This window comes from Ornithorhynchus anatinus, chromosome 6, assembly GCF_004115215.2.
Source record: "Ornithorhynchus anatinus isolate Pmale09 chromosome 6, mOrnAna1.pri.v4, whole genome shotgun sequence".
Lineage (NCBI taxonomy): Eukaryota > Metazoa > Chordata > Mammalia > Monotremata > Ornithorhynchidae > Ornithorhynchus > Ornithorhynchus anatinus.
The window spans coordinates 438,871-499,818 of record NC_041733.1 but is presented as its reverse complement, the minus strand read 5'-3'; the positions used below and the strand labels follow the sequence as shown (position 1 = coordinate 499,818).

Below are 60,948 nucleotides of genomic sequence, written 5' to 3'. Positions count from 1 at the left end.
TCCCCCCCCCCCCCGCCTGGCTGGGGGCTGGCGCATGCGCTCCGGACTGCTCCCCCCTCCCTCTGTCCCTGTCCCCCTCCCCCTCTCCCCTTTTCCCTCCGCCCCCTCCCTCCCTGCCTGCCTGCCTGCCTGCCTGCCCGCTCCCGGCGGGGGCGGCGGCGGCCGTTGTTGTCGGTGCTGCCCGGTCCGGCCCGGTCCTGTCCGGTCCGACCCGGCCGGTCAGTTGTCCCGAGGTCATGGCGACCAGTCAGGGCGGCCCCGGCGGCGGGGGCGGCTGTGCGGGGGTCTGCTTGGGCGGCGGGGCCGGTCCTTCGGGGCCGGGTCCCGGGCCGGTCCCGGTCCAGTTGGGCCAGTCCTTCCCGGGGGGCGGGGCCCCTTGGAGCCCGGCCGCCCCCGCCGCCCCCGCCGCCCCCGCCCCGCCGCCGCCCCCGGTGCCAGGCCCCGGCCCCGCGCAGCCCCCCGCAGCCGCCCGCAGCCTGGACCGGGCCCTGGAGGAGGCCGGCAACTCGGGCATCCTCAGCCTCAGCGGCAGGAAACTCCGCGACTTCCCCGCAGGAGCAGGAGCAGGAGGCGGCTACGACCTGTCGGACACCACCCAGGCCGGTGCGGGGGGCCGGGAGGGCGGGGAGGATGGAGGGGACACGCAGAGGGAGGGGATGCCCAGCCGCCTGCGGGCTTGGCACGCAACGATGCTGCGGGGGAGGGAGGTGTGCAGGGATGCAGGCCGCGGGGAGGAGGGCAGCGGAGGCAGCATCTCGATGATGTTGTCTTGTTTTGTTTTGTCCTGTTCTGCTCTGCTCTCCGTCTCCCCCGTTTAGACTGGGGGCCCGTCATTGGGCCGGGGTGGTCTCTCTCTCTCTCTCTCTGTTGCCCAATTGTACATTCCAAGCGCTTGGTACAGTGCTCTGCACATAGTAAGCGCTTAATAAAAACGATTGAATGGATGGATGAGCGGGGTGCAGAGGGGTCGGGACAGGCGATGGTCAGGTGGGTGGTTGGGGTGGGGGGCGACCTGGGGGGCGGGTCTGGAGACGGTCAGGACGCGGATACCGCCGGGCCCTACCGGCCGGGGATGGGGGTGGAGGGGAGCCCTGGGCTCCTGCGGGGTCTTTGCGGGTCGGGCCTAAGCTCAGCCGCCCCCCACGACCCCTCCAGCCCACCCGCATTGGCGGACCCCCGGGTCCGGGCTTTGTCTCCGCTCCCAGCCGCGGCTCGCCCAGGGCTCGGTGGAGGTGCTTGAACGAGGCCTAAGGCTTTTTAGGGGTCTAGGCGGGGCTCGCCCCCAGACCCGCAAAGGGGGTTAACGGCGACTGCCCGTTTCGGGAGCTCCGGGGTGATTGTAGGAGGCGCCTGGAAGGAGAGATGGGCGGGTGGAAAGCCACCGGCCTCGACCGGGACAGCCCTGTGTGCCAACCGCGCGCCCCGGCTCGTGTGTGCCAACCGCGCGCTCCGGCCCGTGTGCTGTGCCGGCCGGGTATTTCAGTTGGGTCCCCCATGTGCCAGGCGTGGGCCTGCCAGCCGTGTATCGCAGGGGTCCCCGATGTGCCAGCCGGGTAGCTCAGTGGGCCCCCAGGGGTCCGACAGGTGCTGCTTTCCTCCAGCCTTTGTTGTAGCGGCGCCCGGGGTCGGCACGGCCCGCCCCCCGCCCTCCCCCCCCCCGAGGGAATTAATCGGCGATTTGGGATCCGAAAGGAATCCGTGGATCTGATAGGCCCATTCTGCGCCTCCCCCGCTCATCCGCTAAACAGAATGAAGCCACGGGCAAATGGCGTGAATTGTTTGGGACCGTCTCCTTTTAAGCCATTTTAAATCCACTGGAAATTCATTCCTCTCCATAGGGATGGAAACCCTCCGTGAACACAATAAAGAGACTTCTGTGGGTTTTAATTTCTGACACCGAAGCAGATCAAGGCTCATCGTGGGGCAGGGGAAAAATGAAATTTCTCGGTCTTTTTCAGCTTTTGGTGGATTTGAGAATAACCTTACTTTGGCCTTCCCGCGTCTGGCATTCTTGCTAGGGCCCCCAAGATTAGGAGAGAGGAGATGAATAATCATTTTTTTCATGTAGCGTGCCCCAACTCCGTAGGCAGTTCCGTAAGTGACCCGGCGCCGGCGCCCGTCGAGAACAGAGGGCTTTTATGGGTCTTCAAACCTGTACCGGAATTTCGTATTTGAGGTCGGCTTTGGGGTGCAGCTTGGCACTGGGCCAGGAAGGGGTTTTTATTGGCCTGAGGCGGGAACAATAGGTCCTCATTGGACTTCTCCGTTTTCCATTGTGGGCAGAGAGTATGTCTGTGGCATGGTTGCGTTCTACTCTCCCGAGCGCTTAATACAGTGTTCTGCACAGAGTAAGTGTTCAGTAAACACCGTTGATTTGATCGATGGTTGAATTTGAAACAGGAGGAACCAAGTGAATGGTCCGTGTGAGCATCGGTTCTTTTACCGTGCTTTTAGGCCAGGCAGACAGGCAGTGAGGAGGAAGAGGATGAGGAGGAGGGAAAAGGAAGAGGAAGGAGAATGAAAACCATACCACCACCCCCCCCCCCGCCCCCCCCACACACACACCCTATTCTTTGCCTGGACAAGTTTGAAGTCACTTTGCAAGAGATCTGTGGTGTGTGAACTCTAGCAGGGGCGTTGGACTTTAGGTCCCTCTGAATCATGGCTTGATGGCATTTCTACACCAGCATAGACCAACCCCACTTTTGTCCTCAGCTGTAGACAGATTTAAATCAATACTATTTATTGTGCCCTTTCTCAGTGTACAGCATTATACTAAGCATTTAGGAGAATACCCACAATCCCTGCCCTCAAGGGGTTTATAATCTAGCCAGGGAAGCAGGCATTAATATAAAATACAGATAATGATAGCAACGAAAAATATGTATATAAAGTGTTCTGGGTTTGGAGATGGGGTGAGAGTACTGAAGTGCTTAGGGGGCCTAGGCTTGAATGCTTAAGGGAGAGATAGGGGGTCGGGAGATGAGAAACTGGGCAAAGGAAGTTTCCTGGAGCAGATTGGCTCAGTGGAAAGAGTATGGGCTTGGAAGTCAGAGGTCATGGGTTCAAATCCCGGCTCTGCCACTTGTCAGCTTTGGGCAAGTCACTTAACTTCTCTGTGCCTCAGTTACCTCATCTGTAAAATGGGAATTAAGACTGCGTGCCCCACGTGGGACACCCTGATTACCTTGTATCCCCCTAGCGCTTAGAACAGTGCTTGGCACATAGTAAGCACTTAACAAATACTATCATTATTATTTTAGTAGGACTTTGAAGATGGGGAGAGTGTTGGTCTGTCTAATGTGAAGCGGGAGGAAGTTCCAGGCCAGAGGGAGGATGTGAGCAAAGGGTCAGTGAAAGAGATAGGATGGAGGAATGGTGAGAGGAGAGAAGTCTGTGGTCTGAGTTGTAGTAGCAGAGAAGTGAGGTTGAGCAGAAGGTGAGCTCATTGAATGACTTAAAGCTAAAGGTGAGAAGTTTCTGTTTGATGTGGAGGTGGATGAGCAACCATTGGAAGGAACTCTGTGAGGTGTGCACAAAATGTTTTTAGAAAAGTGATCTGAGCAGTAGAGGGAAGTATGGATTGGAGAGGAGAGAGGCAGCCTGGAGGCAGAGAGGCCAGTGAGAAGACTGTAGTAGTCAAGATGCGTTATGACAATTTTTGGACCAGCTTGACTGCAGTTTCGTTGGGGACGAAGGGGTGGATTCTAGAGACATTGTAAGACAGAACTGACAGGATTTGGTTGGTGACTAAATGATGATGAGTCAAGAATAATGCCAAGGTTGTGGGCTTGTGAGACAGGCAAAATGGTGCCAACAGTGATGAAAAATCAAAGAGAGGAGAGAAATTGGGGGAGAAGATGAGTTTAGTTTTGGGCACATTGAACTTGAGGTGTTGATGGGACATCCAGGTAGAGATGTCCTGAAGTCAGGAGAAAATGTGAGATTACAGAGGAGAGAGGGCGGGGTGGAGAGGTAGATTTAGTAGTTGAAACTGTGGGCGTGGATGGGTTTTCCAAGAAAGTGGGAGTAGATGGAAAATAGAAGAGGACCTAAAGCTGAGCCTTAAGGGGCCCCTACTTTCAGAGGATAGGAGGCAGAAGAGGACTCTGTAAAAGAGAATGGGAAAAAGCAACCAGAGAGATAGGAGGAGAAGCAGGAGAGCACAGTGTCAGTGAAGCCAAGGTTAGATAGTGTTTCCAGGAGAAGGGGACGGTCAACAGTGTCGAAGGCAGCTGAGAGGTCGGGGAGAATTAGGAGGGTTGGATAGTATCCATTGGATTTGGAGAGGAGGAGGTCATCCGTGACCTTGGAATAAGCAGTTTCAGCGGAAATGAGGGGGTGAGTTGGAGGAGAGGAAGTAGAGGCAGTGGGTGTAAAGGGGTAGGACAGGACTGGAATGAAGGATAGGGCAAAGGCACAGGAGAAGGAGGCAGAGACCACACTCTACCTTCTCCCCTGTATATTCTGGGGACCCCAATGCTATAATTCTGAGGGGTGGGGTAATTGCACTCCGGTTTCCTTAGTGATTGTGCCCAGGAAGGGATCCCGGAAGACAAGATTTGACTGAGCTTGGCCTTTTGGAAGTGCTGGGTCCAGTTGGCCTGGCTTGTTGCTCCAACCTCAAGGCCCTTCTGGAGACCTTCGATTTGATCTCAAGCTGCAATGGGACCATCTGCTCCACTGGCAGATTTGGCCTAGAGTGGCGATTGGCCTGTTAGCTCCACCATCAAATTTTATCTGGAGCTGCAGTGGGCTGATCTACTCCACTGGCAGATCTGGTCTAGAGCTGTGATGGGCTGATCATTACCCTATTTATTTTGTTAATGAGATGTACATTACCTTGATTCTATATATTTGCTATTGTTTTAATGAGATGTTCATCCCCTTGATTCTATTTATTGCTATTGTTCTTGTCTGTCCGTCTCCCCCGATTAGACTGTAAGCCCGTCAAAGGGCAGGGACTGTCTCTGTTACCGATTTGAACATTCCAAGTGCTTAGTACAGTGCTCTGCACATAGTAAGCGCTCAATAAATACTATTGAATGAATGAATGAATCTGGCAGCTCTACTGGATCTGGTTCACTGGTGGATTTGGTGTAGAGCAGAGGTGGCCTGTTCTGGTGGATCTGGTTGTCTGACAGATTTGGTCTAGAGCAGTGATGGACCACCTAGTGCCCCCAGCTCCACCCCCTTGTTGGGAAATGGAGCTGCTGGCCTTCTGCCCTTTGAGCACTCCTTGCCTTTCCCATGGTGACTGGGAGAAGTTTCCATGGAGTCTACACTGGCTTTGACAATCCCCCAAGTAAGCAGCCCTCCACCCTGGCCCTGGGCTGGAAAGCCCACAGTTGCCCCCGAGGGGCCCATTGATGTCTCTTCACCTCTGCCTTGTATACCTTTCTGGGGAAAGGACTGCAGACCCCTCCCTCTTCCTGCTCGCCAGACTGCAGTTCTCCCCATGTTCAGACACCTTCTGAAAGTTCACTTCCTCCAGGAGGTCTTCCTCAATTAGAAGTTAATCTCCCCAAGTCTTATCTTCCCAACGGCCACTTCAGCTTTTTTCATGGTATTTAACTGCTTACTAATGTGCCAGGCGCTGTACGAAGCACCGGGGTAGATATAAGATAATCAGGTTGGACACGGTCTATATCCCACATGGAGCTCACAGTCCTATTCCACATTTTACAGTTGAGGTAAGTTAGGCACAGAGAAGTGAAGTGCCTCATCCAAAGTCACACAGCAAGTATATGGGAGAGGGGTGAGATGAAAACCCAGGTCTTTCGGACGCCTAGGCTCTTGCTGTATCTACTAGGGAACACTGCTTCTCACCCTGCCTTCTGTGCCACCTCTCCTTCAAAGTGCTCACAACACCCATAGCACTCCCCTACTCTGCAATTTAAGTTCTCTGCAGTGAAAACACTAAGTCTTCCACATACTTGCCTTTCCATTCTCTTCTTCCTTTGATCTGTAGTCTATTTTGTCTCTCCCGTGCTATATTATAAACCCTTGAGGGCAGAGATTGTGTCTACTACTGTTGTCTTCTCCCCCAGTGCCCAATAAAGTGCACTGCACACACAGGTGCTCAGTACCTACTGTGGAAGCACTGACTAATCCTGGCTAATTCCAGGTCCGTCACTTGTCTGCTGTGTGACCTTGGGCAAGTCACTTCTCTGTGCCTCAGTTACCTCATCTGTAAAATGGGGGTTAGGACTGTGAACCTTATGTAGAACAGGGATTGTGTCCAACCTGAATAGCTTGTGTCTACTCCAGCACTTAGTATAGTGCCAGGCACATAGTAAGTGCTAAACAGTTACCATAAAACAAAATTGACCAAAGTAGAAATCAGGGCCATCTTTCAGGAAGAGTCTGGCAGGAGGTAGGCGGATGAGCAGGTAGGCAGGAAGAGGGGCCGAGCCCAGAACGGATCTCTGCCTTGCTCAGTCTCTTCTGCTGGGCACTCCTCTCCAGGCCTACTTGGGCACCCACTTCTCTTCAGCCCCACCATCCATACTTAATAATAATAATAATAATGTTGGTATTTGTTAAGGACTTACTATGTGCAGAGCACTGTTCTAAGTGCTGGGGTAGATACAGGGTAATCAGATTGTCCCACGGGAGGCTCACAGTTAATCCCCATTTTACAGATGAGGTAATTGAGGCACAGAGAAGTTAAGTGACTTGCCCACAGTCACACAGCTGACAAGTGTCAGAGCCGGGAGTCGAACCCATGACCTCTGACTCCGAAGCCCAGGTTCTTTCCACTGAGCCACGCCGCTTCTCACTTCACTCCAGGCTGCCTCTTGGGCCCATCTCTTAGGGCTTTCTCTGGGAGGGTGTCTCTTGGCCCTGACTACAGGACCACAGATCTGGAAGGAATTCCTGGAAAAACTGGAATCTTACTCCGCCGGCTCTAATAGGAATTTTACAACCTCCAAAGTACGTACTTGAATTTTTCACTGTTGGTTTGCTTCAACTCATCAATTCTTCTGTTAAAAAGAGAGTGTAGATCCAATGGGTTCTAGTCTATGGGCAATGCCCAGGGAACAGCCAATGTTACTAACCTAATCAGTGGTCACTGGGGCCCAAAACTCAATCATTCTCATTTTGGGTTACCCAGGATTTCATTAGACTTCACAAGTCACATCAAGTACACAACGTTCCCCAAAACACATTTGGTCGAAACTCTTTCCAAGCCAGGATTTTTACATTCCCAAACAAATTCCTCTGTGAAAACAGCTCTTCCGGCATGTAGCTCCTAACATTTGAACCCCTCAAATCTTACAGTCCTCTTGCTGGTTAAACTTCGCTGCAGGTCTGCTTCAGACATGCTTGTTTTTCAGATCTCTCCAGGAATCGCTTCACTGAAATTCCTCCTGATGTTTGGTTATTTGCACCACTTGAGACTTTGAACCTGTACCACAATTGCATCAAATCCATTCCTGAAACCATCAGAAATCTGCAGATGTTAACCTACCTTAATATCAGGTGAGTAGCCCTGTCAGAGGGCACAGTTTTTTGAGCCTTGGAGGCTGCTGGGTTCCATCTGGAACATGCTCTGGTTTTCATTAATAATAATAATGATTTTGGTATTCGTTAAGCACTTAGTATGTGACAAGCTCTGTACTAAACACTGGGGTGGATACAAGCAAACTGGGCTGGACCCAGTCCCTGTCCCATGTGGAGCTCACAGTCTCAATCCCCATTTTATAGATGAAGTAACTGAGGCCCAGAGAAGTGAAGTAACTTGCCCAAGATCACCTAGCAGATATGTGACGGAGCCGGGATTAGAACCCATGACCTTCTGACTCCCAGACCCGTGCTGTCTCCACTAGGCCATGCTGCTTCTCTAGACTTGGGGGAGGGAGTGAGCAAAATGGCAGGGTTGTCTGGGATGATCCTGGGAAACCCCAGCTGGAATTTGGGGAAGGGCTGCAGGGGTGGTCAGCCCATCCGTGGTGTTTATTGAGTGCTTATTGTGTGCACAGCACTGTCTTGAGAGCTTGGTCGTTGTGGCACTTCCTGCAGTATCGCATCCTCCAGAGGCGCTCAGTCAATGCTACTGGAATAGAAGATATGCTTCCAGAGGTGTGTTGCAGTTGGTGGCAGCTCATTCCAAGCACTTAGTACAGTGCTCTGCACATAGTAAGCGCTCAATAAATACTAGTGAATGAATTTGTGTCTCTTTTTGTGATTTTTTTTAAGCACTTAATGTATGTCAAACACTGTTCTAAGTTCTGGGGTAGATAAAATATAATCAAGCAGGGTACAGACCCTGTCCCACATGGGGCTCACACTGAGAACAGGTTTTGAATCCCCATTTTGTAAATGAGGAAATCTAGGCCCAGAGAAGTTCAGTGACTTGTCTAGGGTCACATAGCAGACAAGTGATGGAGCCGGGCTTAGAACCCAGCCCCTCTGCCTCTTGTGTGCTTTTGCATAGAAGTTGGTCTCTGATTCGTCAAGCCGTATCTCACTGCCCCTTTGGGGGAGAAGCATTGTAAGACCATCCAAGGGGACAGGACCTGGGGATCTTGGGATGCCTCCACGTAGGGACACCTGGCTGGTCTTCCCAGGGCTTGCCACACCATGGTGCTTGGCTCTCCAGATTTTGGGTCACGGTGTCCTCAGCAATGACTCATGGTGAAGAGCCCGCCGCCAGCCCCGGTGCAAGATATTATTGGGGTTTTCACCATAGCCAGTACACTGGCTCGCTTGAGTTATTGTGTGTGTCAGCTGAAAGGCTAAATTTTAATGCTGACCAGTGACGTCACATTTCTTTAGGCCATTAACACGGTGCTTTCAGTAGGACAAAGATGGAAACTTAGGACAGCTCTGTGTCCAAAATGCTTCCTGCTCGCGCCACCTTTGTATCACAAAGACATTTTTCCCTTTCCATTCCTTATTGGCTCATCAAATTCTCACTCCCTTTGGTGCCGCACACATTGAGCAATTGGTTGGTAACCTTCTGTGATCTTGCAACTTTCTATCGCCATTCTTATTGACTCCCAAACCCTCTGCCCGTGCCAGATGTTTCAGACATTTAACTCCCTCCTCAGATCCCACGTTCCCCCTAAATCTCTTGCCCCTAATGACCTGTCCATGTATTTATTGATAAAATGGAAACTATCTGGAGTGATCTCCTTAAAATCTCCCTGCTCCTCTCTAGTCCCTCCCTTCTCCAATTCTTCAATTCTTCCTTCCTTCCCAGCAGTATCTCGAGGCGATCTCCCACCTCCTCTCAAAATCCACCCCTCCACCTGCACCTCCCACCTCATCCCTTTGCTTGTCCCCTCCTTTCTTTCCTCCCTGACTGCCATCTTCAACCATTCACTTTCCAGTGGCTTATTCCCCACTGCTTTCAAACATGTCCATGTCTCCTCTACCCAAAGAAACCCTCCCTTGATTGCACAGCTCCCTCCAGTTATCACCCCATCTCCCTCCCACCTTGTTGTGGTCAGGGAATGTGTCTGTTTATTGTTATTTTATACTTTCCCAAGCCCTTGGTATAGTGCTCTGTAATAATAATAATAATGTTGGTATTTGTTAAGCCCTTACTAAGTGCAGAGCACTGTTCCAAGCGCTAGGGTAGATACAGGGTAATCAGGTTGTCCCACGTGAGGCTCACAGTCTTAATCCCCATTTTACAGATGAGGTAACTGAGGCACAGAGAAGTTAAGTGACTTGCCCACAGTCACACAGCTGACAAATGGCAGAGCTGGATTCAAACCCATGATCTCTGACTCCCAAGCCTGTCTTCTTTACACTGAGCCAGCTGCTTCCACGCAGCTTAGTGTACACACAAAGTGCTCAATAAATATGATGGAATTCCTCTCCAAACTCCTTGAGGGAGTTGTTTATACCCTCTGCCTCTGCTTCCTCTCCTCCAGTTCTCTCCTTGACCTGCATCCTATCTGACTTTTGCCCCCTTCACTCCATGAAAACTACCCTCTCAAAGATCACCAGTGACCTTCTTCTTGCCAAATCCAGTGGCTTCCAATCCATCCTAAGGGAGGAGTAAGGAGGGGCCAAATGTGTATGGGAGTCCCTAAAGGCCCAGTTCTGGGTATCCTATTCTCCATCTACACTCACTCCACTGAAGAACTCATTTGCTCCTAGGGTTCAACTACTATTTCTATGCAGATGATTCCCAAATCTACTTCCCCTAGCCCTGACCTCTCTCCTTCTCTACCTGTCTACCAACTCTGTTGCATTGTACTCTCCTAAGTGCTTAGTACAGTGGTCTGCATACTATAAATAATAAATGCTACTGATTGATTCCAGAGGTTCCTTTGAAGGACACATGCCATGAGCAAGTGTTCCCTAGCTGAGAGCTTGCTGGCTCAGCCTGCCATCCAGCCTGCAGGGTGAAGCAAGTGGTGGAACAAGAAAGATGCAAGAGCAGGTCACTGTAGGCCTCTGGGAGAGTGGGGGTGTTTTCCCTACTAGGATCTCACCCTACAGGGATAGAAGATTCACTCTGCCCTCCCTTTTTTGGCCTGGATAGGAGAATAACCAATTCCCTGAGATTGTTCTTCTGGGCAGGGAAGGTATGAATGGGAGAGAGCTGGAGAGAAAAGTTGGCTGGCAAAGAGGAATGGTGGGGTCTCCTGTTGGGGTGGGTGCAGGCCCTTCAGGGGGTTCTTGGGGTTCCCCTCTCCAGGATTTGGCTTTTCCCCAGCGGTAGACTTCCCAAGTTGGCGAAACCCATCTAATTTTGTGTCCTTCTTTTTCAGTCGAAATCTTTTATCAACACTGCCAAAATATCTGTTTGATCTCCCTCTTAAAGTGTTGGTGGTCAGCAATAATAAGCTGGTATCTATTCCTGAAGAAATTGGGAAATTGAAAGACTTAATGGAGCTGGTGAGTAAACGGTGTTACCGAGCAGGTATTCTGATTGGGAGGGCGGCTCATCCACTACATCCCACCCTCCGAGTGGCGCCCAGAGGCACCTAGTGCGTTTGAAAGTGTCCATCCCATTTCAGTTTTGACTTTGTCCCCCCAGTTCTGACTCTCCCACCCTCGCCCCCTTTGTGGCACAGGCTCTGGGGCTGTGGTTGTGGAGGCCTAGGCAGCACAGGGAAATAGTTTTAAATTCTTGCTGTGGGCAGGGGTGGCAGGAGTGGTTCAGGAAGGCTGTGGGGAGCCAGTGGGTCCACCAGTAGGGCAGAGTCCCCGGTCTAGGGGGAGGGTTAAAGAAGCCCAAGCAGACCACCCTTGGGGCCCTGGAGGCTTTGAGGTGACACAGTCCATGCCTGGTGCTCCCCTGCTCCCCCCACCTCCCCCTCCTCCAGCCAGACAGGCTCACGGCACTGCTCGTTTTGCTCGAAATGGAGACCTGGCCTCAGTCCAGGCACTTGATCACGAACTTGGCCTGTCGTTCCCAGAGAGAAGTTGGTCCCCACCTCTACCAGTTTGACTTGCAGCACTGCCATTTCTAGGTACCGGGCCACGGACAGCCTGTGTGCATTGACCAGGCCCTGACCTTGGGGCTCGCTCCTCATTATTGACAATGGTGGCTGTGGTCCCAGGCAGAGTATGAGGTCCCCAGGAAAGGATCATGGGCAGTCACAACCTCGCTTGTGGGGGTCCCCAGTGATAAATGGGAGCGGGTGGGTGAGAATCTGGACACCCTTGGTCAGAAAAAGGGAAACACGAACTGGACACCCCCCCCATGCTCTCATTTGGTAGTGCTGGCCTGGACTGGGCCACTGTTGGAACATAATATTTCTGCTGCCTCTCCCCCACCCTTCTGCTCTGACCGAGTCTCCCCTAGGCTCCCAGGCCCTGATGCCTCTGTGGTCTGGTGACCGGGACACAGCGTTTGGTGCTTTAATGCTCTGCCTCAATTACTATGTGTCCCCTACTCACAGCCTTGGCAGGGATGCAATTTGGGAAGGCAAAGCCTTCCACCTGGGGTGACTGACATGTTTCCCCATTCCATGAGCTGATGTTTGGCCCCAACAATGTCCTGGAGGCTTATCCAGTATCTGTCAGGGCCGAGCAGACACAGGCAGGCCTGACTGTCTCTATCTGTTACCAAATTGTACATTCCAAGCGCTTAGTACAGTGCTCTGCACATAGTAAGCTCTCAATAAATACTATCGAATGAATGAATGAACAGAGACCCCATAGGATTTGAACCCTTCCCAATGGCCCTGGGGGGACCAAGCTGGGGAGGCCGCTGTGGGCACTTGGATGGGCCTTTTGGGAGACCGAGCTGGGGAGGCCTCTGTGGATACTCGGCTGGGCCCTTGGTGGACCGAGCCGGGGTGGTCGCTGTGGGAGCTCGACCGGGCCTTTGGGGGACCAAACTGGGGAGGCCACTGTGGATGCTCAGCCAGGTGGAGGCTGCCATGGGCTCATGCGAACCTACCCCTAGACCTCCAGGCCACTCAGGGTCAAGTGGTGGGACAGCTGGATGGGCCTGCCAAAGTAGAAGCCCACAAGGGGTGTCAAGGGAGCAACCATTCATTCAATGGGCCCAGGTGGTCAGAAAGTCATGGGTTCTAATCTCAGCTCCACTACTTGTCTGCTGTGTGACCTTGGGCAAGTCACTTGACTTCTCTGTGTCAGTACCTCATTTATAAAATGGGGATTAAGACTGTTAGACAATGCCCAACCTGATTAACTTGTATCTACCCCAGTGCTTAGTACAGTGCCTGACATTTAGAAAGCAATTAACAAATACTATAAAAAAAAAAACTACCACGTTTCCTAGCCCCAAGAAAAACAGTGGGACAAATGAGGAACCTGGGAGTTTTGTGGGAACAACCCTTCTTCCCCTACTCTCTTTTTCTCAGGATGTCAGCTGCAATGAAATTCAGGTCCTTCCCCAGCAAGTAGGAAAACTGCAGTCCCTTAGAGAGCTAAATATAAGAAGAAATAATATCCACATCCTGCCAGACGGTAAGCTGCTCCCCATCTTCCTGGCCGTCGTGCTCTAAGGATGAGTTGTGAGATCAAGTTTGATTGATTGTTTTTCTCTCTGAACAGAATTAGGAGACCTTCCCTTAATCAAGCTGGATTTTTCTTGTAACAAAGTGACCGAAATTCCCATTTGTTATAGGAAACTGCGCCATTTACAAGTCATCATTTTGGACAATAATCCAATGCAGATACCACCAGCACAGGTAGCTATTCTGTCCATCTGCCATCCTTCCATTTGCCTGTCCACCTGCGATCATGGGGCAGGCCTCAGAGCCATGACGAGCTGGGCGGGGGGAGGTTGGTGCAGGATGGCGGCCTACCGAACCAGGAGGAGTCAGCCACCTCGACGGGCCCCTGGTAGACAGGTGGGCCAGTCCAGTGCCAGTTTTGTGGGGTTTGTTCTCAGATGGACTCTTAGCAGGAGAAGAGTCCTGTTGTGGGGGGACAGAGGTACTCTCCTTACTTCCTCTCTCCAGCCTGTGGGCCTAGCTGGCACTGTTCACTAGAGCCCGTGTGGCCGGTGTTGTTGGCCAGGGCGGGGGTCAGTGTGGCTGGGTCTGTTAGTGTTGAAGTAGGCCTGGCCTAGCCTGGCCAAGAAATGTAGCCCAGTCAGCAGCACTTGTCTCTCAGGTGCCCTTTAGCCATCTTCTCCAGCCTGGAGCCTAGCATAAGGGCTTCAGGACTGGACTTAGTTGGACTCTTAGGGCTGGAAAGAGCTCCTTTGTCTGGTGACCAATGCTTCTTTCCAGTGGCTCAAGCCTCTTCTCAGTGGTTAGTGCCTCTCTTCCAGTGGCCAGACTCTCTCCCAGTGGCTTGTGCCTCTCCCCAGGGGCCAACTTCCCTCTTCCAATGGTCAACCTGTCTTTCTCAGTGACCAGCACCTAGTGGTTACAGTGGCTAGCCTCTCTTTCCCAGTGGCCAATGCCCCACCCCAGGGTATACTCCTGTCTAAGGTTTCTCAGTGGGCCAAGAAGCATTATGTGGGAACGGTGTCCCTCAATTACTCCCAGGTAGCAACTAGGTGCACTTGTGGGGAATCAGGACAAAATGGGCTTTCTGTTGGCAGTGTCCTGACCCAGTGGCTTCCGGTCAGGCACATTTAACCTATTCTTTGGCAAGACCCTGCTGCCCTACGCATGGGGTGTAAGCTAGCAGAAGTTTTGTTGAATTTTAATGGCTCTCCCACCCAGAACTGAGGTCCGGTATTATTAGGTGGTCATGGCCCTCCATCTGGGATCATAGAGGGCACAGGTCCAAAGGCTTGGCCACCTCCGATTTGATCCACACCAGCCCAGTTTCAGAACTCCAAATGGCTACTACAGGTCCTTCTGAGAGGCTGACGGCATCAGTTCTTCTCCTTCTTTCCTGGCAGATCTGTTTAAAGGGAAAGGTACACATATTTAAGTTCTTAAACATTCAAGCCTGTTGCAGAATGGACAAAAAGCCCGACTCCTTGGATCTTCCATCCCTGGGCAGGCGGACGGTCCCCCAGCCGCTGACTGACAGGTGAGATGTGGGCCGTCTCCTCTGAGCACATGTGACTACTACCCAAGTCAGTTGCTAGCACTATAGCCTGTTCACCTGCCCATCAGTCTGGGCAGCCCACATTTCTCCAGACTCTGTTTTCTGGAAAAGGCTGGGTGGCAAAAGGGTGATCTCTGGTGGGCGAGGCCAGTTTCAACAACACTGGGTAGCAATGGTGGGGAGGATTGAGGGGGAATGTGTCTTCCCCCAGGGGTAGTAGTTAATAATAATAATAATAATGTTGGTATTTGTTAAGCGCTTACTATGTGCCGAGCACTGTTCTAAGCGCTGGGGTAGACATAGGGGAATCAGATTGTCCCATGTGGGGCTCACAGTCTTAACCCCCATTTTACAGATGAGGGAACTGAGGCACAGAGAAGTTAAGTGACTTGCCCACAGTCACACAGCCGACAAGTGGCAGAGCTGGGATTCGAACTCATGAGCCCTGACTCCAAAGCCCGTGCTCTTTCCACTGAGCCACGAGTAGTTCCCACCATCACAGTGCACAGACCCTTGGTGTCCAAGCCCGGGCTTGTTTCCCACACAGAACAACACTCTGGTGCTTTGCCATTGATTTCTTTATTTCTGGGGCAGACAGTGGCAGAAGACGCACCCTACGGCTTATGAACCCTGGTATGGGGCCAGGAAGTTCCCATCCTCAGGGCAGGCAATGAGGTCTCCCTAGATCAGCCCAGCTGGGGAGGGGAAGACCATTGGCTGGAGCTATTTTAGAGCAAGTGGGGAGAGCCCTTACAGAAAGGAAGTGCACTTCTTGGAGAATGTGTTTAAAGGAGACACTCTTCTGAGAGGACTTGAGGCTTCTCAGGAATGACCCATTCTTCTCAAGTGTGTGGGCTGTATAAACTCAGAGATCTGCACTCACCAACTCCGACACTACCCTCATCTGCTCACACCAGCCTCTTCCACCACCAGAAGGACTGGCCTCACTGGACAGAGCTTCCCTCATTCCCCAACAGCGTTCAGCTCCGGCGATACTCGGGCAAACCCAGTGCCGCTCCTGTTTGCATATGTATCTTTCTGCAGCTAGGGTTACCGCTTACCCATCTAAGCGGTGGGTCAGTGTCCTGGTGAAATAGTTACAGACTGCACTCTTGGGTGTCCAGCCCTCCCAGAGAAGGGAATAGTGAAGCGAGAAAGCGCTCTACTGATTATTTACTAAAAGGAAACCTCTTCACCTTTGTCTCCGCAGCATGGAAGATTTTTATCCAAATAAAAACCACGGCCCCGATTCTGGTATTGGCAGTGACAATGGTGATAAACGATTATCTACAACTGAAGTGAGTCCTCAAACATTTTTTGGTTTTCATACTAGATTTATTTCACTTGTATTCTCTATTTTAATGAATATTTTTATTGAGTGCTTACTGTGCTGAGCTCTGTACTCAGCACTTCATGGATTTTAATGTATTTTTAAAAACAGTAATGTCTGCATTGTTTCTTCTTGAAATGCCCTAATAAGATATTTTGACAAAATAGTAAATATTTTGACAGACTTTATGCTTCAGAGCCATAAAGACTGTGTGGATTCATTGATTCATTCACTTGTATTTCATTCAACTGTATTTATTGAGTGCTTATTGTGTGCAGAGCACTGTGCTAAGCACTTGCACAGTACAACTTGATTCCTTGTTGATGATGTGCACTTCCATCTCTAATTCATTCCAGGCCCTACTTCACTCTGCAGCCCGGATCACTTTTCTAAAAAACTGTTCTGCGCAAGTCTTCCCACTCCTGAAAATCCTCCAGTGGTTGCCCTTCCCTCTCTGCTTCAAACAAAAATGCCTGTCGATCAGTTTTAAGGCACTCCATCTTGTCTCCCCCTCCTCCCTTACCTCAATGGTCTCCTACTACAGCCCAGGCTGCACACTTGGCTCCTCTAACATCGATTTATTGTACTTCAATCTCATCTCTGTCGCCACCAACCCCTCGCCCATGTCTTCCCTCTGGCCTGGAATTCCCTCCCCATGCACATCCCACAGACCACAATTTCAAAGCTTTCCTAAAAATACATTGCCTCCAGAGGCCTTCCCTGAATAACCTCTCTGTTCCTCACCTTTTTTGCCCTCCCTTCTGTGTTGCCTCTGCACTTGGGTCTGTACCCCTTAAGCACTTTGATCTTTACTACACTTCCAGCCCCTGGGACTGATGTCCAAATCCTTATACTCAGCCATTTCCTCTATCTGTCATTTATTTTAATGTCTGTCTGTCCCTCTAGATTGTACTGTCCTAGAGAATAGGGATCATTTCTACCAGCTGTTCTGTATTGTCCTCTCCCAAGCGCTTAAGTGTAGTGCTCTGCACACAGTAAGCACTCACTAAATACCACTGATCCATTGGTTAATTGTGTTTTAACTGTGATTGTCCCTTTCAGCCTTCAGATGATGACACCATCAGTCTCCACTCACAAGTGTCAGAATCAACCCGAGACCAGATACAAAGAAATGACAATCATTTGTTAGGGAATAAATTTGAATCTCATAAAGGTAATTCCCAATGAGCTCAGGGTGAGAGGTTGAGGAGTGGGGAGAGAAGACTGAAGGCAAGAGGCTGGCACATTGACGGGAGGGAAGGGTGGATCCAGGAAGAGAAGCTGGCACATGGAGGGAAGGGAAGGGTGGATGGATCCAGGGTAAGAGGCTGGCATGTGGAGGGGAGGGTGGATCCTGGGTGAGAGGCTGGCACGTTGAAGGCAGGAGTGGGTGGATCCAGGTGAGAGTTCTGGATCCAGGTGAGGGTTCTGCCCAGGTCCAAGTCTAGCCCAGTGGGACCTAACTCGATCAAGCTTCGGCTGGGCCTAAGAGACAGGAAAATTTGGCTACAGAATCTTTTTCCCTTTCCCTTTACCCTTGCACTTCCCTCCTCCAAGATGCTCCCCCAGTCCCTGAATGGAGGGGATTGTGGCTCCTTAGGGAAAATGCCCCCCTACAGGATCACGGCATCGGGTCTGAGGACTGAAGTTGTTTCTTGACATTCTTGCTGATCTGTTTTAGACCAGGAGGGTTTGGATTATCCAGACCCCAACCCAGAAGACTCAGCAACAGCAGCAATAGCAGCAGCCGCTGCCGCCACTGAACGGGGAGATGGGCCAGCGGGACCCTTTGTCCCCTTCCTAAAGGTAGAATATCTTTGTGAGGGTGAGGTACTAAGGTGACCAGATTCTCCCTGACTTCACCTCCTGTTCTCTCCCTTTGACTTCCCCCTTCCCTTTTCCCTCCCTCTCTTTCTCTTCCTCTCCTCTTCCCTTGCCCTTCCCTTTCCACCCTCTCCCTTTCACCTCTCCTTTTCCCTTCTCCTCCTCTCCCTTACTCACAAAATGAACAGTGTGTTGTGTCCCGGGCACACTCTAAAATTCTCATTTTCTTCTGAACAAGGGGAGAGAAAATCACCTTGAGAAATCTCAGAGGAATGAGGAGTGGGGAGAGGAGAAGCGGTAAGCAAAGCCTGGTTATTGGTTTGAAAGTTGGTTTATTCACATGTGCAATGGCCCATTTTGACAACTCAGATTTCATGGTGTCTGTGCACACCCTGGCCTTTGACTTAGACCAGGACTGCCCCATGGCCGCCTGGACTATGAGGCTCCTGAGACTTTGGCTCTGGCTCTGGGGCTGCAGGATGAAACCACGTGTAGACTGAATAATAATTATGGTACTTATTAAGAGCTTACTGTGTGTCAAGCACTGTTCTAAGCACTGGGGTGGATACAAGATAATCAGGTTGGACACAGTCCCTGTCCCACATGGGGGTCACAGTCTAAATAGGAGGGATTGGACTTAATCCCCATTTTATAGATGAGGAAATTGAGGCACAGAGAAGTCAAGTGACTTTGCCCAAGGTCACCCAGCAGACGTCATAGATCTGGAATTAGAACCCAGGTCCTCTGACTCCCAGGCCTGGGCTCTTTCCACTAGATTACACTGCTTCATTCATTTGATTGTATTTTTTAAACAATTACCGTGTACAGAGCACTATATTAAGCACTTGGGGGAGTACAATTTAACAGTAACAATAATAATAATAATAATATTGTTATTTGTGAAGCACTTAGTATGTGCTAAGCACTGGGGTAGATATAAGGTCATCAGGTTGTCCCACATAGGGCTCACAGTCTTCATCCTCATTTTACAGATGAGGGAATTGAGACAAAGAGAAGTTAAGTGACTTGCCCAGAGTCACACAGCTGACAAGCGGCGGAGCCGGGATTAGAACCCATGACCTCTGACTCCCAAGCCCAGGCTCTTTCCACTGAGCCACGTAAACAGGCACATTCCCTGCCCACAATGAATTTAAAATCTAGAGGAAGGGTCTCTCCTGTGGAAACAGCAGCAACAGCAGCACTGCTGGCGGCGGGTGTTGGGCAGCTCACTGCTGTGGGCACCTGGTTCCTGAGCTGGTGGTATTTGGACAGTTGGGATTATTCTTCTATCAGTGGCCCATTGCCCTGCAGTGGGCAGGCCAAGCCATAGCCCTGGTGAGCTGCATGGCCACCAGCTAGGGCCCCTTCTCCCCTCCCAACCACCCCCCCGCATAAAGAAAAATTATCTTCTTTGTCCTGGAACTCTCCACCCAGGACCTCCTCACCTTCACCTGCCTTAACTCGGCCAGGAAATTTCCTGCCCCCTCGGAACGCCCCCAACCCACTCCTGATAGATTAAGGGGCACTTGAGGTCTCAAATCAAGTGAGGCCCATTGTGGTACATGGTCACAGTATGTGCATCGTGGCCACACCCGGTTCTCAAGACAGATGTACGTTATCAGACTGACATCTCCTAGCTGTCTTGTGGCTCTCTGGCCAGGTTACCAGGTGGCATTACCAGGTTGCATTGCGGAAGAACTGAGCAAATTGTCTGCATAGGTGTTCTCCAGACTGGATGCCTCTGCTGGAACTGCATCCTCCACAATTGTACCCTGGGAAAACCACATAACTCCCCTCATAGTCGTTTCCTTAGGCATCCCGGATGTGGGGGCATGGGGGATGAGGTGGGGAGGTGGGGGTAGAAGAAGGGACCAGAGAGGAAGAGAAACCCCAAATGCACACATGAGCTGGACAGTCCTTGTCCCTCTCTGCTGGACAGTGGCTTCGCCTTTAGGATTCAGCCAGTGTCATGGGTGACCCACATCAGTTCCCATCAGCTCCCGGGGGAGAGTCATGCCCTGCTCATCCACCCATCCTCCTATCTGCCCTGCCTGCCTCCCGTGCCCATCCTTTTCACCCTCCTGCCTACTCTGCTCCCCAACGTGCACCATGGCCCCAGGTCAGGCTCCTGATACTGTGTTCCAGGCTTGAGAGACAGCAGCTGGAAGAAGAGGAGGAAGAGGAGGAGGAGGAAGAAGAGGAGGAGGACCTGAAGGCAGTGACTGACCTGAGGAAAATTGCTGCCCAGCTCCTGCAGCAAGAGCAGAAGAACAGGTATTTGCACCAGGCTCACATCAGGCAGAGCGGCCCTCGGCAGCTCTGGCATGTCGTTGTTATTTACCCTAACTTTTTGTGCCCCTTATACATTTTATAAGGAACAGGCCATTAAAATCCATTCAGGGAAATTGAGGAAGAGAATGGGTCATTGTAGCTGGTGTCACTGGAGCCCAATTGATCTAATGGGAAAGCTATAAAAGCTCTGAAAACAACTGTACAAGTTTTGTTTTTTAAATTTTTAAAAAACCTTATTGTTATACCTAAGCAGTATTATATGGCACAACACTTGGATTTGTTTCATACAGGAATATAGGAATTTACACACACACACACACACACACTTAGGTTATTTCAAGCATGTACAAAAATGGACAGTGCGGACCTGAAGTTAAATGCAAAAATCAAACTCAGCAAGTTGGAAGCATCCCCTGACCCAAATGGGATGACTGGAAACCGTCCAAGCGCAAAGTGGGTGAAACCCCAGATGGGTCCCCTTGTGTCTGGTTTTGCATAGGCTCCTGTATGACCATGGGGCAGGAGCAGCTGGGTGGCCGCTGGGCACCCTGCCTGCTCAGAGGACAGTGGTCCGGCCTGGGGCTCTGGGCCTGGGGCTAGGTTGAAGAACCTTTGAGAAAGCGCACCATAGGACCCATCATGACGCTTTGGTTTCCATGCCCTGGAGGCTGGAACAGAATATCCTGGGTTATGAGAGAGTCAGCTCAAAAGTCTTCTCCGCTGCTTCAGCACCTGCCTACAAGTGGACCCCTTGCTGTCCCCTCCCCTGTCACTCTTCTCCTAGGCTCCCCCCCGTGTGACCCCTCCCAACAACCTATTCTCATGGATCCCAGCCTCCCTATCATCACTCTGTCCCTGACCAAGGTGAGGCTGCTAAGCCACAGCCAGTTTTTGAGAGTGTCTTAAGGGAGGGGAGACTCAGACCTGCTGTTGGGCCTCAGACCAGAAGAGTCGGGCCAATCTTTGGGCCTCAGATCAGGAAAGAGTCAGGCCTGCCACTGGGCCTCAGACTGGGGGGAGATGAGCTGCCTTTGTGTCTTGGATTGGGGAAGCTGGGTTGCCTCTGGGTCTCAAACAGGGGAAGCTGGTTCTGCCATTAGATCTGAGACCAGGGGAGCTGGGTCTGCCACTGGGCCCCTAATGGCCCAAGATGTGTGCTGGCCCAAGTGTAGGGGCAACTGGTTGGCATCCCCAGCGTGGATAGGGACATTCTGAGTCCCAGGACTGTGTAGGCCCAGTACACTTTCTGGCTTGCTTCACTACAGCTCTGGCACTGAGCCCCCAAACCTGGGTCTGTCTGGCCCTTGATCTTTTGATGTTGAGTCCCATGTTTTAAGACTCACTAGCTCACTCTCCGTTGAAAACATTTCCATCCCTCCTGGCTAATTGTGCAGTTGATGAGCACTCTACACTAGCTTTCTTTCTTTTGTTCTTATTTCTCCTCTCCTTGCAGGGTACAAAATTATTCTTTTCATTCATTCATTCAATAGTATTTACTGAGCGTTTACTACGTGCAGAGCACTGTATTAGGCACTTGGAATGTACAATTCGGCAACAGAGACAATCCCTGCCCTGTGACGGGCTCACGGTCTAAACAGGGGAGACAGACAGCAAAGCAAAACAGAACAAAACAAGACAACATCATCAAGATAAAAAGGATTGAGGAGATATATACCTCATTAGCAAAATAAGGGTAATAATACATGCAAATGAGCACAGTGCTGAGGGGAAGGGGGAAGAGCAGAGGGTTGGGGGGGAGGGTAGGGGGAGCAAAGGGAAAAGGGGGGCTCAGTCTGGGAAGGCCTCATGGAGGAGATGAGCTCTTAATAAGGCTTTGAAGAGGGTAAGAGAGTTAGTTTGGTGGATGTGAGGAGGGAGGGCATTCCACGACAGCGGTAGGATGTGGGCCAGGGGTCGACGGCGGGATAGGCATGAATGGGGGACAGTGAGGAGGTAAGCAGCAGAGGAGCTGAGACCTGACCTTATGAATGAGCAGGCAAAGGAATGATAAATACCAGCCCTGATTTCCTACCTTCCCAGGGGTTAAATTTTCCATGGGAAGGCAGAAGGGGACCCAATGAAGCACGGGGTCCCTGTCTCAGAGAAGCCCCAGTGCTGGATTTCCACTTTGTTTCATGGTATTTGTAAATGATGTTGGTATTTTGTTAAGCACTTACTATGTGCATAGATACAGGGTAATCAGGTTGTCCCGCATGGGGCTCACAGTCTTAATCCCCATTTTACAGATGAGGTAACTGAGGCACAGAGAAGTTAAGTGACTTGCCTACAGTCACACAGCTGATAAGTGGCAGAGTGGGGATTTGAACCCATGACTTCTGACTCCAAAGCCCGGGCTCTTTCCACTGAGCCACGATGCTTCTCTAATGAATTAGAGATTACTAGGAGTCAAGCACTCTTCTAAACAGTGGAGTAGATACAAATTAATTAGGTTGGACCCAATCCCTGTTTCATGTGGGACTCAATCTAAGAAGAAGGGAGAAAAGAGATCGAATCCCCATGTTGCCGTTGAGAAAACTGAGGCACAGACAAATGAAGTGACTTGCCCGAAGTCACATAGGCAAGTGGTGGAGCTGGGATTAGAACCCAGGTCCTCTGGCTTGCAGACCTGTTGCTATATGCAATAGGCCAAGCTACTTCCCTCTCCAAGTTACAGGACGTCTGGTTCTCTACGGAGCCCAAAGAACCCTGCCGTAATTGGCCATGTTTTCTAATGCTTTGGGGACCCAATTCCCAAAGCATCTCAGCACTGGGGACAGTGTCAGGGTCAGTGTTTCATGGCCTGTACCTTCAGGCTGTGTATGTCGGTGATGTTGTTGGTGTCAGTGTGCAATGAACAGTAGTCTCCAGACTCTGTTGGTGAACTCTGGCAGTGTCAGTGTTGGTGACATAGTGTCAGTGTGCAATGGACTGCAGCCTCCTGACCTTGTTGGTTGTTGACAGCGTCAGTGTTACCATGCGATGGACCACAGCCTGCAAACAAAGTTGGTGATAGTGTCAGTGACCGTGTCGGTGAACAATGGACCGCAGCCTCCAGACTATGTGTCAGTGTGCAATGAATGGCAGTTTTCAGACTGGTTGTGTCAATGACAGTTTCGGTGTCAGTAGGTAATGGACCACAGCTTGTAGACTGTGTTTGTCGGTGACAGTATCAGTGTCAGTATGCAATAGTCTGCAGCCTCCAGGCTGTGTCGATGACAGTGTCAGCAAGCACCGGGCGACAGCCTCCAGACTGTGTGTCGGTGATGACGGTACCGGTCTGTGTGAAGTGGGATGCACTTCCGGACCGTGAATTCAGGGTTGAGTCCAGTCACCCAGGTTTTTCCCTTTGTCAAATGTTTTCACTGTCAGTCAGCTCTTTATGAGTTTTGGCCCAGTCACACTCCCTGTTAGGGTTAAGGGCCTGGAGACGGGCAAGTGGGTGGTAGCTTGGATACAGACTGCTGTCGGTGACCCCACTCCCAGTCCTGGTTGCTGGTCCGCACGAGCAGCAGAGGTGGTAGGTCCCCACCGAGTTTCCTCTCTCCAGGCAGTCCCAGCCTAAAGGCTTGGGAGGCAGAAGTAGAGTTGAGATACATGATCCCTGCCCTCTTGGAGCTTACAGTCCAGTGGGAGAGAATGGCATGAAAATAAATAACTGGGATCAAAGCACCAGAGTAGAAGGATCTGTACACGAGTGTTGTTGGTGAAGGAGAAATGAGTCCCTAAGTGCTTAGGGGGTGGGACTGAGTGCATAGGTGAGCCAGTTGGGAGGGAAAATATGGTGGGTGAGATCCCACCTTTTAGGGCAAGAGACCTACAAGCCGAGCTGTGAGGGTGAGGGTCTTGGCAACTCCAGAAAAACCGGGCCCATTTGGAAGGTGGGCATCAGAGCCTTTCCCGGTGCCCCTTGCCCATCCGGAACGGAGGGTCTGGCATTCTTTAGGAGTCGGTGGGTCGGCCAGTCAGCGAGCAGCCCCACTGCTCTGTTCCCCGGCATGGATCGTTGACGCCGTCCAGGTGCGGGGCAGGAAGGCGACTTCCAACTGGTTAGAACTAATCTGTTTCTCTCACCCCTGTGCATTCTCTCCCATCTCTCGTCTCTGCGGGCGATCGTAATGACTCCCCTGCCCTCTTCCCGTCTCAACATCTCCTCCTCCCTCCTTCCATCTTGGGGTTTGGTTGATGTGCGGGACTTGCGAATGCAGACGGAGACCCCTAAGTTATAGAACGTCCTTCAGTGAAAAACTCTTCCAGAGGACGAGAGCGGCCGGACGTGCCAGCAGGTATCTAAAGCATCGGTTGGGCGCCTGCCTCCCAGGGGTGCCGGGGCGGGCCTGGCACCAAGGGCTGACCACATGGCAAGCGGGCTGTCTGTGGCTACGGGAGCTCTGGGGGTGGCCCTCTGGGAGGGCCCAGCCCAACCCCAGTGGGCCTGCGAGTCGAGGGGCAAACCTATCACTGGACACACTGCTGAGAGACAATCTGACCTCCAAGAGCGAAGCGCCCGACGGCCCAGAGGCGGAGGCTTGACCCAAGTTCTCGGTTAGGCGGCAGCCGATGGCACCGGGAGTGTCACCCTGGCCACTGATAGTGGGATGGGGGATGCAGTGTCTGTCAACACTAGCCACGGAACCCTCACTGTCGAAGCCCAGGGGCCCGGACTGCCACTCGCCACTAGCCTTGAGAACCTAATTTCAGAGATCCTGGCCATTTCGTCCACAGAATCCACCAAGAATTCTGACCCTTTGATCGGTTTTGAAAGATGAAGTTTGCCTCCTGGAAGATCTCAGAGCTCACTGACAATTGCATATGAAAATGGGTGCGAGTTCTGCGGTGCTGTGCAGGCTCTAGGCACTGAGAATTTGCTGTGCCTTCAACCCTTGGAAATTGCTTTTCTGTTTGCATTTTTAATAGGTCCAATTAGAATGTGTAGCAGGTCTAAATCTTGCATTCATTTGAACTTCTGTGATTAGCAATTGGACTTTCTCACCTTCATTTTTAGGGTACCGGCTCCCTGTTGTGGGCTCATTTAGCTACCGATGAGTCTTGGAAAAGATGTGTTCAGTCATGTTGCCTTGTCTGCATTCTGCAGCTCTTCCAGAGAGATACAGCTAATATATCCTCTCCCCGGGACTGCTTTGCCTCAGGGGGAGCAGAGGTCTAAAAGTTGGCTCTGGAGAGCAGAGAGAAAATTGAGTACCCCAGGCCATTTGTAGATTTCAGTTTAACTGTGGAGGGTGCACTGCCCAGGGGGTCCATTCCCCAAGGAGTCTGGCCCCGGAGAATTCATTCAGTTGCATTTATTGAGGCTTACTGTGTGCAGAGCACTGTACTTAGTGCTTGGGAGAGTACAATATAACAATAAGTAGACACATTCCCTGCCCACAAAGAGCTTACAGTTTAGAGTTGGGGTGGATCTGCTCCCTGGACTCCCACCCTGAAAATGAATTATTGTGGCATTTGTTAAGCACTTATTATATGTGAAGAACTGTTCTAAGTGCTGGAGTAGATACAAGGTAATCAGGTTGTACACAGTGCATGTTCCATTTGGAGCTCACAATCTTCATCCCCATTTTACAGTTGAGGGAACTGAGGCCCAGAGAAGTGAAGTGATTTCCCCAGGGTCACAGCAGACAAGTAGTTGAGAGGGATTAGAACTTAGGTCCTTCTGACTCCCAGGCCCCTGTCTTCTATCCACTAGACCACACTGCCTCCCCTTCATCTGAGATGCCAAGGTGAGGGGAGCCTGGTAGAGTCTGGGGTTGGGGGTGAGTTCCGAGGCCATGACTGGGCCTGCAGAGAAAGACCCGAAGCTCTTCCTTGACAGCTCCGCATTGTCCAGTAAAAGAGGCCTCTCTGCTCATAAGGGGCAAGACTCAGGGAGGGAAGTGGAGGGGGGTTCCCAGGCACCTGAGTTTCTGGGTGCAGGATACAGGCTTTCCCATTGGCATGGGGATGTAACTGATGGACAGCGGTGGTTCTGGGGGCTGCTTCTTTTTCTCGTGTCCTCTGCACTCTTTGCCCCAGTGGGAGCAGGGGACACGGGGCTTGATTAGAGCAAACAGTCCTCGAGTCATCCAATTGGCCAGACCTTGCCCATCGGCATCCTTCCCGTCAGCCCGAGGAACAGGACAACAGTGTAGCTAGTGCAGCCCAGGTCTCCTGCCCAGCTCGACCCGCTGCCCTCTGGGCTCCCCCTTTATAAAACATCATCAGAGTGGACTGAGCTCCTACTCTGTGTAGAACACTTCACAGGATGAGTGGAAGAGGGACAATAAAGTTAATAGATAGGATATCTGCTCACAAGAAGCATAGTGTAATGTGTACAGTTAGTTGGCCTGGCTGCCCACGAGGCGCTTACAGTCTAGCGGAATCCCAGCTCATTAGCCAGGGCAGGGCAGGACAGCAAGCATCTTTAGTCCTCCTTCCACAGGTTTCGCCAGGATGGGGAGAGGGGCCTTGGAAATTTTCCCAGCTGCCCAGTCATAGCCACAGCCTTCATCAGGGCCTTCAGTGCCACAGGGGGATAGAGCGATAGCATTTATGCCCGTTTTCTAGTTGAGACCCCCCTTGAGTCAGGAATGGGGGTTTATGCAGTTTGAGGTGGGGGGTCTGCCGCAGGCTCAGTGCCCAATGCTCTGGTTCTTTTCCCCTAGGTTTCTGAACCACTCTCCCTCAGCAAGCACAAGGAACAGGCCAAAGCCATGCATGGACATGGAGAAAAGGTATGGAACGTATTTCGGGGCTGCTCTGAGTTTGTGCTGATGGGTTGGGGTGGCCCAGCCCCAACAAGAGGCCCTACTCCAGGGGCACTGAGGGGACTCAGGTAGTCAGATCCCCCCAAACACATATATATGTCTGGTGGTTGGCAGGTAGGCTAGTTGGCTGATGGCTGACGGGTTGGCTGGCTAGCTGGTAACTGGTGGCCAGTGACTGATGAGTCATCTGGCTGGTGGTGGGTTGATGGACTGGCTGGTGGGCTGGCTAGTTAGTGGGTTGCCTGCTTCCCTGAAATTGGTCTCAGTATTTCTTCCAGGGAGAGTCTCTGACATCCTCTCTTGTTGATTCATGTGTCCTTTGAGAGCTGGTGCACAAATTCAAACCTGAATCAAACAGCTGGGGTCTTGGGCTTCCGGAAGCTTGGGGTTGGTCATGTGGTACCACTCTCCACCATCTTCAATCAGTCAATTGTACTTATTAATAATAATAACTGTGGTATTTGTTAAGTACTTATTATGTGCCAGACACTGTTCTAAGCAAATCAGGTTGGACACAGTTCCTGGCCCGCATAGGGCTCACAGTCTTAATCCCATTTTACAGATGAGGTAACTGAGGCACAGAGAAGGTAAGTGACTTGCCCAAGGCTACACAGCAGACAAGTGGCAGAGCCGAGATTAGAATCTATGACCTTCTGACTCCCAACCCCTTTCCCTATCCACTATACCACGATGTTTCCCCTATGTGCAAAGCACTGTACTAAGAGTTTGGGAGAGTGCAGGCTAACAGAGTTTGTAGACACGTTTCCTGCCCACAGAAAGCTTACAGGCTTCCTCTCCACCGCTTTGAAACATGCTCGTATTTATTGTATCCTAAAAAATCCCTCCCTTGACCCCACTGTTCCCTGCACTTATCATCCCATCTCCCTCCCACCATTCCTTTCCAAACTCCTTGAGTGAGTTGCCTCCATTTCCTCTCTTCCAATTTTCTCCTTTACCCCCTCCAGTCTAGCTTCTGCTCCCTTCGCTCCACAGAAACTTCCCTCCCTAAGGTTACCGATGACTGTCTTCTTACAGAATCTATTAGCCTCTACTCCATCTTGATTCTCCTCAATCCTTCAGCTCCCTTCAACACTGTGGACCATCCCTTTCTCCTGGAAACATTATCCAACCTTTGCTTCACTGATACTATCCTCTCCTGGTTCACCACATTCTTAAGTCCCTTTCACAGGCTTCTCCTCTGCCTCCCTCTCCCTAACTGTGGAAGTCATTCATTCATTCATTCAATAGTATTTATTGAGCGCTTACTATGTGCAGAGCACTGTACTAAGCGCTTGGGATGAACAAGTCGGCAACAGATAGAGACAGTCCCTGCCGTTTGACGGGCTTACAGTCTAATCGCGGGAGACGGACAGACAAGAACAATGGCACTAAACAGCATCAAGGGGAAGAACATCTCGTAAAAACAATGGCAACTAAATAGAATCGAGGCGATGTACAATTCATTAACAAAATAAATAGGGTAACGAAAATATATACGGTTGAGCGGACGAGTACAGTGCTGTGGGGATGGGAAGGGAGAGGTGGAGGAGCAGAGGGAAAAGGGGAAAATGAGGCTTTAGCTGCGGAGAGGTAAAGGGGGGATGGCAGAGGGAGTAGAGGGGGAAGAGGAGCTCAGTCTGGGAACGCCTCTTGGAGGAGGTGATTTTTAAGTAAGGTTTTGAAGAGGGAAAGAGAATCAGTTTGGCGGAGGTGAGGAGGGAGGGTGTTCCAGGACCGCGGCAGGACGTGACCCAGGGGTCGACGGCGGGATAGGCGAGACCGAGGGACGGCGAGGAGGTGGGCGGCAGAGGAGCGGAGCGTGCGGGGTGGGCGGTAGAAAGAGAGAAGGGAGGAGAGGTAGGAAGGGGCAAGGTGATGGAGAGCCTTGAAGCCTAGAGTGAGGAGTTTTTGTTTGGAGCGGAGGTCGATAGGCAACCACTGGAGTTGTTTAAGAAGGGGAGTGACATGCCCAGATCGTTTCTGCAGGAAGATGAGCCGGGCAGCGGAGTGAAGAATAGACCGGAGCGGGGCGAGAGAGGAGGAAGGGAGGTCAGAGAGAAGGCTGACACAGTAGTCTAGCCGGGATATAACGAGAGCCCGTAATAGTAAGGTAGCCGTTTGGGTGGAGAGGAAAGGGCGGATCTTGGCGATATTGTAGAGGTGAAACCGGCAGGTCTTGGTAACGGATAGGATGTGTGGGGTGAACGAGAGGGACGAGTCAAGGATGACACCGAGATTGCGGGCCTGCGGGACGGGAAGGATGGTCGTGCCATCCACGGTGACGGAGAAGTCTGGGAGCGGACCGGGCTTGGGAGGGAAGATGAGGAGCTCAGTCTTGCTCATGTTGAGTTTTAGGTGGCGGGCCGACATCCAGGTGGAGACGTCCCGGAGGCAGGAGGAGATGCGAGCCTGAAGGGAGGGGGAGAGGACAGGGGCGGAGATGTAGATCTGCGTGTCATCTGCATAGAGATGGTAGTCAAAGCCGTGAGAGCGGATGAGTTCACCGAGGGAGTGAGTGTAAATGGAGAACAGAAGAGGGCCAAGAACTGACCCTTGAGGAACTCCAACAGTTAAAGGATGGGAGGGGGAGGAGGCTCCAGCGTAGGAGACCGAGAATGATCGGCCAGAGAGGTGAGAGGAGAACCAGGAGAGGACAGAGTCCGTGAAGCCAAGGTGAGATAAGGTATGGAGGAGGAGGGGATGGTCGACAGTGTCAAAGGCAGCAGAGAGGTCAAGGAGGATCAGAATGGAGGTCATGGGTGACCTTAGAGAGAGCAGTCTCGGTAGAGTGGAGGGGACGGAAGCCAGATTGGAGGGGGTCTAGGAGAGAATGGGAGTTAAGGAATTCTAGGCATCGATTGTAGACGACTCGTTCTAAGATTTTGGAAAGGAAGGGTAGTAGGGAGATAGGACGATAACTGGAGGGGGAAGTGGGGTCAAGAGCGGGTTTTTTTAGGATGGGGGAGACGTGGGCATGTTTGAAGGCAGAGGGGAAGGAGCCCTTGGAGATTGAGTGGTTAAAAATAGAAGTTAAGGAAGGGAGGAGGGCAGGGGCGATGGTTTTAAGAAGGTGAGAGGGAATGGGGTCCGAGGCGCAGGTGGAGGGGTGGCACTTGCGAGGAGGGAGGAGATCTCCTCTGAGGATACTGCAGGGAAGGATGGGAAAGTAGGGGAGGGGGTTGTTGGGGGGGAGGGGAGAGGCGGAGGGGTGACTTTGGGGAGCTCAGACCTGATCGTGTTGATTTTCGTGAGGAAATAGGTGGCCAGATCATTAGGGGTGAGAGATGGGGGAGGGGGAGGAACGGGGGCCTAAGGAGAGAGTTAAAGGTCCGGAACAATCGGCGGGGGTGACGGGCATGGGTGTCGATGAGGGAGGAGAAGAAGCTTTGCCTGGCGGAGGAGAGGGCAGAGTTAAGGCAGGAAAGGATAAATTTGAAGTGTGTGAGGTCGGCTCGGTGCTTGGACTTTCGCCAGCAGCGCTCAGCAGCTCGAGCATAGGAGCGTAGGAGGCGGACGGAGGAGGTGATCCAGGGCTGTGGGTTAGTGGAGCGAGAGCGGCGGAGGGAAAGGGGGGCGAGAGAGTCGAGATGAGTAGAGAGGGTGGAGTTGAGAGCGGAGACCCGCTCATCGAGAGTGGGAAGAGAGGACAGGGCGGCAAGGTGAGGCGAGATGCTATTGGAAAGACGGATGGGATCGAGAGAGCGGAGGTCTCTGTGGGGCAGTAGCGAAGATTTGCAGGGGGAGGGAGTGTGAGAGATGAGGCAGGTGAGAAGGTTATGGTCAGAGAGAGGAATTTCAGAGTTGGTGAGTGAGGAGATAGTGCAGCGGCAGGAGATGACGAGATCGAGGGTGTGACCGAGTCGGTGAGTGGGCGCGGTACGGTGGAGGAGGAGGTCGGCAGAGTCGAGGAGGGATAGCAGGCGGGCGGCAGAGGAGTCGTCGGGTACATCCGTATGGATGTTGAAGTCTCCAAGGATCAGAGTGGGCAGAGAGAAGGAGAGGAGGAAGGTGAGAAAGGGGTCAAGGTGGTCGAAGAAGTCGGAGGTGGGACCGGGAGGGCGGTAGATGACGGCGACAAGTAACTGGAGTGGGTGGTAGAGGCGAATGATATGGGCTTCGAAGGAGGGAAAGGAGAGGGAGGGGGGAGGAGGGATAGTGCGGAAGCGGCATCGGGGCGAGAGGAGGAAGCCGACGCCTCCTCCCTTACCGGTGAGTCTGGGGGAGTGGGAGAAGGAGAGGCCTCCGCCGGAGAGAGTGGCGGCAGAGACCGTGTCTTTGGGAGAGAGCCACGTTTCCGAAAGGGCGAGGAGGAGGAGAGAGCGGGAGAGGAAAAGGTCATGGATGAAAGGTAGCTTGCCTGTAATAGAGCGGGGGTTCCAGAGGCCACACTTGAAAGTAGCTGTGGGTGCAAGGGGAGGGGGGGGGGGAAGGGCGGGGGGAGGGGAGGGTTTGGATGGGAAGGAGGTGGCGGGGCCCTGGACGAGGAGAGAAGTCCTATAAGGCTCAGTTTGGGGCCCTCTTCTATTCTCCATCTACACCCACTCTATTGCAGAACTCATTCACTCCCATGGCCTCTACTATCTCTATGTGGATGATTCCCAAATCCACATCTCCAGCCCCGATCTTTCTCCCTCTCTGCAAGTCTCACATTTCCTCCTGCTTCAGAACATCTCTACTTGGATATACCACAGATACCTCAAACTTAACATGTCCAAGAAACAGAACTCCTCATCTCCCTTCCCAAACCCTGTCCTCACACTGACTTTTCCATCAATGTAGGCAGCACCACAACCCTCCCTGTCTCCCAACCCCATAACCTGGGCTCATCTCTCTCATCTAACTCACATATTCAATCTGTCACCCAGTCTTCTCTGTTCTATCTTCACAACATCGCTAAAATCCACCTTTTCCTCTCCATCCAGACTGCTATGCTGATCCAAGCATTTAGTCTATCCCACCTTGACTATTGCATCAGCCTCCTTGCTACCCTACCTGCCTCCTGTCTCTTTGCACTCCATTCCATACTTTGCTGCCCAGATTTATTTTCCACAAAAACATTCAGTCCATGTTTCCCTACTCTCAAGAACCTCCAGTGGTTGCCCATCCACCACTGCATCAAACAGAAACTCTTTAATACTGTCTTTAAAACACTCAATCACCCTTCCCTCCTACCTCACATGGCTACTCTGCTACTACAATCCAACCCACACATTTCACTCTTCTATTGACAACCTATTCAATGTACTTCTATCTCATCTATCTTGCCACCCACCTCTTGTCCACATCCTCCCTCTGGCCTGGAACTCCCTTCCCTTTCATATGCAACAGACCTTCACTCTTCTCCATCTTCAAAGCTTTTTTAGAATCACTCCTCTTCCAAGAGACCTTCCCTGACTAAGCCATCATTTCCTCTTCTCCCTCTCCCTTCTGAGTCTATTTGATTCTAGTCTGAGTCTTGATTCTATTTATTCTTGATTCTATTTATTTGCTCTTGTTTTAATGAGATGTTCTTCCCCTTGATTCTATTTATTGCCATTGTTCTTGTCTGTCTGTCTCACCCGATTAGATTGTAAGCCCATCAAAGGGCAGGGACTGTCTCTATCTGTTACCCATTTGTACATTCCAAGTGCTTAGTACAGTGCTCTGCACATAGTAAGCGCTCAATAAATACTATTGAATGAATGAATGAATGAGTCACCCTTGCACTTGGATCTGTTCTCTTTAAGTACCTGATATCCACCCAGCCTTCACCCCCACAACACTTACGTCTTGTCTTATGCTGTCGAGTCGTCTCCGAGCCTTAGCGACACCATGGACACAACTCTCCCAGAATGCCCCACCTCTGTCTGTAATCCTTCTGGTAGTGTACCCATAGAGTTTTCTTGGTAAAAATATGGAAGTGGTTTACCATTGCCTCCTTCCACCTGGAAAACTTGAGTCTCTGCCCTTGACTCTTTCCCATGCCGCTGCTGCCCAGCACAGGGGTTTTGACTTGTAGCAGATTGCTTTCCACTAGCTAGCCACTGGCCAAGCTAGGAATGGAATGGGTGTGCCTCTGCTTGACCCTCCCTCCTGTAGTCAAGACTGGTAGAGTATTGGAAACTCCAGGTGCCACCCTAAGAGGGGACAGCACTTATGTGCATATCCACAACCCCCAGTCTCACCCCCCTCCACCTTGCCTACCTAGACCCCCTCATCGTCAATGGTATTTATTGAGCACTTACTCTGTGTAGAGCCCTGCACTAAGTGCTTAGGAGAGTATAATACAACAGAGTTGTCGGATATGCCCCCTGCCTTGCTCCCAGGGTCCCCTCCCCTCACTCATGGTTGGACACCTGGGTCCCAGCCCTACCTGCTCTCCCTGCTCTCCGTTTGGCTCCTACTTCCACCCCCCGCACCTGGGGTCTACAGACTGCAATCATCCTTCCATCCCCTCCCGAGACCCCCGAGTTCTTCAGAAGATCCAATCCCCTGGTGCAGCCTCAACATCCCCTCACTCTCCTTTCTCTCTTTCATTCATTCATTCAATCATATTTATTGAGCACTTACCATGTGCAAAACACTACTAAGCGCTTGAGAGAGTACAATATAACAACAGACCCATTTCTTCCCACGACAAGCTCACAGCCTAGAGGGGGAGACAGACATTAATATAAATATATTAAATACATTACAGATATATACTTATGTGCTGTGGGGATGGGAGGGAGAGTGAATGAAGGACCAAGTGAGAATGGTGCCAAAGAAAGTGGGAGAAGAGGAGAGGAGGGTTTAGTCGGGGAAGGCTTCTTGGAGGAAATGTGCCTTCAGTAAGGTTTTGAAGTCGGGGAGAACAATTACTTGTCTGATATGAGGAGGGAGGGAGCCTCTTCCCGAAGCTGCTGGGATTAGCCAGACCCCATTTTTATGGTGACCCCAATGCCTGCTAGCACACAGAGGGCTGGGGTCAGTTGGAACCAGAGGTGCCCCTTGGGTTTTGCCAGAGAAACAGCGTGGCTCAGTGGAAAAAGCCCGGGCTTGGGAGTCAGAGGTCATGGGTTCTAATCCTGACTCTGCCGCTTGCCAGCTGGGTTAATTTTGTCAAGTCACTTCACTTTTCTGTGCCTCAGTTACCTCATCTGTAAAATGGGGATTAAAACTGTGAGCCCCACGGGGGACATCCTGATCAGCTTGTCTCCCCCCAGTACTTAGAACAGTGCTTTACACATAGGAAGCGCTTAACAAATACCAGCATTATTATCATTATTAAAACTTAGACAAGAGGAGTATTGGAAACCGAGGGGGACGCCCGATGTCCCTGCTGCCACCATCTGGAGGAAGTCAGTACCGTTTATGGTAGTACTTGAACGACCCCGTTCAGATTGTAACCGTGCTATTAAGCGTTTACTCTTGGCCAAGCACTGTACTGAGTGCTGGGATAGATGCAGGATAGTCAGATAGGGCACAGTCCCTGTCCCAGATGGGGTTTAGAGTCCAAGGGGGATGAGGACAGGTATTTAATTCCCATGTTACAGATGAAAAGACAGGTACGGAGAAGGTAGGTGGTTTGCCTAAGACTTGAAGAAGTGTAGGTAGATGCATTTGTTGGCTAATATGAGACTCTGAAGAGACACTGTAGGGAGGATTTCCTACATCGCAAAGTGCATTTCAGGTCTGCTAACCTATCCCCTACCCCCAACCCTCTCCTGTACCTGACCCAGGGAGGCTACTCTCCTGTCTCCTATACCAGGGGAGAACACCCTATCTTGTGCCCTGGCCCAAGGGTGCACCCCTCTCTTGTACCCCAGCCCAGGGAGGCTCCCCTCTCTTATACTCCGGCCCAGGGAGGTTTCCTTCTCCTGTACCTTGACCCAGAGAGGCTCCCCTCTCTTTTGCCCCAGCCCTGGGGAGGCATCTATCTCCAATGCCCAAATCCTGGGAGGCCCAATGCACTACAGCATGGGCTTAGGAGTCAGAGGGCCTGAGTTCCAATTCTAGCTCTGCCATTTGCCTGCTGTATGACCTTGGACAAGTCACTTAACTTTTATGACCCTCATCACTAACATGGGCATTCAATGCCTGTTCTTCTTCCTATTCAAATTGTGAGCCATTTCAGGGACAGGGACCGTGTCTGATCTGATGAACTTGTATCTGTTCAGCCTTTAGTACAGTGCATGACACATAGTAAACACCTAACATACCATCATTATTATTATTATGATTATCATCAACCAATCAGTAGCATTTATTGAGAGCTAATTTTGTTCCAAGCACTCTACTAGGCAAATGGGAGAGAATGATTCAGTACAATTGTCAGACTGTCCACAGAGAACTCACAGTTTAGACAGAAAGATGGTAAAAGCAGATGGTTGAGGAAGCATGGCTAGGTGGAAAGAGCACGGGCTTGGGAGTCAGAGGTTGTGGGTTCTAATTCCAGCTCCTACACTTGTCTGCTGTGTGAACTGGGGCAAGTCACTTAACTTCTCTATGCCTCAGTTATCTCATCTGTAAAATGGGGATTAAGACTGTAAGCCCCACGTGGGACAACCTGATTACTTTGTATCTACTCCAGGGCTTAGAACAGTGCTTGGCACATAGTAAGTGCTTAACAAATACCATCATTATTATTATTAAAATGAATCTGATACGAGAATGGAATGAGAATATGAACATAGTGTTTTAGGGCTGGGGGTGGGATGAATATCAAGTACTTAAAGGTGCAGATGAGAGTGCATAGGTGACACAGAAGGGAGAGCAAATAGGAGAAATGAGGGCTTAGTTAGGGAGGACCTCTTGGAGAAGATGTGATTTTAGAACAGCTTCAAAGGTGGGGAGAGTGGTGGTCTGTCAGATGTAAAGGGAGAGCAAGTTCCAGGGCAGAGGGAGGATGTGGGCATGGGGTCAGCGGCGAGATAGATAAGATCGAGGTGTACAGTAAATAGATTGACTTTAGAGGACCAACTCGATCTGGAGAGGCTCCTCTCTCCCTGAGACTTGACGCCTGACTCAGGGAGGCCACCTGAGACACGGCGTGCCCCGACACAGAATTGCCATGTGCTCAGTTTCCTTTTCCCTTTCAGCGCTTCAGCTGACGAAGCCAGTTCTCCGCCATCCCCTTTTGCCTGGCAGGTGAGTTTTTTTTCCTGTTGGTGTTTTTTTATGGTATTTGTTAAGTACTTACTTTGTGTCATGCACTGTTTTAAGCGCTGGGGTAGATACAGCTTTATTAGCTTGGACACATTCCCTGACCCACATGGGGCTCACAGTTAACCTGAACATCCCGCACCATCTTTGGCGCTGTCTTTCTGAAGTCCAGAGGAGATGATTTCTTTGCAGCCCTTAGAAAACCAGAAGGGTCAAGTGGATGAGCGGCGTTGGCCCGAGACACAGCCCGTGGCTTGGCAGAGCGAAGAGAGGAGGCGAAGCAAGCAGATGCGCAAGGACTATTTCAAGGTAGCCCCTCTGGGTCCCTGGGTCCACCTGGCGACCGGGCCTGGCCGACAGCGTGGGCACCAGGTTGGGGGGAGAGGGACCCTCTGATCCTCTGGATGTGCCATTGAGCATCTCTCTGGAGCGAAGCGGTGGCGGGCAGACAGGTGGGCAGGGCTGCGGGAAGCGCTGGGACCCCCTTGTCGCCGGGACAGTGGCCGGGGCGGACCAGGCCTGGACTCTAGGAAGACTGAAGTTCCTCCAAGCCGCCACGGGATGTCAGTGAGGGGGCGCAGTGGGACCCTCTCCAGCCGGGCAGGGAGCCCGGGGAATTCCTGCAACCGCAGGACCTGCCCTCCTGTCCCTGTCCCCCCGGGGCAGGCCCGGCCCGCTGCCCCCAGCTCCCCGGCCAGAGAGTTCTTGGGAACGGCCAGTACTTCCCAGATACCAGTCCTGACACTTCGCCTGGACTTGTGCGTCAGGAGAACTATTCCAGAGAAAAAAATTTGGACTCCATTTCAACTCCTCAACCCCTCAGGGTGGTTGTCTGCCAGCGGGGCCATCTGGTCTTCAGGCCTGCCGGAGTGACATCTGTCCGGCCCTTGTGCCCCTTCTACCCTAACTCTTCACACTCTCTGGCCTCTGTCTTCTGCCCCCTTCTTAACCTTCTGCCGCATTCCATTCCACTCACCCCCTTTCACTGACCTCTGCCTTGTCTGCGCTTTCCTACCCTCTTCCATCATCCCCTCCACTGCCATGCCCACTCTGGTCAGCGCCCCCCTCCTCCCGGCCAAACTCCCACCCTCTCTACCCCACCCTCCGGACTTTCTGCTTTCTAGGCTTGAATGAGGTGGCTCTGTGAATCCACCCTTCAAAGTGCATTTTACAGCCACATAAGCAGAGTGGATAAGTGGATGCAGCATGGGCCCGGGAATCAGAGCATCTGGGTTCTACTAATTGCGATATTTGTTTAGCACTTACTATGTGCCAGGCACAGTACTAAGCACTGGGGTGGATGCAAGCAAATCGGGTTGGACACAGTCCCTTGTCCCCCATAGGGCTCACGTCTCAATCCCCATTTTACAGAGGAGGTAACTGAGGCACAGAGAGTGAAATGACTTGCTCAAGGTCACACAGCAGGCAAGTGGAGTTCTACTCCCAGCTCTGCGACATACCTGCTGTGTGATCTTGGGCAAGTCACTTCACTTTTGTGTACCTCAGTTCCTTCATCTGCAGAATGAGAATTCAGTACCTGCTCTCCCTCCTACTGGGAATATGAGCTCCATGTGAGACTTGATTATCTTATATCTACCCTAGTGCTTAGTACGGTGCTTGGAACATAGTAAGCACTTAACAAATGGCACTGTTATTATTATTTTATCACTCCAGCCGTTCCCCCAGCATTTCATTACTGTTTAACAAACCCAGACCCTGCTCCCCATCCCCTATCCCCTCTCCTCCGGCTCTGCTCCCAGTGGGAGCCGCAAGGGCAGTGAGTGCAGTACTGGGGGCCTGGGGCCATCCGTCGATTGATTGACTGATCTCCAAGGCATCCAGCCCACCAAGCAGGCCCATGTAACATAATGCATGAGCCATTAATTGAATAAGGAAGGAAGGATCCAAGGGGTTACAAAAACTCTGCACTTCTGGTACTTGAACATTGCAGGAGAGCGTTGGCCTTGTTAAATTCACCTAGGAGGGGCAAAACTTTCTTCACAATGCACTTGAAGGGGATTTGTCCACAGAAGCTTCTGAGACCCTCATCCCTCATATCTACACTTACCTTTCTCCTACTGCCCCCAGCTCTGTTCTGCTGCCCATTTCCCCCCACCACACACATGTGCATGTACATACACACACACACATACCACCCATCTCACCTTGTCCCCTGCTCCCCAGCCCTCCTGGGACCAGGGCTGAGGATGCAGCGAGTCCTGGGAGCACCAGGAGGAGCAGGTGAGTAGAGAGGAAGGGGGCAGGGGCAGGCAGGTGAGCCAATTGGACTTTCTCAATGTTTTTCAGTACAAGGCCTCAAGGAAGAGCTCGAGTGGACATGAAGGCCAGGAGGTGAGGTGACCGAAACTAGCTGGTTCTCATGCCATGGGGTTTGGGCGACATTCAGGTGGGCAAACAGGCACAGAGGGTGGTCAGTGAGGGTCTAAGTTCAGGCCCAAGGCTGATTCTTGTTTCCAATGAGGCTGCACCGCTCACTGCTCTTTTCAGGCTCATGCATTACTTTCCCAGGGCCACAGTCCTAGGACACAGGCCTCGGGAAATGAGAACCTTCTAATCTTCCCACTTCCTGCTGATTACCCGTTACTGTTGCAGGCTTTCCTTTATCTCGGGCTTGGGGTCACACCAACAGGGAATTTTCCCAGGCGCCATAACTGATGCTCAGGGTGATGGGAAACATCCCATTTGCCTGATCCTTCTGGGCCAGACCGGCAGCTCTGCCCACCCAGAGCCAGATTTGTGGCTGCTCCTGGTGTCCCTCCCCAAGAAAGGGAGGGAGGGTGGTGTTCATTCCCCAATTCCTGTCGTGTCGTGCCCTTCCCTTCCCTCCCCTCCAGCTCATCCCCTCTTCCCAGCATACACACACACACACACATTGCAGTCTGGATGAACAGTGGGAAGGGTCCATTGACTAAGTTGGATCAAAAGGACAAGCAGAAGCTGTCGGGTCAAATGTGTTGCTGAGGGAGGCAATACTTAGTTTCCATGTCAGAATTTAGAGGTTAGAACAAAATTCCCCCCACCCTGTTTCCCCTTCTATGGATTGACTTTTTTACAAGTCCGAGTCATGGAGGGGCAGTCTGAGGGGTGCTTCCTGGGGTTATTCACATTGCTGGAGCATTTCTGCTGGAGGGGCAGTCCGTTTAGTCTCCTCTGTCCGGGCAGGGTTGGGGGCCGGGGCCAATGAGGACCTTCCATGCACCAGTATCCAAGTTCCCAGATTACCTTTCTCACAGTCCATTGGCCTATAGCGAGATTGTAATCCCGCTGATGGCTCCCCAAAGCCCCCAGTCACCCAAGATGATTTTCTGGACCAAGGCTTCCCTCTCATCCTGGCTTCCTGTCGGACAGGAGACAAACTGGGTACCGGGGAAATTCCCCCCATGAGGGGATGGTGTGCTCCTGCCCTCCCTTCCCCCATGGTTGGCAATGGAGTGGGTGGCCAGGAAATCAAGTCTTCCATTGTCTGATTCCACTTCTCAACTCCTGGCCTGGGTTGTGGGGGTGGGGAGCGGGGGAGGGGGAGGAGGCAGAGAGCCCCAACTTGCTGCCCGTTGTTGCCCGGAACAAGCTAGAAGAAGCTCGGGCCCTCCTTTCTTCTCCCACATGGACCATGGGGAGCGGGGAGTAGGTTTCTGGGGGCACTGCCTGTTGGATGTTGTTATATTGCTCGAAGATGCGGGAGCTAATTTGGCATGATTTGACTGGCAGGATTTTGAGAGGACAGAGACGTATTCACACGGTCCGTTTGGCTTGAAGCCCAGACCAGGTAAATATTTTAGAGAGAAATTCCTTGCCAGGGAAGGGTAACCTAAGTGGGTGCAGCTAAATGAGTCACCCTAAAGGATAGGAAGTGCGCCCCACCTGACACCCTGTGCCCACATCATGTCCATTGTTCTGGGCCTGTACTGCGCCTTCAGATCCCTGGTCACTGCACCCCTGCATTCTCTCCATCCCATCGCGCCCCCTCCCTCTCACCCAGTTCACCAGGGAAGGCTGCCACTTTGGCCTCAGATACCCCCTTCCCCTCCCCCCAACCCTCCTCGGAGGCTTGTGTTCTGGGGAAGCAGCCGGCCGCCCCAGCCGCCCGGATCCTCCTCCGGCCTCCCATCATCCTCACCACTCCGACCCTGACCACCAAGTCGCTCTCAAAGATGGCACGTGTCGGTCGTTTCAGCATTCAGTCGTGCGTCACGCCAGGAGTATGGGGTGGCGGACCCGGGGTTCACCATGAGGAGGAAGATGGAGCATCTGCGAGAGGAACGGGAGCAGATACGACAGCTGCGGTCGGTGAGTTTCTGGGCCACCTCTGGCCAGAGGGGCCGCATGGCCGGGGCGACTGGGAAAGGCTCTCATCTTCCTTCCCAAGCAGGGCCCTGTAGCCTGAGCTGGAACGGAGCTCCGGGGCTGAGTAAACTGCACGTACTGTCCCAAGGGGAACACCAGAATTTCCTCCTTTCTCCGACCAGAACCTGGAGTCGAGGTTAAAGGTCATTTTGCCGGACGACATCGGAGCTGCGCTTATGGATGGCGTGATCCTGTGCCACTTGGCTAATCACATCAGGCCGCGTTCCGTGGCCAGCATCCACGCCCCGTCGCCGGCTGCAGTGAGTGCTCCACGCTCTTGGGTGCTTCCTGCCTTGCCTTGCCCAAACACCCCCGTCCCAGCCCTACCCTAGAACCAATGCTCCTGTCCCCTCCCCGCCCCCACCCCAACACTTCTGTCTTGGCCCTGCCCCAACGCCCTTCACTCCACCCCCGCCTCAGCACTCCTCTCCCTGCCCTTCCTCCCTGGAAATTCCCCAAACACTTCAGCCTCAAGGAGGGTTAAGAACTCAGCCTCACTTCACCAAACCTGTGAAATAATAAAAGTGCTCTGCACACAGTAAGCACTCAGTAAATATAATTGATTATATTTTTATATGATTATGATTATATAAGCACTCAATAAATATAATTGATTAATTATAATCAATTAGAATCAATTAATTATAATCGATTGTAATATAATTGATTAATTATAATCAATATAACTTATTGATAATAGTTGTATAAATATTAATATGAATAATATTCCCTCAGCCACTAAGAACACAGCCACCTCTTGTCTTGCAGCCAAAACTCAGCATGGCCAAGTGCCGAAGAAACGTGGAAAACTTCCTTGATGCTTGCAAGAAGTTGGGGGTATCGCAGGTAATGGTAATGGTGTGTGAGCATTGACTGGAGGATGCGGTGAGCACCTGTGGCCGACCTTGGCTTGTCCCCACCCCAGGGCCACCGGCCAGAGTCTGCATGGCCAGAGGCTGGTGCCCTGTTGCCCATTAGTTGCAGTGATGACCCTGACCTGTGATTAGTGAGGGGTGGGGCTGCGAACAGCTGCAGGGTAGAGCAGATGCGGCAGCTCGTGTGATGGATTACCACTGAGGAATGTATGGGAGAAGCTTCCGCAGAGGGGTTTGGGCTGGTCTGTGCATGAGGCCGGGGTGGCGGGGGTCAAGGCAGCTGATGCTGGGATGAGGGCTGGCCCTGGATGGGGCTGGGGTGGTAGCGGGTTGGGGAGGGCGATGCTGGGCAGAGTCTGACTTTGGGGGTTGGGAAGGGGATAACTGGTCCTGAGTGGGGTGTAGAGTGTGCTGATCCTGGCTGGCTCATTTGGGTCTGAGTAAGGTGAGTGTGGAGGGCTGAACTAGACTGCATTTGAGGAATGCTCTGCCCTTCTCTTTTCAATGAAACTTGGTCTTCTCTGCTTCTCTGTAAAGTACAAAATTAATTCAGGGTGGGACAGATACAGCGAGGGAATGACACATCTGCCTGCCAGTTAATGTTCCTCCTCGAGATTATTTTGAAAGTTTGTTTGTGTGAAGGACTAGGAAATCGTGGACTAGTGGGAAGAGCACGGGCGAGCCTGGGTTCTAATCTCCACTCTCCCACTTGCTGTGTGACCTTGGGCAAGTCACTTACCCGTGTGCCTCGGTATTCTGATCTGTAAAATGGGGATTAAATATCCATTCTCCCTCCGACTTTGACCATGAGCCCCATGGGGGAAAGGGACTATGCTATGTTTGATCTAATTATTTTGTATCTACCCAAACGCTTAGTACCATAGTAAATGCTTAGCAAATACCACAAGAATAATATTTTTGATGTAGCAGTCCCCCAGAGCAACATACCTAAAGGGTGGGGTTTAGCTGTGGAGGGTTTTCTGCCGTGAGACTAGGTAACTATCAAGGTTTAAAAGGCAAACCACTAAATTTCTCTGTGCCTCACGTTCCTCATCTGTAAAATGGAGATGAAGACCGTGAGCCATTCATTCATTCAGTAATATTTATTGGGCGCTTACTATGTGCAGAAGACTGTACTAAGCGCTTGGAGTGTACAATTCAGCAACAGAGACGATCCCTGCCCATTGACGGGCTTACAGTCTAATCGGGGGAGACAGACAAAACCAATAGCAATAAATAGAAGCAAGGGGATTTACATCTCATTAACAAAATAAATAGGGTAATAAAAATATATACAAATGAGCAAATGAGCACTGTGCTGGGGGAAGGGAGAGGGAGAGGAGCAGAGGGAAAGGGGGAAAGGGAGGGCTTAGCTGAGGGGAGGTGAAGGGGGGGCAGAGAGGGAGCAGAGGGAAAAGGGGAAGCTCAGTCTGGAAAGGCCTCTTGGAGGAGGTGAGCTCTCAGTAGGGCTTTGAAGAGGGGAAGAGAGTTTGGTGGAGGTGAGGAGGGAGGGCATTCCAGGACAGCAGGAGGACATGGGCCAGGGGTCAACGGCGGGATAGGCGAGAACGGGGGACGGTGAGGAGGTGGGCGGCAGAGGAGCAGAGCGTATGAGGTGGGCAGTAGAAAGAAGGGAAGAGAGGTAGGAGGGGGTAAGGTAATGGAGAGCCTTGAAGTCTAGAGTGAGAAGTTTTTGTTTCGTGTGGAGGTTGATAGGCAACCACTGGAGGTTTTTAAGAAGGGGAGTGACATGCCCAGAGCACTTCTGCAGGAAGATGATCTGGGTAGCGGAATGAAGAATAGACTGGAGCGGGGAGAGATGGGAGGAAGGGAGATCAGAGATAAGGCTGACACAATAATCCAGCTGGGATATTATGAGAGCCTGTACTGTAAGATAGCCATTTGGGTGGAGAGGAAAGGGCGGATCTTGGCAATATTATAAAGGTGAGACCGACAGGCCTTGGTGATGGATTGGATGTGTGGGGTGAATGAGAGAGCTGAGTCAAGGATGACACCAAGGTTGAGGGCTTGAGAGACGGGAAGGATGGTCGTACCATCCACAGTGATAAGGAAGTCAGGAAGAGGACAGGGCTTGGGAGGGAAGATGAGGAGCTCAGTTTTGGACATCTTGAGTTTTAGGTGGTGGGTAGACATCCAGGTGGAGACGTCCTGGAGGCAGGAGGAGATATGAGCTAGAAGGGAGGGGGAGAGAAAGGGGCGGAGATGTAGATGTGAACAATATGATTTGAACTTGGAACAATCTGATTACCTTTTATCTATCCCAGCACTTAGAACAGTGCTCAACACAAAGTAAGTGCTTAACAAATACCATCATCATTATGATTATTATTATTATTACAGACCCAAGTGCAAAGGCAACATAGAAGGGAGGGGAAATAGGGGAAATGAAGGCTTAGTCAAGAAAGACCTCTTGGGGGAGATTATTTTAAGTGGGCTTTGAAGGTGTGGAGGGGGATGGTCTGCTAGATATGAAGGGGGAGGGAGTTCCAGACCAGTGGGAAGGTGTGTGCAAAGTGTCGGTGATGAGAAAGAGGAGATTGAGGTACTGTGAGTAGTTGGGTTGCAGTAAGAAATCACTGGAGTGGGGTAGGAGGAGAAGAACTGATTGCTTGTGAAGCTGATGGTAAAGAGCTTCTGTTTTATGCAGAGGTGGATGGGAAGCTATTCGAGGTTTTGAATAGTGGGGAGATGTGGACTGAGTGGTTTTTGAGAAAAATGATCCAGACAGCAGAGTCAAGTATGGACTGGAGAGGGGAGAGGTAGGAGGCAGGAAGATCAGCAAGGAGGCTGATGCATTAATAATAATAATAATAACGTTGGCATTTGTTAAGCGCTTACTATGTGCAGAGTACTGTTCTAAGTGCTGGGGTAGACACAGGGGAATCAGGTTGTCCCACGTGGGGCTCACAGTCTTAATCCCCATTTTACAGATGAGGTAACTGAGGCCCAGAGAAGTGAAGTGACTTGCCCACAGTCACACAGCTGCCAAGTGGCAGACCCAGGATTCGATCCCATGACCTCTGACTCCAAAGCCCGGGCTCTTTTCACTGAGCCACGCTGCTTCAATTAAACCAGGATATGAACAGGGCTTGGATCAGCATGGTAGCAGTTTGGATGATGAGAAAAGAGTGGATTTTAGCAATGTTGTTAAGATAGAACTGACAGGATTTGGTGACAGACAATAATGAAGGAGAGAAATCAGTCAAGGATGATAATGCCACGTTTATGGGCTTGGGAGACGGGGTGTGTATAGTTAGAAGGAAAGTCAGAGGATAGGATAAGATTTGTGTGGAAAGATGAGGACTTCTGTTTAGGACATGTTAGGTTTGAGGTGTCATCCAAACAGAGATATCCTAAAGGCAGGAGGAGTTGAGAGACTGCAGAGAAAGAAAGAGGTCAGGGTTGGAGAGGAAGATTTGGGAATCATATACATAGAGATGACTCTTAGAGCTGTGCAAATGAGTAAGTTCTCCAAGGGAGTCGGTGTAGTTGGAGAATAGAAGGAGACCTAGAACTGAGCCTTGAGGGACTCCCAAATTTATGGGTGCGAAGCAAAGGAGGGGCCTGTGAAAAAAATCGAGGAGCAGCCAGAGACATAGGAGAGGAACCGGAAAGGACAGTGCTAGTGAAGTCTAAATTGGATAACGTAACCCAGGAGGAGGTGGTCCATAATATTGAAGGCAGAGGAGATCGAGGAGGAATAGGATGGAATCGAAGCCATTGGATTTGCCAAGAAGGTGGTACCTGGTGATCTTAGAGAGGGTCATTTCCGTGTGAAGGGTGTGGAAACCAGATTGCAGGGAGTCAAGGAGAGAATTGGTGGAGAGGAAGTAGAGGCAGCGAGAGTAAACTCTCTCTAAGTGTTTGGAGAGGAATTCATTCATTCAATTGCATTTATTGAGTGCTTACTGTGTACAAAGCACTATACTAAGCGCTTGGGAGAGTATTGTACAACAACAAACAGTTACTTTTCTCTTAGTCAAGAGAAATGGTAGGAGGGAGATGGGGTGATAACTGGAAGAAGCTGAGGGTTCAAGGGAGGATGTTTTAGAATAGTTGGAGACATGGGCATGTTTGAAAGCAGTTGTGAAGGAATCATTGGAAAGAGTGCAGTTGAAGATGTTGTTAGGGAAGAAGGGAAGAGTCAAGTGTCTTAATGAAGTGGGAAGGGATGGGGTCAGAGGTGGAAATGGTGAGAGTAGGATTTGAGAGGAGGCAGGAGATATCTTGGAATACTGCTGGGAAGGATGGGAGAGTCATTCATTCAATAGTATTTATTGAGCGCTTACTATGTGCGGAGCACTGTCAAAGTCGGAGGCAGCAGGAAGGTGGGACTGGAGCAATGCAGGGGAGATTTTAGGGAGTTCACACTTGATGGGGTCAATTTTCTTTCTGGATAAGATGGCAAAGTCATCAGGGGCAAGAGATGGGGCCAGTGGAAGGACATGGGGATTAAGGAGGAAGTTAAAAACCTGCAACAACAGGCACAAGCAGTGGGCATGGACGTCAGTAGGGATGGAGATATAATGTTGCTGGCGTGATGTCAGGATTTACACCAGCAGCACTCCTCAGCTTCAGCACCAGAGTCGAGGAAATGAACTGTGGAGGTGATTCGGGGCCGCGGGGCTGGTGGTATGAGATTGGGAGTTGAGTTCAGTGGAGAGGACGCAGTTGGGGGCATGGATTTGCGTATCAAGAGAATATAGCTAAGGTGTGAGCAGAACACTATCCACAGCAAAGCTTTCCGGTCACCCATTGGTCTGAGGCCTAGCTCTCTGGTCACCCATTGGTCTAAAGGTCGGCTCTCTGGTCACCCACTGCTGATTGTAGAACATCATGCATAACCCGGCTCTCTGGTCACCCATTGATCAGTGGTCCAGTTCTCTGGTCAGCCATTGTGCGTGTGGAGCGTTATAAATGTTTGGCTGAAAAATGGGCTATTTTTATTTAGGAAGTTTTTTCTTGGTAGCATGGTCTAGTGGATAAAGCATGGGCCTGAGAGTCAGAAGGACCGGGGTTCTAATCCTGGCTCTATCACTTGTCTGCTGTGTGACCTAGGGCAAGTCACTTAACTTCTCTGTGCCTCAGTCCCTCATTTGGAAAAATGAGACCAAGACTGTGAGTTTTATGTGGGACAGGGACTGTGTCCAACCAATTAACTTGTATCTACCTCAGTTCTTAGAATAGTGCTTGGCACATAGTAAGCAGTTAACAAAATACCACAATTATTAATAATAGGTTCAACTTGGGAAGTCGAGTTTCCCTTGTCTCTGAGATCTTTGGATCTCATTCCAGTACATAGTAAGGGGCCGGTCCCCCTGAAGGTCTAGTTGGTTCCTGGGCTGGATTCAGTTACCAAAGTCTAGACTGCGAGCTTGTGAGCAGGGAATGTGTCTGTTGTTGTAGTGTACTCTCCCAAGTGCTTAGTGCAGTGCTTTGCACACAGTAAGCACTTAATAAATATGATCAAATGAATGAAGGTGGAGATCCTCCAACTGGGAACGAGACTTTGGGGAGCAACTTAGAAAGGCCTAAAAGGATATTCCACCTGGTGGATTGAGGAGGCTGTTAGGTACGGGAAAGGGTCCCTGGGTCTCCCCTGTCCTCCCCGATGATCTGACCCCGGACCCCTCCCCCACTCATCATCTCCTCCTTTGTTTTCCAGGAGAGGCTTTGCCTGCCTCACCACATCCTGGAAGAACGGGGTCTGGTCAAAGTGAGCACCACGGTCCAGGCCCTCCTGGAGCTTCCGCCGGTGCAGGCGTCGCCCCTCTCTGCCGTGTGACCCAGCCATCGGCGGCCTGGGAGAGGGAGAGGGGATCAGCAGACAGCGAGCAAGTAGCCGGGGGCCCCACCAACCGGGGCTGTGCCCAAGGACAGCTGATCCGCTTGGGGTTTACGGAACAAGTATTCTCTCGACTTCACCAAGCGGAAGGGGTTCCGAACACCAGTAGGCTGGTCCACCCAAAACCGGCACCATGGTTGGAAGATGTTTTTGTTGGACACCCAGCAAACTGGGAAACCACCTGGGCCGCTTCCTCCACCTTGGCCGAGTTGCAGCAGTCTGTTTGCATTCCCTGTTGTCCTCCGAGCCTGGGAGTTTACCCACCTCTGCCTCACCTGACCAGACTTCCGATTGGTGGGAGGTGGCACTCTGGGCAATGGCCTGTAGAAATGGGACTGGTTTTCATTTTGACTTAGTCGTCTAGGTTGGTGCCAAAATACCTTCATCTGTACTGTAGATGGTTTGCTATGTGAAGTGCCTGTGCCATTGATGACTCCTGCCGTCCTGACCATTTGGACGATTTCTTTAGGTAGGTAGGTATAGGGTCGGTAGAAATTTTGCCATATTTTGCTAGTTTGGTGTACGGTGAGTGGGGCATAGAGTTGAGAGGGTGCCTCACGTTTTGATGTCGGGTGTGTTTGAGTTGCATAGTTTCAGTTCCAAGCCAATGATTATGTTGTCTTTTTGAGGAAAAATTACTGTAAATAGACTTTATGCTATTTAAGTTTCTAATACTTAAACATCTTTTTTAACCTATCAATTAACGTTTGGCTAGCAGCGGACCTCTCTTTTGGGGATAAAAACATGGCACGCAAGGCATGTAGTGCAGGAGCCGGTGCTGTCCAGTTTGTCAAGGACATTTTGATAAAACAGCCAAAATCTCAGGTTTCTTTTGACTTGCAGGATTGTCACCACTTCGTCCCTGACTTGGGGCCCATCTTCTGGTAACCGGCACCTCTGCCGGACATCGTAGCCTGGGACCCGGCTTCTAGGGACCGTGCTTACTGAGTCTCCAGGGCTTCTGGGCCTCCAGCCCCTAACTTTGTCTGGCAGTTGTGTGATCACTGGGGTGCCCGCTCTGGCCACCTGTAGGACCTATGACGGGCTCGGCCTGTCCCCAGCCGGCAAGCTTGGGACCAAGCTGGGTGGCTCATTTCCCAGTAGCATTGACCATTTCCAGCCAGAAGGCTGCCTGCTCCAATGCCTTTGCAGAGATCATGTGGGTACACATGGGCCCTGCTTCATCCAAGTATGACCTGACAAGGGATCGGATTTTGACCGTATCTGAGGATGTGGTAGAGGAGGGGAGGGGAGTGTATAGGCTGATCCATCAGTGCCCAACAGGGCTCAACTTCTCTGACACCCCCATGACCCAGCTCCTCCAAGGTCTGACCTCCCAGGGCCCCCTCATCGTCCCTGCCTAGCAGCCCAGCACCCCGGGGGCCAGGGATGAGTGGGATTGTTTGCCTGGATGGGCCGGGCTCACCAGTGACTTTCCCTGTCACAATCATATGCTTTTTCGAGTACTTGTTGTTTTCTCCCAGTTCTCCTAGAACACAGGGGGTGCCTTCCCACTGACTCCTGATGCCATACCCGGCCATCTCTCCCCCCTCACACCCAGGCAGGCTCCTGCTGGCAGCTGGACACTCCCCGGGTTGGGGCTCGCAGGGAAGACCAGCTCCGCCTCCCAGGTCAGTGGACACCCTGGTGACCCATAAACCTCCTGGCGCTGAGCTAGGATGGGGGCTGGGCCAAATCAGTTATGGGTTATTACAATTACTGTATTTAAGTGCTTACTATGTGTCATGCACTGTTCTAAGCACTGGGTTCGAGAGAAGTTAATCCTCTCCCTGTTCCGTGGGGACCACAGTCTAAGTAGGAGGGAGTGCATGTATTGAATCCTTATTTGAAAGTTGGAAAGTTAAGTAACTTGCCCAAGGTCGTACTGCAAGTAATTTGGCAGAGCCAAGATTAGAACTCCGTGCAGGCACTCGGCACTCTTTGACTCACAGGCCTGTGCTCTTTCCACCAGACCACGTTGCTTCTCTTGCTGGTTCGGTTAACAAGCCTCCCTTCCTCCATTACTACACTCTTTCTCTCCTCCCCAGACCCTGCCCCTCCTCCCCACCCCACCCCCACCCCTGAGGAGTCATCTTCTATTTTCTCAGGAAAGACAGAAAATATTCCCTAGTCTTTTTCACGTGAATTCCGAAGTTCTGCATAAAGCAATGGTTTCCTGTTGCAGGGATGCTTTCAGCCACTACAGAGATCAGGATTCTTTGCATCAGAGGGGCTGAGTTTGCTGATGACATCTTTAGACAAAAAATCAAAGTGAAATGTTTTCTCCAGCTCTAAGATATTGCTCCTTCTGTACAATTCCAGGGCACACAAAAGAGGGAATCATCATTCTTATTTCCCCTACCTGTAGTACATCCCATTTCTGTCCCCTGCTAGATTGTAAACTCTGTGAGGGCAGGGGTCAGGTCTACAAACATTGCTTCCCTTTTCCAAGTGCTCAGTGCAATGGTCTACACACAGTAGGTGCCCCATAAATACTCTCGATGCATTGATTGTTGGTCAAAATGGATGACCCTTTGGACAAAAATTCTCTTTCAGGCATCTTCAGTGATGCTTTTCCTACTCAAATTGTCAGAAGAGTTCAAAATCTCAAATCTGTGATAAAGCATTTTACAATACTCCAAAAACAGAGCTTCTGATGGTAAATTAGTGACAGTCACTGAGTGGAGAGAGAGTGAAATTAAGACCAAATTAATCAGTCCTACTGACTGGGTGCCTAGTGGAGGTAGAGCATTGTACTGAATGTTTGGGAGAGAACAGCAGAGTTATTGATAGGCAGGATCCCTGCCCTGAAGGAGTTTTCAGTTTATTGTGTGCACAGCATTGTACTGAGCACATGGGAGAATTAAGTTCAAGTAAGTGGACATGATCCCTGCCCTTGAGGAGTTGGAGAGACAGAGACACAATAACAATTTACAGGCAGGAGGAAAGGGAAAATGAGACTCTGGACCAGAGTTAGTGCTGAAGTAACGGGTTTGTAAGACCTGCACAGATGTGCTCCTGGCGACTGTGAGTCTCCCAGTGTTTGGTGCACAAGTGCTGAGGTGGTAGTTGGGGATGTTATCTGGGGAGAGGAGAGATTGGTCTTCGGGAAGGCCTTCTGCTGAAGATGAGATTTGAGGCAAGATTTGAAAATGGGGAGAGCGGTGGTCTGACTATTTTAGTAGTTTTTCTCATGGCAAAACGTAAGTTTTCTGGCTCTGAAATATAAAGCTTTGTTCTCCAAGGAGTGTAACACAGTTGCCCTGCACAGAGTATTAACCACCAATGCCAAAAAAAAATACAAACTTGGAAAAAATCCCATATTCAGTTGATTTTTAGAAAGTGAATAGCTCACCAGCTGCAAAACTGTAGACAATAAAATCCAAACCGTGGGTGGTCTGTTACTAGGTGGGGTTCTTGGAATGGCTTTCAGTCCCCACAGCTAATGAAAATGGGGCAGGGTTAAACTCACTGAGCAGGCAGAGACATTCAACCACCCCCCACCCTCCCACTAACCCCTGCTTCCAGGTGCCGCAGTTGGAGGCCAAAGTCCACCTGGGAGGCCGAGCGACCAGGACAGCATCTTCAGGGTTCCCTTTCTTATCACCACTGGTGGTGGACAGCCCAGTTTGGCCCCTTGGCATGGTCCATTTTCAACTCTCTGTAGCCCCTTCCCAGAATCTCCCCGTGAAACACCACGGGGTCAGCGAAGAAAGTCTTGGATGGATGGAGAGGGGGCTCCAGGGCCGGATCAGACTCTCTGCATTGGTCCTAGTCAAGAACCCAGGTGCCCCTCCCATGCCCCCATTTCCATCCCGGGCAGAGGCTGTTTGGAGGCAGGTGGGCAGGAAATCCAATCCTCTCTGTGCTCACTGCCAAGAGCCATGGCAGAATTGGCGACAAAGCCATTCCTTCCCATTCCCCATGAGAAAGGAGTGGCAGCCAGCACAACCCCTCCCATACACCTCCAAGGTGAAGCAGCATGGCCTACTGGAAAGATCCTGGGCTTGGGAGTCAGAGGACTTGAGTTCTAATTTCACTCCACTGCTGGTCTGCTCTGTCATCTAGGGAAAGTCACTTTGCTTTTCTGTGCCTCAGTTATCTCATCTGTAAAAGGGAGATGAAGTGTCTGTCCAACCCGATTAGGATGTGGTTTTCATGCATTCAGTCATACTTATTGAGCACTTACTGTGTGCAGAGCACTGTACTGTGCTTTTGGGAGAGTACACTGCAACAGTCTAGAGGGGGAGAGACAGACATCAATACAAAGAAATAAATTATAGATATGTGCATAAGTGCTGTGGGACTGTGAGGAGGGAAGAGCAAAGGGAGCAAGTCAAGACCACACAAAAGGGAGTGGGAGAAGCGGAAAGGGGGTGCTTAGTTTGGAAAGGCCTCTTGGAGGAGATGTGCCTTCAATAAGGCTTCAAAGAGGGAGAGAATAATTGTCGGATTTGAGGAGGAAAGGAGTTCTACCCCAGAGCTTAGTACAGTGCCTGACATTCATTCATTCATTCATTCATTCAATCATGTTCATTCAATAGCATTTATTGAGCACGTACTATATGCAGAGCACTGTACTAAGCGCTTGGAATGTACAATTTGACAACAGAGACAATATTAAGTGCTTACTGTGTGCAGGGTACTGTACTAAGCACTTGGGAAAATACAATACAACAATAAACCATGACAATCCCTGCCTACAATGTGCTCACAGTCTACAGGCAGGGAGATAGACAACAATACAAATGAATAAAATTACAGATATATACATAAGTGCTGTGGGGTTGCGGGCTGGGGGCGGAGCAAAGGGAGCAAGTCAAAGCGACTGCAGAAGGGAGTGGGAGATGAAAAGTAGGGCTTAATCAGGAAAGGCCTCTTGGACAAGATGTGCCTTCAGTAAGGCTTTGAAGGCAGGGAGAGTACTAGTCTGCCGGATTTGAGTAATTTTCTGGCTGGCATAGAGTAAGTGCTCAACAAATACCGTTGGGGTTTTTTGTTGTTTTTGGTTTTGTTTTGTTTTTTAAAAAAAAAGGAAAAGTGTGTCCGCCAGCATGCACAGATGGGCCTGGCCCAGGTTGGGGCAAGCCATACTTAGGGTCCCTCCGGTAAGGGAGAGTAGAGTCAGAGGCTGCACATGGACTTTTAGAGTTGTGGCTGCCAGTCGGTTGCCGACGACCTCACTTTACTGGAGCTAACAGTTGAGCTGCTCTGGATATCTTTAATATCAGAATTCTCTCCATCTTGAAATCTTTTTTCCATTTGTTTTGGGAACTTAGATGTGGTAGTTTTTAGGTTTTCTGATTTCTGTTGTTCTGTGGTGAAAGCTGAGTGGATTTCTGGAAAAAACATAGGATCCATCGGGCGCCAGAGTGCTCCAGTCCAGAGGATGGGTGAGAGCTCTAGCTGGGGCTGACACTCCCTGGTACTTAGTGGGCCCAGGTTGGAGCGGGGGAGATGGACGGGGACACAAGATACAATTCTGGATCAGAACCTCCCACCAGGGGATGGACAGATAATGGACAAAGAAGGAAATGGAGGAGTTGTTAGACACCTGCAGCCAGTCCCAGGAGGGTGGGGGAGAGGGGTGACGCTCTCTTGAGCTGTCAGGGTGAATGAACTACAACCCTTTACCAATGGCATTTCTCCTCCTCATTTCCTGTTATGTTTCAAGTACCAAGCATGGCTTGAAATCAAACAGATGTGACACATCCGCAGCAAGAATATAATTAAGTGCAGGATGGCACTCTCCTTGCATTTCCTGGGGAGTTTGGAAATTATTTTGAAAATTCTTCAAAATTCCCTAGCCTTAAAGCCGCTGGCTGGCCTCGGGCTAACTCGGTAACTGGTGAGTTTGGACAAATGGGCATCGACTGACCTGCGCCCCCCAGGGCAACCAGCCAACCATCCTGGCAACTGAGGGCCAGCGTTGCCCTTCAACACCTGGAGGTCTTTTGCCAGCAGTCTTTGTGTCACAGAGGCAAGAAATGCCCCAGGAAAGGGTTAGTGCCTGCTGTGTGTCCCACTGGGAGGGTCGGTCCGACATGCTCATTAATTACGACCATAAAAGCTGGCTGACCCGTTAATTGGAACCATGGCGGGTGGAGTCTGGTGACGGGGAGACTCTGGAATCAGTGAAAGGAATGTTGTACTTCCCATTGTGCCCTTGTGACTTACGTATTGTACCAAGACCACATCCTGGTACGTCAGCTAATGGCATTGGCACCAGGGAGGGTCTGGTGATGGATCGATTGATTGGTAGACGTTGAACTGGGGGCTCAAAGGGTGGAAGCACAGGGGCCTCATCCAACTTTCATAATCCCACTTTCAATTCTGCTGCCACTTGGGGCATTGTGACTCTGATAGTTCTTCTCAAAAAGGCCATGGCAAAGTAGCTTGTGTCAGCATGTCTCCCTCTTGAAGGGGAAGCTGACCTTTAAATTTCAGAGCGTGGGGCAGCCAGCCCCACAGAGGACCCTGCTTGTTCCCATCAGTTCCTTCAAAAACCTTCAGCCTCAGTACTGGGGGAGTGGTTAGTGAGTAACAGAAAGGGGCTAATCCCCACTCTCCTCCCTAGCTCTTCATCTCTGGGGGGAAACTCCTCTGCTCCTTGGTTGGTACACAGTGAATGGAAAGATGTTTGATGTTTCAGTGGTGTAGGTGTGACGGCTTGTCTGCCCGCGGGGCATATGTTTACTCATGGGTGCCGGCTCCACTAAGGGGTGTCACTGTGCCTGGAGGAAGGAGGGGGATTCCCCGAACCCCTCTTCCTCCCCGCAGCCACCTTAGCTGCGGAGAGAACAACGTGGAAAGGGAGGGAGGAGGAGAGCCCTGTCAGGAAATGCCACTCAGGGCAAGGGAGTCTTCTGACTCGTGCTTCCCCCTTCCCAGCTCCTTGTTCCCTTTCCCACTTTCCCCCTTCGAAACAAAGCCTCCAGCCAGCTGCCAAAACCATCCACGGCTGCCTTACATTTCTGGATCCTCGACATCCCTGCTGGGGGCGTTGGATTGACATCATCGAGGGTCACAAAAGGGGGACCCACTAGACGGTCCAGCCAAGGACCTCGACTTCTCTTAATGCAGCCCCAGGGAGGGGACACGATCCCTGTCCTCAAGGAGTTGATAGTCTAGCAGGGCTCTGATGAAGCCAGCTGGTTCAAGTGGCTGTTCTGTGTTGTAACTGATGGGATCCATGCCCTCCCGGTCATGGGAGGATGAACAGGACCTGGTCTGTCCTGGGTCGTTCCTCTGCCACCTGGCAATGCCAGAGTCTGAAGGAAGTACCCAGGCTAGGGGAGCCAAGGATCATGTCTTTCATGGTGGCGATTGTGTCTGAGGGGTGGCCACCTGCTTTCCTGATCATTATCAGATGGTGAAGACGGAAAGGGAGCGGACCCAAGAGCCCGAGCTATCTAGGAGGGCCCGATTTGACCAGATGGTTTGTGTGCCAGGCTTTGACAAGGACATCCTGAAACAGGTGTCACCTGTGAAAATAGTTATCATACTACATATCTGATGGAGTTGATTGTTTTGCATTTTCACAGTCCATAAACCGTTTGACAGAAAATGTCATCTTCCTGTACTGTATGATACTGTATTTTAAGGTTTTTTACCAAACTTCCATTATTGCTGGAGCTTCCAACATTTTTATGTTTCTTGGATGGAAAGCAGATTTCTTGTAAATAGTTTTGTATCGAATTTGCATGGATAAAACCACATGTCGGAAACTAAGGCTGTGTACATATTCTCTGTATAAAAACAAGTTGTTTAATAATCGTTGTTTAAATTATTTTTAATGTATTTCCTTTGTAAGTAGGATTGTAATTTTCAAATATTTTCATTTAAATGATGCATTTTTTCATAGTGAACATATGTCTTAGTAAATGTTTATATCATGAGAATGAAGCGAATGCCATTTCTGAGTCCTCCTGGTCAGGGATGGGTCATCCCACACTTAATTCTTCCCTCTCCATCTCTAACTCTGCCTCCAGTGGTCTGGCATGGCCAATCCAACACCCTTGATTTTTCCCTCTCCATCCCTGACTCTCCCCCAGTGACCAAGCACAGACCATCCAACACTACTGACTTTCCCCTCTCCATCCCTGACTCTCTCCCAGTGACCAAGCACAGACTAGTAAATAAAATTGATTGATTGATTTCCTGCAGTGACCCAGTGCAGACTATCCAACAACCCTGACTCTCCCCTCTCCTTCCGTGACTCTCCCCCAGTGACCCAGCAGTGATGTTGATCCATGGATCTATCCACAGCCCTCTGGGCCTGCCGGTGTTTACAGCTGCCCAGCTCCCTGTGGGAACAGCTTTCCTCTACTCCCATCTCCCCCGCATCTCCCTGAATGGGGGAAGAAGTGTTTCCTGCCATTTGTTCTGAAACTGCTGCCTTCCCATTGCACTGGGGTCTCTCAACCTTATGTGGTGGGATTTGGGGACCAGCAATCCCATGTTCACCCTGTCCATTACCTCCCTTGGTCTGTAAACTCCAGCCCTGCCCCCTCAGCCTTCTTCTGTCCAGACTGCTGAGTCCTGACTGTCCCACTCTGTCCTCATCTGCAAGCTGCTCCGACCCCCTGACCATCCTTGTGTCCCTGCTCTGCCTGTCCCTGATCATCCTGGTGGTCCTCTCCTTCCTATCCCTGACCATCCAGGTGGTAATCCTCTTCCTGCCCCTGACCATCCTGGTGGTCCTCCTCTGCTTGTCTCTCTGACCATCCTAGTGGTCCTCTGCCTGTCCCCAATTGTCCTGGTGTCCTGCCTGCCTGTTCTTGACCATTCTAGTGCCCTGATCTGTCTGTCCTGTCCTGCTCTGTTATGTCCTTCTTCACATATGGCAGCCAGAGTCACCCCTGGGCCAAGGGCTGTGATTCATAGGGCACAGAGCTGCTTTCTGCCCAGGGTAGGGTGGATACTCACCCAACCTACAGTCTGTCGTGGTTACTTGCCATTAGGCCTATGCCAAGAGAGAAGCCTGCAGGCCACCATGGACTCCTCCCTGCACCATGACTGGCTACTCCAAGTCCCACTTCAGAAAGTAGCCATTTGTGTTATTTTGTCCCAGGTGTAGCATGCATGTTCCAGCAAGTGGCCATTTGTGTTGTTTTTGCCCCAGATGTAGTGTGTGTGCTCTGCTCCCCTGCTGGCCATCTGTCAGCCCCTCACTGCAGGGTAAATCCATCCTTCAGTGGTATCCATTGAATACTTGTGTATGAGCACTGTAATGAGCACTTGGCGGAGTAAAATACAGTTGATAGACAGTCTCAAGGACCTTAGAATGTACTGGGTGCAAAGCACTGTACTAAGTGCTTTAGAGAGTACAATATAACAGGGTTGGTAGACGTAATCCCTGCCCACAAGGAGGTTACACTCCAAAGGAAGAGGCAGACATTAAAATAAATTACAGATATGTACATAGGTGTTGTGGGGCAGAGGGTGGAGTGAATAAAGGGTGAAAATCCAAGCATGCGGGTGATGCAGAAAGTAGAGGGAGTAGGGGAACAAATACCATTTTAAAAAAAGAGACTGGTAGGGGAAGATCTCTTGGAGGAGGAGATAAGGCTTTGAAGGCGGGGAGAGTGATCACCTGGAGAGGAAGAGGGAGGGAATTCCAGACCAGAGACAGGATGTGAACGAGAGGACAGCAGCAAGGTAGACAAGATAGAGGCCCAGTGAGTAGGTTGGCTTTAGAGGAACAAAGTGAACCTTCTGGGTTGTAGTAAGAAATCAGAGAGGTAAAGCTGGGCAGGGGTGCTGACTGAGTGCTTTAAAGCCAGTGGTAAGGAGTTCCTATTTGATGAGGAGGTGGATGGGCAATCACTGGAGGTTCTTGAGGCGTGGGGAAACATGGCCTGAATATTTGTTTAGAAAAATGATCCAGGCAGCGGAGCAACGAATGGATTGGCATGGGGAAAGACAGGAAGCAGGGAGGTCAGGAAGCAGACTGATGAAGGAGTTGAGGCATGACAGGACATGTGCTTGGATCAGCATAGTAGCAGATTGCATGGAGAGGAAAGGGCGGATTTTAGCAATATTGTGAAGGTAAAAGTGACAGGATTTGTGACAGATTGAATATCTGAGTTGAATGAGAATGATTAGTTGAGGATAATGCCGAGTTTACAACTTGTGAGACAGGGATGATGGTGGTGGTGTCTACAGTGATGGGCAAGTCACAGGGAAGACAGAGTTTGGGTGGGAAGATGAAAAGTTCTGTTTTGGACATGTTAAATGTGGGGTAGTAATGAGACATCCAAATAGAGATATCTTGAAGGCAGGAGAAAATGTGAGACCAGAGAGAAGGCGAGCAGTCAGGACTAGAGATGTACTTCAATCACCTATCTCGTCTCCGACCTCTTGCCCAAATCCTGCCTCTGACCTGGAACACCCTCCTTCTTCATATCTGGCTCCTCTTATCTCCAACTCAATTGCCAATAATAATAATGATAAGAATGGTACTTGTTAAGCCCTTATTATTGCCAAGCACTGTTTTAAGCACTGGGGTAGATACAGGTCATTCAGGTTGGACACAGTCCCTGCCCCACATGGGGCACACATTTGGATTCCCCATTTTACAGATGAAGTAACTGAGGCCCTAGGCCACACAGCAGACATATGCAGGAGCCAGGATTAGAACCCAAGTCCTTCTGACTCCCCAGCCTGTGCTCTATCCATTGTCATGCTGCTTCCCCTGCCTCTAAACTGTGAGCTCATTATGGGCAGGGATTGTCACTCTTTCTTATTGTATTGTACTTTCCCAAGCACTTAGTACAATGCTCTGCACACAGTGAGCACTTGATAAATACAATTGAATGAATGGACAAATGCTTCCCTGTTATTTATTGAGGATTTGCTGTGTGGAGAATGTAATTCAATAAGAGTTGGTAGGCCCACAAGGAGCTTCCATTCTACAGTGGGAAACAGGCTTTAAAATAATGGATAGGGAAAATAAATTACAGATAGGAGAACTGGAAGATTGATAAATACAATTATACGATTTAATAATATGATAAATACAGTAAATAAAATAAAATAAACAAAAACAAATATAAATGAATGAATAAATGAAAAGAGTGTAGAGATATTTAATAATATTGATAATAATACTGGTGGTATTTGTTAAGGGCTTACTATGTGCAAAGCACTGTTCTAAGCGCTGAGGGGATACAAGGTGATCAGGTTGTCCCATGTGGGGCTCACAGTTTTTAATCCCCATTTTACAGATGAGGTAACTGAGGCACAGAGAAGTTGAGACTTGCCCATAATCAGACAGCTGGTAAGCGGCAGATCCAGGATTAGAATCCATCACCTCTGACTCCCAAGCCTGGGCTCTTTCCACTGAACCATGCTGCTTCTCTTTATATTTACATAAGTAGTGTGGGTGGGTGAGTGGGTGAATATCAAATGCTTAGGTGGTACAGATTCAAGTGCAAGGGTGATTTAGAAGGGAGGATGAATAGGGGAGGTAGGGGCTAAGGGAAGGCCTCTTGGAGAACATGTGATTTTAGGAGGATTTTGAAGGTGGGGAGAGTGATCCTTTGTTCTAAATGGAGGGCGAGGGAGGTGCAGGCCCAAGGGAGGATGTGGGCAAGATTTGGGTGGCAAGGGAGATGAGATCAAGGTATAAAGGAGTGAAATGCACGGGCTGAGTTATAGAAGGACACCGGTGAGGGAAAATGCTTAGAAACAGCTCTTAAAATTGTGCTTGACACATAATAAAAGCTTAACAAATACCATTTAAAAAGTTGGAGAGAGGAAAAAGGAGAGAGAGATGTTTGAGTTCTTTAAAGCCAATGTTTCTGTTTGCTATGGAGGTGGATGACCAATAATTGGAGGTTTTTGAGGAATGGGTAGATGTGGACTGAACGTTTTTTAGAAAAATTATCCAGAAAACAGAGTGAAATATGGATTAGAAAGACAGGAGGCAGGGAGGTCAATGAGGACTCTGATGGAGTAGTCAAGGCAGGATGTGATAAGTGCTAGGATCAGCACAGTAGCAGTTTCAGTGTAAAGGAAAGGGTAGATTCTAGAAATAGTGGGAAGACAGAACGGATGGAATCCCCTGATTAGACTGTAAACCCGTCAATGGGCAGGGATTGTCTCTGTTGCTGAATTGTACATTCCAAGGGCTTAGTACAGTGCTCTGCGCAAAGTAAGCGCTCAATAAATACTATTGAATGATTTTGTGACAGATTCAATGTACAGCTCGATTTAAGAGAACTGAGACAAGGATTAATCACCACTTTATGGAACTGTGACACAGGGAAGATAATAGTGTGATCTTCAGTTAGGAGAAAGTCCCAGGAAGGACAGTGTTTGGGAAGGAAGATGAGTTCTGTTTTGGACATGTTAAGTTTGAGGTGTCAGTGGGACAGCCAAGTAGGAACATGTTGAAGGCAGGAAGAAATATGAGAATGCAGAGGAGAGAGGTTGGGGCTGTAGGGGTAGATTTGGGAATCATCCTCAAAGAGATGAAGCTGCACCTGTGGGAGTGAATAAATTCAACAAAGGTGTGGTTGTAAATGGAAATTAGGAGACCCAGAACTGAGCCTTGAGGGACCCCCAAAGTTAGAGGGTGGGAGGCAGAGAAGGAGCCTGAAAAAGAGAGTGAGAAAGAGAACCCAAAGAGGTAAGCGCTTAGTACAGTGTCCTCCTTCACAGAGTAAGTGCTCATTAAATACAGTTGATTGAATGATTGAATGAATGAATGAATAGGAGGAGAGCCAGGAGAGGGCAATATCAGTGAAGCCCAGGTTAAATGATGTTGCACTGAGAGGTAGGTGGTCCCCATCACTGTAAACAACACTACCATCCTCTCTGGCAGTATCCTCACTCAACTCTCTTTCTCATGGTCTCTCACCAAATCGTGTTGGTTCTACCTTCACAGTATCACTACAGTCCGCCCTTTACTGTCTATCCAAACTGCTACAAGGGTGATCAAGTAATCATTCATTCATTCAATAGTATTTATTGAGGGCTCACTATGTGCAGAGCATTGTACTAAGCACTTGGAATGCAAATTCGGTAACAGAGACAATCTCTGCCCAATGACGGGTTCACAGTCTGATCGGGGGAAACTAATCAATCATATTTATTGAGTGCTTAGTGTGTGCAGAGCACTGTACTAAGTGCTTGAGACCGTATGACATAACAAAGTTTTTAGACATGTAAAACCTGCCCACAACCATCAAGAGGAGAATTCAGACATTGATATACTTAAATAAATTATGGATATGTAGATAAGTGCTATGGGGCTGAGGGAGGCGTGAATAAAGGATGGAAATCCAAGTGCAAGGGCAATACAGATAGGAGTTGGAAAAGAGGGAATGAGGGCTTAGTCAGGTAAAGGCTCTTGGAAGAGATGTGGTTTTAATAAGGCTCAGAAGGTGGGGAGATATGAAAAAGGAGGGTGTTCCAGGCCAGAGGAAGGATTTGGGCGAGAGGTTGGTGGAGAGAGAGATGAGATGGAAGCAAAGTAAGTAGGATGGCATTAGAGGAGCAAAGTACATGGGCTCAGCTGTAGTAGGAAATGAGGGATATAAGGTAGAAGGGGGCAAGGTGATTAAATGTTTAAAGCCTATGTTAAGGAGTTTCTATTTTATATGGAGGTGGATGGACAACCACTGGAGATTCTTGAGTGAGGAAAAATGTACCAAACAGTTGTGAAGAAAAATGATCCGGGCAGCCGAGCAAACTATGGAGTGGAGTGGGGAGAGACAGGCAGCAGAGAAGTCAACAAGGAGGCTAATGAAGTAATCAAGGCAGGATAGGATAAGTGTTTGGATTAATGTGGGAACAGTTTGGATAGATAGGAAAGGACAGATTTTAGCAATGTTATGAAGGGTGAGCCAACAGAATTTAGTGACATATGGAATACGAGAGTTAGATGAGAGAAATGAGTCAAGGATTATACTAAGGTTACAGATTTGTGAGACAGTGATGGGAAGGACACGGGGAGGACAGGGTTTGGGTGGGAAGATAATTCCTTACCCTTATTTAGACATTAAATTTGAGGTGTTGGAGGAACAACCAAGTGAAGATTTCCTGAAGGCAGGAGGA

General features: G+C 50.5%; 1 protein-coding gene across 1 annotated transcript; it reads left to right on the top strand.

Annotated features, from left to right (window-relative positions):
- The first annotated feature begins 236 nt into the window (after positions 1-236).
- LRCH2 (leucine rich repeats and calponin homology domain containing 2) lies at positions 237-48,761 on the top strand. Its single transcript, XM_039912435.1, has 22 exons — positions 237-276; positions 439-603; positions 7,341-7,485; positions 10,734-10,860; positions 12,801-12,906; positions 12,994-13,130; positions 14,300-14,433; positions 15,662-15,749; positions 16,844-16,955; positions 17,463-17,587; positions 17,844-17,902; positions 19,751-19,879; positions 24,103-24,180; positions 26,554-26,622; positions 35,715-35,763; positions 35,971-36,087; positions 38,086-38,130; positions 39,508-39,565; positions 39,974-40,086; positions 40,266-40,403; positions 40,912-40,989; positions 46,705-48,761. Exons 1-22 carry the CDS (start codon positions 237-239, stop codon positions 46,822-46,824), a joined length of 2,232 nt encoding a protein of 743 aa, XP_039768369.1. The 3' UTR covers positions 46,825-48,761.
- The last annotated feature ends 12,187 nt before the right edge of the window (positions 48,762-60,948 follow it).

Bases quoted from the DNA above. Each gene is read 5' to 3' on its own strand.
- LRCH2 (XM_039912435.1), top strand. From the start codon at position 237: ATGGCGACCAGTCAGGGCGGCCCCGGCGGCGGGGGCGGCT. The intron at 24,181-26,553 runs GTATCTAAAGCA...CTTTTCCCCTAG, and splicing joins GCGGCCGGACGTGCCAGCAG to GTTTCTGAACCACTCTCCCT. The intron at 40,990-46,704 runs GTAATGGTAATG...TTTGTTTTCCAG, and splicing joins AGAAGTTGGGGGTATCGCAG to GAGAGGCTTTGCCTGCCTCA.